Source organism: Camelus dromedarius, chromosome 8 (assembly GCF_036321535.1).
Source record: "Camelus dromedarius isolate mCamDro1 chromosome 8, mCamDro1.pat, whole genome shotgun sequence".
NCBI classification, from domain to species: domain Eukaryota; kingdom Metazoa; phylum Chordata; class Mammalia; order Artiodactyla; family Camelidae; genus Camelus; species Camelus dromedarius.
Genome location: NC_087443.1, coordinates 79,920,677 through 79,992,351, shown reverse-complemented (window position 1 = coordinate 79,992,351; position 71,675 = coordinate 79,920,677).

Below are 71,675 nucleotides of genomic sequence, written 5' to 3'. Positions count from 1 at the left end.
ACTGGTCACAGTCACCTCCCTGCAGTGTTGGGAGATCTTAGTGCCCGTCCATGGCCCAGTCATCCCTGAACGGCAGGACCAAGCCCCACCTGAGCCCCATCCGCCAGGACCCCGAGCACCAGCCCAGCCCAGGCCTGTGGTCTCAGGAGGACCCAGCGGTGCTTGGAGACGGGCTCCGAGCACCTGTTACCATGTGGGCTTCAGAAATATGGTAGTTTTTAAAAAGCTGGTGCTGTAGACGGAGTATCTTTGTCCCCTCCCCACCAAATTCATGTATTTAAATCGAAGCCCCAGTGTTGTGGTAAGTGGAGGGGACACCTTTGGGAGGTGATCAGGTCACCAAGGTGGAACCGTCACGCCGGGATGGGTGTTCTTACATGAAGAGCGGGACAGCGTGCTTCCTCTCCCTGCGCTCCGCATGTGGACACAGCCGGAGGGGGGCCGCCCCCAGCCAGGAAGGGGCCCTCACCAGACACCCATGTGGCTGGTGCCCTGACGTGGGTCTCCCAGCCTCCCGAACTGAGAGAAACACGTGCCGTCAGAGCCCCTGGGCTCTGGTGTCTGTTACGGGGGCCCCGGGTGGACTGTGACAGCGGGCCTTGCTTGTGGGACAGAGAGAGCCAGGATTTGCAACCGGGAGTCACCAAGGCCAAAGTGAAGCTCCTGCAGAGAGGACACAGGGCCGAGCCCCTCCCTCAGGGATGTCAGGACCACTCACCTCTCTCCGCTGAGCTCAGCGTCCCCACCTGGACACGGTAACAGGCACTTGGGAGCCTTCAGTGAAGGACAGTGCTCTGTCACCAAGAAGCGCCCTGGAAACGTCCCCACTATCCCCCCGACCTTGGCTTGCCTCTGGGTCACACGGGACCTGGACATTTAGCCTCTCCTCGGGCCTGCAGGTCCCGCACTTGCACCCCACCCTCGGTGACACCCTGCGACGCCCAAGGGGCTCCTGTCCTGGGTTCTTCAACAGCGAACCCCCATCCCAGCTTTCTGTCCCCAGATGGTCAGCTCCACGTTTGCTTAGTCGGAGCTGGAAGAACGGGAGTGGTTTTCACCTGGAGACTCTTCCACTCTGTCCTGAATCCAGGACAGATTCCACTCCCCGGTGTTTCTTCCACAGGAGAGGCAGCTTGGGAAGCCCTCACTTCCCTTTTGGGCCACTGATTTATCCTAGGGACCCGTGCCCAGCCCTCCCCTCCCCTCATACGTTGAAGCCCTAACCCTGGAAGAGATGGTATGGGAGGTGGGGCCTTTGGTAGGTGATCTGGGTTAGACGAGATCATGAGGGTGGAGCCCCAGAATGCTGAATCAGTGCACTTGTGAGAGACACCAGCTCTCTCTCTATAGATGGATCTCTCTCCTTCTCCATCTTTATCTCTGTCTCTCTCTCCATCTCCCTCATCTCTGTCTCCATCATCTCCATTTCCATCTCTGTCTCCATCTCCATCATCTCCATCTCCATCGTCTCCATCTCTGTCTCTGTCTCCATCTCCATCTCTGTATATCGGTCACCATCTCCATGTCCTTCTCTCTGTCTCTCTCCCCCATGCACACAGTGCCACCTACAAGCCAAGAGAAGAGGCCTCGGAGTGAAACCTGCTTTGCTGGCGCCTTGCCCTTGGATGTGCAGCCTCCAGAGCCGTGCGATGCACCAGTTTGCTGTTTAAGCCCCCGTCTGCAGTACTTGGTGATGGCGCCCGAGCTGACTGAGGCTGGGCTGCTGCCTGGATGCCTGCTGCTCTGCTACTCGGCTGACTGCGTCTCCCTCCACGTCTGTTAGCCGGTCAGCCTGGTCCCGAGAGCAGTCAGACATGGGGTCTGATCCTGAGTTCTTTGGTGATTGTGGTTTAGTCAGGTCTGGACAGCTCTGGAGGGTCGGTGCTCAGCACCGACACACAGGCACCCCTCTCCACCCCGCGTTTGCAGGAGGCGCTCTTGCAGGGCGATGGTCCCACGATGCCTGCTCTCTGCAGCGGGTGTGTGCCAGAGCCAGCCAGCCCAGCCTCCTTCCAGCTGCAGCCCCGTGGAGGGGGGCCGCGTGCCCCCCCGGGAAGGGCTGAGCGCACACAGGCACACAGCCCGCGCCCCGCCCCTGCCACTGGCTGCTGTACCAGCTGCAGCCGTGGTAACTGTCATCTGACATCCTGACGGGGACAAGCTCGGGGAGCCAGGCGGCCCAGGCAGCTCGCTGCTGTCTCCCCGCCACGCCCAGACCCCCGGGCCCAGCCTCCAGCCAACCAGGTGTACAGCAGCCGGCCGCAGGCCCTGGGAGAAGGCCAGGGGCTCGGAGACGCCTCCGAGGGGAGAACAGATGAGAAGAACAAAGGAGGTTAGGCCTTGGGTTGACAAGCTCATTGATAACTGTTGAGGGGAGCAGGCCTGCCTGGCGACAACAAATTGTTCCTAATGGCTTTTGCCGCCTGCAGGTCCCAGGCAGAGAGAACAAGCTGTCAGGCTGGTCTGGGGGACCAGTGGAGCCCTGTGCCCTCTCCCTGCTGATCCCCAGGGCCTGCCCTCATGTGGCCTTTACAAGACCAGTGTGGATAATAAGGGACCCGGCCCTGCGCGGGAAATCCCAGTTACACCAGCCATGCTCAGGTGTCGGGTTCCACACGCCGGCCAGGCCTGGGCCTGCTCGGGGCGTCCAGTCAGGCCGTGCACCTGTGGGGCAGGTCCTACTTTTTCAAACTCCATTTTGCACCCAACTTGGATTCAGAAAGCTTCAATGTTCCCGGGGGCACATCAAGGGAGAGGGCAGCAGAGCCCTGATCTGGGCTCGGATGGTCCAGCTCCAAACCCCAGGCTGTCTGTGGCTGTGCAACTCTGTCCCCGCGGTGGAGGGAGGGTCCTGGGTTATGCTTCCCCCCGGCGAGTTCAGAAACTGAAGGGCGGGCCACAGAGAAGGATGGCACTCCCCAGTCCCCGTCTCCGTAAGACGCCACCAAATGTCTCCTTTCAGGAAAATGACGCAGCAAAGCCAGACAGGACATAAGTGAACCCGAAGGCAGAGGCCGCTTTCCGCAGGTCCCGCTGACCCTCATCCCCAGCTGAAGGATGTCCTCTTCCAGTCTGGGGGATACAAGTCTGAAATCAGCTTCACTGGGCTGAAGTCAAGGTGTTGGCAGGGCTGTGGTTTTTGGGAGGCGGGAGAAGGGGTCTGTTCCTTGCCCCCTCTTGCTCCTGGTGGTGGCCGGCATTCTTTGGCTTGTGGCCACATCACTCATGTCTTCCTCCATATTCCCATGGCCTCCTCCTCTGTCCCTGTCACATCTCCCTCTGCCCCCCTCTAGTAAGGATATTTGTGGTGGCATTTAGGGCCCACTTGCATAATCCAGGTTAATCTCCCCATCTGGAGATTCTTAATCTAATCACGTCTACAAACTCTCTGCTCTGTAAGCGAACGCTCCTGTTCCAGAATTAGGATGATGTCTTCGGGGCTATTGTTTAGGCTCCTACAGCCAGTTCCGCAGGCTCCGCTACCTGTGACACACACACACAGTGGGGTAAGCTGCCCCTGCCAGTGTGATGCTTTTGAAGATTATGCAGTGTGTGTTTTTCCAGTCCTTCAGGTCCAGGGGAGCTAGCGGGAGATGGCTCTGTGTCCAGACGCACATACGGACCCCTGAACTGGAATGCCTCTGGGTGCCAGGGCAACACAGGCCTTCACTATCCTGTTTGCTCTCTTCCGTATTTTCCAAATGTCCGCTCAGAGAGGGCCCTGCCTCTGTTTCTGCCTGTCTGTCGTGGTCTGGTTCGTGGTGTATCCCAGCAGCCACGCCAGGGCCTGGCCCAGAGCAGGCGCACGCAGTTACGCTGACTGAACAGATCTTCACGATCAGGAAGGAATGGAGTTTTGTAAAACGTAACTGGGAGCTGGGTGTGGCTCACCGCCGGCCCCAGGGCCTCCCTGCTGCGGGCTCACCCACTGGCGCTGCCCCGTTCACGCCGCCCGGAGGACACGGGTGCTGCTGCTTCATTCTGCGCCCTTCTTCCTACGCCCCGGGGCTGTGGCGCTGCCCCCGGGCCAGGCCCAGAGCTCAGCCCCTGCAGCCGGGCCACGCAGCCTGCTGCTGGGGTCTGCAGTGATGAGGACAGTCGCAGCAAGGCCACACCTTCGGCAGCCGCTGCTGTTTCCTGGGCTCAGACTGTAACTCAGCTCGTATCACCGCGCTTCCAGAGCGCACATCGGTTTTTTTCTGCCCCTTTTGCAGTGGAGGAAACTTGGAGGCGTGGAGAATGAACTGACTGGCCCAAGTCACTCGGTTGACAAGTGACCGGGCTGGGATTTGAACCTGGGCAGGTACGGCTACTAAGCTTGGAGTTTTCTAGAAAAACCAGAACAAGAGGAATAACCTGAGAGGCCTGGCCACACTGGGCTGTGAATCATATTTTCTTGAAGTTTTGTGTTCATTCTTTTTATCTGAAATAAACAAGAGGAAGGAAAAGAAATGTTCTGAACTGCGCTAGCCCACCGCCCCGACTGCTCTAGCTAGCCACCCACCACTGGCTGTGCGAACGTGGAATTCTCCAGATGTTATGCTGAGGAACCACACGGCTGGGCTGCCCTCCTGCCACTGTCCTCCTTCAAAGGCTCCTAGTTTCCCTCTGATGCTAGTTCCTCAGTTCCAGCAATTCTCTGGACTCTGGAAAATCCCGGTCGGGGCAGGGACCGCACCGCCGTCTGCTGGCTGCACAGGCCGAGCGGTGGGAGCCTCCTCCCCCGGCCTCCCCGGGCCTCCGCTGCAGCGGCCCCATCGGCTCGGCCCTCTCCTGGCTGCTCGCATTCCAGACTCGGCCATTTGGCACCTGCGCTGACACTCGCGAGGGCAGTGAGTGGAGTGTCGCCCTTGCAGCCCTGCGCCAAGCAGGACAGAGCATCTGCCCACCCGGCTTGGCGCGGCCCCGACTCCTGGATGGAAGACAGAGTGTTTCCCTTTGATGGGCTTTCACTCGAACCCTTTAAGAGCACTTAACTCACCCCGAAAGCGAAGTGGGTTATTTACGACCCCAGCCATCGCGTGGTGGCGAGGGTGCCAAGACACAGATGATGGTTCTGGCACTGCCGTTTGTCGGCGATGTTTGTTCAACAGTGTTAAGCTGAAATATCGTTTGCTGGGGCTCGCTGCCCATCAGGCACTTAATTACATACAAAATTAGATTTCCTTGCGGTTTCACTGAAAGCCCAGGGTATTGGGATAATTACTAAGAGAAAAAATAAAAATGCAAGTTAAGCCCCGAAAGTGTCCCCCCACCAAATAGCAGTGAGTGGGAGCATGAACGCCTCCTCCTGAATGTCGGTCTTTTCCAAAGTCAAGGCATTGGGGGACCGGCCCCTCATCTTGGCTCTCCCAGGTGGGGAGGCTCCGGGGCCCTGAAGGGCTATGGCTCTTCTCAAAAGCCAGTGTGGTCCTTCCTTGCCGGGGGTGGGGGGCTCTCAAACAGGCCACTGCGGCTCCCTGAATATTTTTGCAAAAGGAGATGAAGCAGATGCAATGTTTCTGGAAATTTGGAAGCGGGAGGACCTGGCTCTGAGCTGCAGGTCCACTGGCTAAGTGACCTTGGGAATGTCACTCACCACTCTGAACCCCGGGTGCCTCAGCTGGAAGGTGTGCGATGTGACACACCTCCTCGCATTGCTGCAAAGTCTCCCGGAGGCCATCTCTGCAGTGCGAGGCTTGGTGCCCAGCACACAGCAGGGACACGAGCGGTGGGAGCAGTTGTGATGACTGTTTTTGCAGGATTTTCCGGTAGAGGAAGGATTCCTGGGCCTGACTTCAGCCTGGGGGCCCACCCACTCGTGTCTCGAGGAGCAGCGCTAAGCCCACATCCCCAGCCTGCTCGGCGCGGGGATGCTGGGCTTTGGCCCACACCTCCGGTGAAAAGGAAGGGAGGCTGGGGTTTGGAAGGGTTTTCTGGCCTTGAGACGCCAACTCAGGGCTCCTCTGTTCTTGCCCGCAGCAGCCTCCCTGGCTGGAAAGCACCACGCGGTGGATTCCCTGACCCACTGGCAGGCGATGCCACGCGAGGGAGAGACGGTACCGGATGTGAAATGGCGGGGAGAGCTCTCCCTCCCTCAGACCTCACTCTATCTCTCTCCATCAGCTCCTGGAAGCTTCCCCAGACTGAGCAGGCCCCCCTGCACAGCAACCTGCCAGCCCTGCCCTGTCTGGGCCCCGAGGGCCAACGGGGGTCCATGACAGGCAGCTGGTGACTTTCGGGGCACGGGGCTGGATTCCCGGGGCCCACATTTTCCGCACTCTCGGCTGAGGCCAGATGAAGCTGTATGCTGTTTAAGGGACCAATCTGAGTAAGCAAGAGAGTGCAAAAACATGATACCTCTGGAAGGCTGGAGGCAAGATTCATTTAAACAGCTTCCACTGTCATCGGTGTCGCCAGGCTGAAGCTTGTCTTGTTTACCGGATGAAGGTTTCACACTGCGTCAACGTTCTGCCAGAAGCCGGCATTCAAATGAGCAGTTAGTGCAAGTCAGTCATAAACACGGCGGAGCCGCAAGACGGGCAGAGGCCCCTCGCCGTCCCCGGTGCAGCTTTTAAGCACTTGGCGTGCTGCTAGCTCAAACTGGAGAGGGGGCTGTGCGCATCATTTGGGCCCGAGTGCAATGCACTTGAAATAATTACTTTAATCAGCAAAAGTTAATTACTTTAAATCATAAATTAATGGCGGAGCATTTGGCAGAGCCTGACGTGTGTGGCGAGGCTGTCAACTCAAAACCCAGGTGAAACGGCGACCCGGCCTCGGCGCCGAGCATGAGCCGGAGCCCACCTACTGTGCGTGTGGCGTCTGCTCCTTTAGGAAGAGCTCTTTGTAACCAGAGAAGAGCCACCTTAAACTGTCACCTATAAAAAAAAGGAGCCATAAACAAGCAGACTGCTGCTAAGCAGGTGCTGCTGGAGAAGCCGGCCCTTGACAATAATAAGATCTTAAAGTGGCATCTGCCTTTATTTTATAGAACAATTGGAAAGACGGTTTAAAGTAATAAACCCAGCTGATATGTTTTACGAGTTGGTAGTTAGCCGTGTTTACTGTGGATGAAGATTTTGGAGAAGAGACTGTCACCCCCAGAAGCCCCCGTCTCCGGCATCCAGAGACTCGAGCAGCTGGGAGGTGGCGGGCCCTGCGTGGAGGCGGGCGGCTGCCTGGTCCAGCATTTCTTGTTCTCCTGCACCGGCATCTCCAAGAAGAGCTGGAGCGATCTGGAGAGAAAAGAGGAGGCTCTTTCGAAGAAATGGGGAGGGGGCCTTTGGGTCTGCAAGGAGAGAAAGAGCCAGCTGGGGCTGGGTCCACGGGGCGGCCATCGGGCCCTCGTCCAACCTGGGAGCCACGTCTGAGGAACAGGATGGACGAGCACAGGGCCCCCGAGGGCCTGGGGCATGGATCCCGTGCAGGGTCCTCGCCCCGCAGGGCCGCGCAGGTGACGGCGAGGCCTGGCCTTCCACACGCTCGCCAGAGACAGGGAGCCCCGTGCACAGGGCCCCTTCCAGGCACTGAAAGTAGAAGGAGGAGCAAGCCAGATGCAGCCCCTGCCCTGAAGATGCTCACGGTCCTGTGGAGGAAGCAGACGAACAGTGAGGAGACCACGTGACCAGGGTGTGGTCAGAGGAGGGCCAGGTGTGGGCCACGTTGATGCATGTGGGTGAGCCTGTGCTGATTTGGGAGAGGCGGCAGTGAAGTCTCCAGCCCTGGGCGGTGGGGGGGTGCAGGAGATACTTGCCTTATAACTGCGATTTCTCTAGCTAGTCAACAGTCGTTTGATTTCTGTATTCTCCAAGTACAAGGGCTGGATTCAGAACTCAGAGGCACAAGCAGGCTCTGACCATCCTTCTCTCTACCTGCAAGTCGAACGCAGCTACAGGGAAGCACGACCCAGCTTACCCGAGCTGCCCCGGGGCTTTGTCTCTGGGTTTTCCTGAGGGTAAAGCAAAGCCCCCAAGCATGTGCAGAGCCTGCCACCGGGTGATCCAGGCTCAGAGCACTCGGAAATCTCCCCCAGTTCCGGGTGACTACAAGTCAAACCCCCATCCAGCACATTCAGGCGTAACCCTGCCCCGCCCCTGCCCCGCCCCTGCCACTCCCTATCCTGAGTGATGCGTCCAGCGGGTGGGCAGGCACTCAGACTTCTGCTCTACAGAGAAAAGTCTGCTGGCATGTCTGCGCTGGCAGGTGCTGGCTCCCAGGGGAACCCCAGCAGGACCTAGGGGCTCGCTGCAGGCGAAGAGAAGCACGGTGTCTTGGCCCTGGGGCTGGGCATCCCATGGGCTCCCAGGCAGAGCCCAGGCAGAACACCAGGGTGTCACTTCTAGCTCTTGTGTGACTTTAGGCGCACGGGCCCTGGCTGACCTCTGGTGGCTCATTTGTCAAGGGGACTGGGTAGCAGGGTCCCAGAGGCTGTCTCAGGGCACGTGGGCTTGGCTACAAAGACTGGCTCTCCAACCCAGGGAGAAGCAGCCCCTCTTTTTGTACCAAGGTGGGCCCAAGGTTGCTGGCTCCAATTTCAAAGCAAGCTCAGTGGAATCCTACTGCTGCCCTGGGGCCCCAGGCTCAGACCTTGAATGGTCTCCACCACCCATCCCAAGTCCAGGAGAGCCTAGTCCTCTTGGGATTCCCCAGGCAGCCCTACCCATCATTCAAGAGGGCGTGCCCCTGCTGCCCGGAGCCTGGCTTTGATGTTAAGGAGACTCGGCTCCGGGTTTGAGGTCAGCGGCTCTTGTCCTGGGCGACCTAGAACCAGCTACTTAACACGCAGCGCCGACTTCCTTATCTGCAAGGTGGAGACGGCAGTGCTCACGCCAAGGCTTCTTGCAGCAGCTGGAAGACACCAACATAAAGAGGGTCTTAGCATAATTCCGGAACATAGCAGGTGCTCACTGTTAGCTAACAAAACAATTGATCAGCAAGGCTCAACTCAGATCTTCTCAGGTTGTTTCCACCCTCGCCTCAGAACCCCACTCTCCTGGACGGTACCACAGACCACGAGGATGGCACATCCCAGGAGATGGCACTCACGGCTCCATCGCTTTGCCAGGCAGTTGGCTAAACTGGGCTGGACATGCACGGACAGTGAACCTCCTCCAGGCAGGTGACCAGAGAAGAGAGGTCCCCAGATGCTTGAACCACAGAGAAAGCCATTGCGTAGACTCTCATCAAGCTTGTTGGCCTTTGAAGGAAAAGCAGGGTGTCCGCGACAGGGTGTAAAAAAAGAATCTCTCAGCACGAGCCGTGTCTTGAAAGTGTTGACCACTGGAAATAAAGCATTCTCTGGCTGAGTGCAAGGATGGAGTGTTGTCAAGGGTGAGCCAGGGACCCGTCTCCCAGCCTTGACACGAGGGTGCTCAGAACCTGCAGAGGGACGGTTCCCTAGACACAAGACACCTAAGAGTTACTAAATAAAAAATAACGTTGCAGAAAATGAGAAACATTTCTCCTGTGTCATGAACATCAGCGACTTGAGCACTTGCGCTCCTGGGATATTGCGGCCATTCAGAACTCCGTCCTGTTCCTGGCTGTCACCGGGACTCTGGCAGAACCATCATTAACAAAGTTCATCCTCACACTGCTCTGGGTCGGAGTTAGTCTTGGGTGCCACATGGGAAATTTCCATTTTCATCAAAGTTTGCCAGCAGCTCCTAGGTCCCCTCTCACATGACAGACTTTCAACCGAATGTGACCTGGAAGGACAGCCTGTCTTCTTCGTGACTCCTTTAGGATCAGGATAAGCTCTAACCCTAACAGAACCTTCTGTGATGATGGGAAGGGCGTATACACGAGCTCTCCAATACAGTTGTCACCACCACCTACTGAACACTTGAAATGTGGCCACTGTGACTGAGGAACTGCATTTTTTATTTAATTCGATTTTTATTTTTAAATTTAAAGAGCCACATGTGGCTAGTAACAGCGGTATTGCACCCTTACCACCATCATTACCACCACATTAGGAATGATGACCACACAGTCTTAAATTTGAAAGAGTGCTTGGGGGACGGGCTGTAAATGTGGTCCCAGGCTCCATCTAGCTGGCTGGTCATCAGCATGATGACTTCCTACAAGGGCAGACATTTCTGCTACCGTCCATGCACATAACTTTTTGGTTCGCTCGAGAGAGGACAGCTGATGACCAAGAACACGTCTTTAATCCCAACACAGGAGCGTACCTTGTCCTTTGTGTCAAGAAATGGCGTTTACCGCAGACATACTAACAGGTAAGTGCGCCTTTCACGTCCTTAGACAACTGAGACCAAAACACAGACAACTGAGTCATCCTTGAATGAGAAGCAGCAAACACAACTAAATTTCACCCCAAATTAAATGCATGAAAACTGTTTTTTTAAGATTTTCAAGAAGATCAGAGAAAATTAAACGTGAATTTTGCATATGAAAAAGGCAACATTTGCAATCCCACAAAAACACTTCCAAATGAATTCAGAGCTCCCAGCGGTGCCCAGTCTCCCAAGGGTTCAGGTCCATTTTTCCCCACTGAAAAAATCTCATAACAACTTGGATTTAAAAAAGCAAACATTAAGGGAGGCGGTGTGAGGCACCCCTGACTATTTCCTCCCTGCCATCAAAGGCTGAGGGAACTCTGGAGCAGAAAGGGAAGGAAAGAGCTCACCTACCTTGTGTAGTCAGCTTCAGAGAAGTCAGAGTTATCAGTGGCCCCTTAGCCCAGTGGTTAGAGCGAAGGGAGAGGTTGCTTGGTTGGGGGTAGGTGTTGGAAGAACCAACCTATTAACTTTCCCCTTTTTGGTGGCCCTCTGAGTTCCTTAATCCTGGGGTACCCTCTTGAGAATGTGCCCTGATGGCCTGGGTCGCAGGGGAGAGGTGGAGAGAGAACGCTAGGCTCGCACAATCCCACCCCTGCTGTGGGATCCCAGCCCGAGGCCGGCTCAGAGCACATGGCTGACCTCCGGTGGGGGGCCCCAGGGGGGAAGGGAGCAGAGCTCAGGCCGCACTGTTCCCCCAGTCGCAAACCCAGGATCCAAGCAAAAAGCTCAGAAACCAAGGAAACCAGAGCAATCCCACCAAAAGTACAAGCTCTGCCTAGCACCAAGCTTTCATCTTTCCCCCCAGGCATCTACTCAAGGAGCATTATTTTATTTAATTTTTTTTTTTTTTTTTTTTTTTTTTACTATTAATATTCCACCCTCGGTGCTCCCACAAAGCAACTTTAAGCAAAGAAAGAATGGACTTACCAAAAGGGCTCACTTGTCTTCAGCACCTGGGCTGTTTTACATTAGACAGCACCCGGCATGGGGACCCGGTGCTCTTTTAATCATTCCAATGTGTCCAGTGCTGGAGATGAACTCAAAAGGTGAATATTAAAAGTAGTTGTGGAATCCAGTCATTTCACGAATGAGCACGTAATAGCCAAAGGCAAAACCGGAAGGCAACTTCACTTCCAATCAGTGTTCCCATTTTATTGAAACCAGATTGGAATTCCTGGAAGGAAGCCTACAGATCACATCTTTAATACTCATTTTCATACACTCCAGTAACGCTGTCAGGCTGAATCAGTTGTTGCAGGAGGCTTCCTGTATAATTTACAGATGTGCCCGTGGCCCGTTATTTAGACCTGAAACAGGAGTGTGTTTTTGATCAAGCTCAGAGACTTCCTCTCACCTGCCCAGGTTTTCATTGGCTTTAATTTGTCGATTAATACTGGCCTTTGCACACTGCACCAACCCTCCACGCTGGGGACATTAATCCCCATACGCGCAGCGGAGCCGGCTTGTCAACGACGCGCATCTCAGGGGAGGCGGTGCTGAGCATCAGCGACTGAGAAACGCGAAGCCCGGCGGCCTGCGCCCCCTGGACCGGCCAGAGGGCTCCCGGGGGCTCTGGGAGGAGCTGCCAGCTAGACAAAGGGCCCGCATGCCCCCAGCTCCCAGGCCAGGGCAGAAACGCCGGGTTAAGTGCAGTCAGATTGCTGCGGGACCTGGAGCCCCCGCCTTGCCCTCCCGACCCTCCCAACGCCTCCTCTCTCTCCCCACAACTCTTTTGGGAAAAGAAACCCTCAGAAAGTCCAGTGTGTACCAGACAGCCTGCAAAGCCCCCTCTGTGGAAACGCTTAGGGGAGTAAGGAGCAAGCCTGTTTCCAGCTTCCTGTGTCACCTTCCTTTTTGTCTTAGATTCTGGTAGAGTAAGAAACCGGGCTGGAGAAAGGGGGTGGCGGGGGTGGTGACAGGAGGCAGACTTCCAGGAAGAGAGCCTCTCAGGCTGGGGCAGGGGGTGTGACGACGGTGCCCGGCGGCCCCGTCTACTGCGCTCAGGCCACCTGCCCCATGGCCTTCCTTGCAGTGTTGGGACTATTCACTTGGTGATTTGCTCGGCTGAAGGATTTTGGCTTCCAAAGAGCAGGGGATTCTTCACTGTTTCCAAACCATGGCTTTAGAAACATGTGTTTTCAAAGGAGAGGAGATGTCGCATTAAATGAAAATGCATCTGAAACAGGGCAGCCTGGGAGGTAACTGCTGATACCCTGGGCTCCCTCCTGTGGGGACAGCCCAGCCCGATAGTGAGAGTGGGGCCTGGAACCAGTCTGCCAGGGTTCCAGTCCTGGCTGTGACACACTGCTGTGCCACCTCAGGCAAGCCCCTGCTCCTCACGTGCCTCGGTTTACTGATCTGTCAAGTGGGAGTGCAGATGAAGCCACCTTACCAGACCGTGGCGGGGATCAAAGCAGACAGTGGTACGCAGCGCTCGGAGCACAGTGAGTAAATGGCCATGATCACTGCTGCGATCGTGTGCTCATCCTCCGAGGAGGGGAGTGTGGACCTGCCCCCCGCGTGGAGTCCTGGCTGGGCGAGAGGAGGGGGCTCCACGGCCAGGCAGGTCTGGGGTCTCGTCATCAGGCTGGCTCCAGTGAGATGACGTCAAGGCCACTGCTGCTGGGGGTCAAGAAGCTCCCATGGCGTCTGTGCGGAAGGTGGGGAGACTCAGGTCTTGGGCTAGATCCTGCCTCTGCGGTTCTGTGTTGTCGTCTTCAAGGTGGGATTCATGCTGACTCCTCCCCCGCCTGTACGTCTTCAGCGACACGAGACCCTGCAGGACCAGGCGGAGGACAGCGGCCCAGGCTGGACGCACCGCAGGCCGAGGCAGGAGGGGAGCTCTGTGGGCCGAGAGGGAGCTCATTTCCCTTGGCGTCCTTACAAAGGGGCTGCATTTTCTTACGACCACTTTAGGAATCCTCACTGCCCACATGCACGCGCACACGCACACACACACACGCGCGCGCGCACACACACACACACACACATGCACACACACCCGACAACAAGATGGTGCAGCGGGAAAACACTAACTAGTAGAACAGATACTAAAAGACAAAATCCTGTGTCTGAACAAAAATTCAGTGGCTTCAATCGCCAACACACGAAAGCCAGAGTGGAGTTTGAGTCACCACACACCCACTGATGGGACCCAGTGGCCTTGTCCTATGAACACAGCCTGGGAAGGCCACTCAAATCCTCACAGCAGGCAGGTGGGTCCCACACACAGGTCCGGGGGACCGCTGACCACGGCAGAGAACCACTCAGGTTTGGCCTTGACTGGCAAAGGCCCGGAAATTTCCAGCCGCTCCTGCGCTGTGTCAGCCCATCTCCCCCGACGGCCTCTAGAAACGGGCACGGAGCTCCGCGGGAGGGAGGCTCCCCGTTTCTGCTGGAGGAGCAGGCCACGCATGATGATTTGCTCCCCAGATGCACAAGCAGAGCGCGGTCTGCGTGTCACCCTCTCTCCGGGACACTAGGAGAAGCTGGGCTCTTCCTGACCAAGTCAAGACTTCCAAGAACAAGCCACACCGCTAAATATCCAAAGGTTTTTGGTGGAATCAAAGTTCTCTTTGCCTTTTACCTTGCTTGTCTCCACACGGAGCTTGGGGCTAAAGGTGAGCACACGTCTCGGGGAAAAACCTCCTGATGTCTCACTCTTTACCTTAGGACAAGACTGTCGCCTGTAACCTTGCAGCCTCCTCCGATCGCTGCTTCCCCAAGCAAGCACCCAGCTCCTGATACGGTGACGAGGACGGAGGGAAAAAGGTGACCTACTCACAAAGCGGTACAGCCAAGGACAGTGACGGGAACATGCTCTTTCTTTAAACACTGGACAATATGCCTGAAAAGTCAGAGAAAGGCTTCAGTCATTGGTGGGAAGACATCGCTGGAGCCTTCACACTTCTTTCTCGAGCCCACACACACGTGCACACCCACCCCAGGGGCCCCCACGCTCACAGTCAGGACCACTGCCGTCATCCAAATATTTACCAGGTCATTTTCAAAAAGTTACAGAATTTTACTCACAGAGTGAATCTGATCTTTTCCATGTCAGAACAGGAAATGGGAACTAAATTATGGAGCTAATTGGGACAGACAACACTGGGGACAGAAGGGAGGGAAACCCATGGAGAACTGGGCATGGGGGTGTCAGAAGAAAGCCTGGAGCCACTGGACGGACAGGGAGGACAGTGGAAACTCTCCCTTAAAGACCCCTCACCTCTGAAACCCTTCCTGAAAGTCCCCTGTCATCACCCCCAGGCGTCTTCAAGTTTCCATTTACTCCTCGGGCAATCTCTTGCAGTTCATTCAAACCCTAGCCTGAGTGGTGGGGTGTGACCCCTACCCCCACCCCCAGGAACCCCTATGCCTAGGAAGCTTCTCCCCTCCACAGGACAAAACAATCTTGTATTCTCAGCTAGAGCAATCTCAGGCTTCAAATTCCCATTCAAGATATGCTTCCTCTTAAATTTATGTTAAAGTGTAAATGACTGATGTCAGCTTGTTTCTTGATACAGGTCTAATGAGCAGAGGCAGCAAGAGGCAGCTCACCTCTAAAGGAATAGAAGCTCCTGTTTATTGAGTGTTTACCGTGCCCTTTGCTTCTCTGACCTGTTAGATCTTCACAATGTCCTTAAGAGGAAGGCATCAGTATCTCCATTTACAAGTGGAGAAACCAAACCCAGAGAGGGCAGGTAACTCACCTGAGAAAACACAGCCAGGAAAATAACATCAAAACTGCAAGTCAGCTGAGGTCTGCTGACACCCGAACCTGGGCTCAGTCCTCTGCCAGACCCGAAGTCCCCGTGTCAGCACTGTGTTTGCCACCACCGAGCCCCTGAGTGTGCCTGTGAAAGGGGGCTGAGAAGCCCAGGCTGTAAGTTAGGGTCCTGATCTCCAAGAGGGTGCAGTGTGTTTGGGGATTAAGGGGGAGCGGACAGAGATGCCCAAGAGACAGCCCTGGGCAGGCAGGTGCCTCTGCCTGCTGGGAGACAGCCAGGCAGGAGAGGGTCATCACAGGGCGATGAAGGTGGGGGTGGGTGGCTCCCCCCTGAGGTGTCTCTGGAGGCGGAAAGGGTAAACAGTGGCTTCAGCCATGGGAGATTGGTTCCCCTGGACCTGCATGTTCTGTCTTTCTGGGTCCCAAAGTCTTACCTTCTTCAGAGGGGAGCTGGCCTCCTTCCCTCCACAAGATTTTTGCGGAAACCAAGGGACTATTTTCAGAGCTGTCAGAAAGGGCCCCAGTCCCCAGATGCCAGCCAGGGCCAAGGTAAGAATCCAGGTGAGCAATAATAAACTTGACAGGAGCTTGGGGATTTTTGGATCACAGGCACAAAGGCACAAAGACTCTTAAACTAGCAGAAAAAAAAATAGATGTGTGTGTATGTGTGTGTGTGTGTGTGTGTGTTTGTGTGTGTGTGGTTTTGAGGTTTCTGCACAGATGGGCAGAAACAGGCCAAGGAAACTCAAAGGGCTCCCTGGTGATGGAATTGATGGTGGGTGAGGTCAGCGGCTGCCAAGGATGCTCAGGATGCTGGCCTTTGTCTAGAAAACGTGAGCCTCCCCGAAGATACAGAGACATCGTGCACGCCCAGAAAGAGATTCCTGGCCCGCCCACAGCCGTCAACTGTGGGTCCTTTCCCCCAAATCCTAGGAAAACACGTTCCCAACACTGTGATGGGGGATGGATACAATCACTAGACAATCAGTATGTCAAGGCTCCGTCTTTGTTGCCAAAAAAGTTTATTTTTGAGGCAGGTATTTTTCTTTTTAAAATCTTCATTTTTAAACTCTTAACATAACGACTGAATGGCTAATATGAAACGAATACATTTTTAAAAGGCTCCTTTGAAAAGCCATTCAGAGCTGAACTCGAGCAAAGGACCACAGGGAGGGAAGAGGGCGCGGGCCGAGCTGGCAGAAGGCTGCTCCCGCCCGTGCCAGCCCCGCGCTCCGACAGAACAAGTGTTGCATGAGATGTGAAGGATGGCTACGGCGGCCTGCGAGCCCTGGAGCAGGTGTTCCTCATCCTCATTTGCAGTGGAGCGTGGCCCCTGGCTCAGCGAGCCGCAGCCGGCGCCTGGCAGCCCCTCCTGTACCTGCGTGCGCAGAGGCGCTAATGATAATAGATGCGGGCCGATTAGCCAGCCCATTTGGAAAGCTCGCTGCGGCCTGGCTGGGGGCACCGGTGGGCGGTCATCGTGAGGGGACGCAGGGATGTTGAGACTTGGGTGCTGTCCCTGGGGTACCCAGGGCTCTGGTGAGTTGGGCTCTCACAGAACGAGCAGCATGCTGGCCTCCGAGTCTCCTCCAGATTCACCGGGGCTGCAGTGACAGTGCTCCCCATTAAATAACACAGAAGGACAGGTGGCCAGCTGCCCACTCTGGCCCTCAGAAAGCCCTACCAGGCAAGGCAGTTTTGCTGGGTTTTGGGCCATGGGGGCCCCAGAGTGCATCCCCATTTGCTGCATTCCTGGCTGATAGCATCCTTCTGTCAGCTCGTTCCTGTGCTCACAGGTCCCCCACACCTACTGGGGGCTCACTGATTTCAGTCACACATGGCTGACAGCCAGCCTGCCAGGGTTCAGACTCCAGCTCCATCCCCTTCTCGCTCTGCTTCCTCCTCGGTACAGGTTCTGAGCCTCCTCGGTATAGATTCTGACTTCCTCACCATAAGAAGAAAGATGATGGGGACATCGGGACACTGAAGTTATGAAGTAGGGGGTGGGGATAAATGAAGAACTGGGCATAAAATTCTTAGCACAGTGTCTGACACTTCTATGATTGAGAGATGCCAGTTCGAATACGTTACTAATATAATAAACTACTGTAATTAACGTTGTACTGCTGGGAGTCAGGCTGTGAGGACAGACTGGGGAACAAGACAGACATGCTCTTGCTTTTCCGGAAACCCCTTTCCAGGGATGGAGGTGGCCACGCAGCTGATCAGATGTTCAGGGCTCTGAGAGAAGTAGGTGGCAGCAGGCGCAGAAGACAGAGCCTCAAGACATCCAGAAAGGCTTCACCAAGGACGGACTCCAAAAGGCATCTGCAGAGACAGCCAGCGCTCACTCCGAGAGGCAGCGAGGTGCTGGTGTCCCAGGCAAGGACTCAGCCTTCCAGGAGACGCAGCCATGCCTGGAATGTTCAGCACACTGGCGCCCCACTGGGATGATCCAGACAGGGGAGGGGACTTTTGCTGTAGCCAAAACCAAAACAAACCTCCTCCCATTCCCAGGGCCACTCGGTCTCCAGCCCAGAGGCTGAGCAAGGGGGTTCCAAGCACCCCGATTCATTATTATTTCACTTGAAGCTGCCTTTTGAGGGAGGTGTGGAAGGTGCAACCAAGCTTTTCTGCAGGACAGAATGGTTTACCCAGAGTTTGACGAATTACGTGACTGACCAGCTCCCCACCTGGACGCGGGCGAACCCGACCTGACGCAGAAGATGCTCTCCAGGGCTGATGCCCTTACCTGGCTGCTGGCTAGCCGTGAGCCCTTGGAAAGAATAGTTGATTTTCCAAAAGGACTCACTCTCTAGATTCCTTAGGAAGGCAGCTTCCTGCTACTTATGAGCGCCTGCTTCTAAATCAGGGCTAAGTTGATGGCAGGGGTGGAAGCTCAGGAAAAGTGAGATTTTATGCATGTTGAAGGTCAGCCCGAAAAGCAATCAGACAGCTTGGCTGTGGACAGTGGGCTGGAAATGGGCTCAGGGCTCCAGAACCACACTGGCCCAGGACCCCTGGGGGCTGAGCTGGTGTCCTGAGTTGGATGCCCAGAGCACCACAGTTCCAGAAACGCTGACCCCTCTTCCCACCCGGGGGCATCCACAAGGCACCCAGAAGCCAGCAACTCCATCCTCTGTGAAGACACCACTCACATCCGTTTCCTGCCCATTCGCCATCTTCTTCAGGCTCCAGGTCCAGGGCCGGGCCCTGGCTCCCTCATTCTGAGCGGCCCTCCACGTGGTCCAGAGAGGGGAGCCGCTGCACCGGCTGAGGAGTGCATTTCAGACGAATGCTTCAGCCATGCGTAGGACACCGACACCCAGTATGGGAGCAATTTCACTTCTTAATTTATAGCTGCAGCAACAACATTTTCAACATGGTCATAAAACATCCCCCCCCTCCTCGAATCCGGGCTCTCGGTGCACCGCAGCAGGCCCCGTGGCTGGCCTGGGGAGTGAGGGGTGGTTGATGAGACACCGAGAGAACAGTGTTACTGCAGTCAGAGTTAGGTGACAGGAGAAGCAAGGATGGCAGTGTTTACACCACAAAACTCCGAACAGAAAAGCACACTGTCCTCCTCTGTTTGTCGAACAAGCAGAGTTATTATTACCATTGTTGGTCTATGGCCTTTTCCATAGAAAAAATACAGCATTATGGTTACTGAAGCAAGAGTGTAATTACACACGGCTGTGCACAGACTCAGCCACCAGCCCCTCGCCAGGCTCTCTCTGGAGCCAGCTCTCAGGTCCATGGTGTCATCTCTAACTCTCAGTCGGCTGGGGTCCTCCAGTCCAAGTACAACAGGGCAGCAGAGGCCCAGCTACCTGGGGGGGCCCCGCTGAGCCGAGCCTGCATGTGCGCCTCCTTCCAGCATCAGTGCTCAGCCTCCAAATGAGATCTTCCTGAAGCAAAGGCCAGTGAGTCCTCAATTCTCAGCTCAGGCACATTCGTCCTCATATCCAGGAGTCACTGTAGAGGGGGCAGAGGAAGTGGAAGTGACATAAATAGTCATGCAGAGGGACAGGTCCCCGTGGACCCTGCCCCCACCTCCACCCTGTGAGAGATGGTGGCCGGCGGCGGGCGGGGGGAGTCTTTTTGGAAGCTCAGCGGCTTCCTGCCTCCTCCCTTCTCAGCCTGCTCCGTGCCGGGCAGTAACTCCCACCACAACCGCGGGGACACCAGGCACTGCCCGCTCACCTTCACACCACCTCGTGGGGGTGACACAGTCGCCCCACTTCGCAGACGAGGGTGCTGAGCTCAGAGACTGCATGGGTTTCCCAAGGTTGGGAGCAGAGCTGCGATTTTAACTCACGCTGGCCTAGCTGCCCAGGCGCGCCCTCGACAGCTACACTGGAGCCGGGCCAAGCTGTGACCCGGGGAACCGCAGGGATGAGAGGACCATTCCAGCTGCAGACGCTGGCCCTCGAGGCCTCCCTGATGCAGGAACCGCCTGGACAGCAGCGTGGCCGTTGGGCGGCCCTTCTGAAGATGGGCTGTTGGCACAGCCCTAGCTGTTTGCTTCGGCGTCCAGAGCACCAAGCTCACCCACAGACGTGCATTGGGGGTCCCTGGGGAGTGCGTATCAGGGACAAAGATGACGAACAGGACCCTTCCTTCGAGGAGCTGGGGTTCTAACTCATGAGCAGACAGTTTCATTAACTCAATAGACAAGAGGGCATTTCTCTAGTCAGCTTGCTCCCGCTAAAGAAGTCAAGAAGAAAAGTAAATTAGAGCCGAAAGCTCCAATCGTCCGTGAGAATGACTAAATAATAAATATTGCAAAGAACAAAAAGATTTCTTATAAAATACAGTCTGCAGTGTAGGTTGGGGAGAGATTTCCACCGCACTTAAATCCACGGCACCGCCGGAACTAGACCTGGATGTGGACCTGGGCCCCCACCGGCCCCCGGGAGGCCTCCGTGAGAACAGGAGGAACCGGTACATGACCATCCCCACCGCACAGGCCCCTCTGGGAGGTCGGATGCAGCAGCTGGACCAGACCTGCCAGTACCCAGAGGGGTGCCCCAGGGATCAGAGGGGCCAGTGAAGAGACGCATCCTTACCTAGAGATGCTCCCACTAAGTGAAGGAGGTCGGACAGAGCAAGACACGTAGCATATAGTGCTTATTTGTGGAATCTAAAAAATAGCACAAATGAGCTTATTTACAAAACAGAAACAGATTCACAGACATAGAAAATAATCTTAGGTTACCAAAGGGAGGGGGGTAGGAATAAATTAGAAATTTGGGATTCCCAGATACACACTACCATATATAAACTAGCTGAACAATAAGGACCTTCTGTAGAGCACAGGGAACTATATTCAATATCTTATAATAAACTATAATGGAAAAGAATCTGAAAAAGAGTATGTATGTGTAACTGAATCACTTTGCTATACACCTGAAACTAACACAATGTTGTAAATTGACTATACTTCAACAAATTTTTTTTTATTTAAAAAAGGAAATCTGTTCTTTGTGGATGACCTGTCTGGTCAGGGGCCTTGAGTCCATTCCTGGGGACTGTAGAGGAACCTGTGAGGAGGAGGGAGAGGGCAGAAAGAAGTTGAGCTCCATCATCATTTCCATATCCCCTGGGTGCTCTGCACAGTGCCTTGCAGAGAACTGGAGTTTGAACAAATGCAGATTGTGTGAAGGACCAGCCCCACTGTGTGTTGGCTCTGTGGCCTTGGACAAGCCACTTAATTTCTTGAATGTAACTGTCTTCACTTGCAAAACAGGTCTGACACCATGAGCGACCTTGCAGGACTGTCGTGACGGCCACCGACACGAGTGCATCATGGAAACGCTCATTACTGTTGACGCCGCCATCTCTATCCTTCACACTGACTGTGTGGGTACGTGCTTTACCAACCTTCTATACGGGTATTTTCCAATCTGATGAAAATAAACACATGTCTTGACTGGACCTACTGTCAGAACATAGCTGTGGTGTGCGTGAATGACCTTGAGAAGTCGATGCACTGGTTCCGCATCCGCCCGTCTGCTGGCCGGCCTTTGGTCGTCATTGTTGGCCGTGTACATGGCACTGTTCTTGGCGCTGGGTGTATGTGGAGAAGACAGTGCCTGTCCTCAGTTACGCAGACTCTTGACCGGCCCTGCAGAGGAGCAGCCCTGTGAGCACGCGTCGTGACCAAGTTAAGTTACTCAGAGAGAGGACTTCCATCAGCCGTGACTGCACTTAAGCCGCCTCGTCCCTCCACCGCCCGGTCTAGGGGGAAGCAGCCCAGGGGTGAGTGAGCCCCCTGAACGCTCCTCACCATCTCTTGGTTATACAGGTCCTTTTCCAACCCTACCCTCTGCGTTGACAAAGCAGGTTATATGTGTTAGGGACTGGCTCTAACACAGGCCATGCAGGGCAAACGCACCTCTGGACCCGGTGCAGCCTCCACAGCTGTCCCTGCTGGGAATCAAGGACCCACTTGGGCGGGTCCTCCATCTACGAACCAGGGGCTGTGTCGGGACATCGGATAACACTTCCGCAGCCATCTGGGATCTCAGTCTCCAAAGGGCCCGCTGTGCAACGACAGTAGCGAGGAGGACAGACTACCATGGAGTGTAGCCCACTTAGCGGGAAGTGCCTCCGGAGGAGGAAGGAGACACGCCCCCAGTTACCAAGGGTCACAGCACAGAACCGGCACAGCCCTCCCCGGCGGGCTTCCCCGGCCCCAGAAACCACTACGGTCGTCCCTGATTGCTGTGCCATCAACCCCTCATCTTCTCCACCCCTCCCCCCCATGGCCACAGAACTATGTGTTCTTTGTTAATTAATAGAAAATAACCCTTTTTTAAAAATCACAAATGTGTCACTGCAGGAGAAGGTTTAATTTCATCCAGCTCTGATGGAGTCTTCCAGACGGTACCAATTAGGGGATGCTAAGTCAGGACACGGGTTCTAGTGAGGAGGGAAGAAGAAGAGATGGAGAAGGGGACAGGAGAGGAGGACAGAGCAGGCGGGAGGCCCACAAAGAGACAGGGGGGCCTGTCTAGTCTGCTGTAAAAATAGCCCCCCTCTGCTCCCCACAAAACACTCCACGGCCGACCTATTGGGAAAGGGTCCCCTAATTCCCTGGGAGTTCAGTCATGGCCTCAGGGAATGACCTAGAAATTGTGTTGTAGCCACAGCCTCCCTCTGACAGGGCGAGGGCTGGACAGGTGACAAATGAGATGCTGGCCACTGTGCGTTCGCCTGTTTGCATTCTGAGACCTTGACGCCCTGAGTCCAGAGTCGCTAGGTCCTGACCTCATGAGCACCAAGGAGAGAGTAGGAGTTGGCCCCACAGTCCTGGTGGCCGAGCCAACCTGGAGCCCAGGTGCCCTCCGCGGCCCAGCCGTGGGCACGTGGGCAGGCTGAGCAGATGTGAGATGCGGCCCTTCCCCCTGGGTGGCCCCGTGACTGAGGAGCAAGGTCAGGAAGAAGGGAGACTGGTCCTGTCACCAAGGCCAGTGGAGCCCAGGCCCCGCTTGCGAGGGGTCCCGCAGGCGGAGTCTGATGAGGCCGTCTCCCCGCCCCACCCCGCCGCCTGCACCCCTGCTAGGAGGCTCCAAGGGCCCCCGCGCTCCCGACGACCCACGCCCGTACATTCCGCCTAATTACTGTCTTGTGCAGCTTTTCAGAGCAGAAGGAGAGAAGATTAGGGAAGAGAAGAGAAAGCTGAAACCTCTATAATGAAATTTTAAAATCACAGAGCTCCTGCTGTCAATATTTTCCCAGCCTCCAAAAGCATCAAATATTGTTTTATCCCAGCACAAACCTCAAATGTACGTACAAAGCTATATATTACAATATTTGGATACGTGGACTTGGGGCTGAGCCCTGAGATCGCAGTCACGGCAGCTGAACGGGGTGGCCCCGTCGCCAGGCTCTACATAGTTAATTGGTCGCTTTGTCCAGCTGAGCGATGGGGGGTCTGGTCCGTTCCAGTCATTAAAAGCTGCCGCTTTTAAGCACCTGCCTGCCCAGTATCCTGCTTCTGACTGAAAGCTTCTGCTTCTTTGATGAAGGTTTTGGATAATTTCATCAAGTTTCTGTGGTCCTCTCCGTAAGGAAGGAAGGAGTGCTTGGCTCACTTTGGGGAGACTCTGAAGCAGCTTTCACTTTCCAGTCCTTAATAAGCCTCCCAAACGTGTCAGCCCGACAGGGTGCTTATCGCAATTAATGCATTCATAGCTCCCCCAAACTGCCGGGAAAGTCTGACACAGATGCACGAGGGCAGGGGCCCAGCTGAGAGTGAAGCTTACAGAGCAGCCACCAAATGGGAAATCAGAACCACATTTTGAAGAGTAGATTCAGCCTCAGTTTTGGGCTTTGTTTTGTTTTGCTGGAGCTCTCTCTCCCTGACACATACACAGGTCTGTAGCCGAATGAACCTGAAAGGCTGGTGGTTCCGAGGAAGGGGACATGTCCCCAGCAGGAGTGAGGTCAGGACCCACACGCAGGCCCGGCGGCCCACTCCCCAGCTGCTCCCTGGGACTGAAAGGGGGCCGCTGCTGGTGGAGCGGGTCCCCTGGGGGTCGAGCTGAGTGCCCGGGGAGCAGGGACCACCCACGTGTCTTCCCTGGGGGTGCTCTGGCCAGAGGGGCTGGGCGCGTCTCCCCACAGCCAGCAGGGCTGTCAGAACCATGCCAGCAGCACCTCGGTTTCTGCTATGTAATCAAGACTCCAAGAACGTGCTTTCTGTGCTTTGCCAGACCTCCTGTCTTGGGGCCTCATGCTCCAACACCCCCCTCGGGGATCACTTGGGCTGGTGGCTGCCGGAAGAGAAGGGGAAATTTCCATTTCTAAGCCCAGGATCCCAGGCCTTTGCAGCCGGCAGGAATGTCTTTCTGCATAACAGAGCAAATAGACCCTGAAATCGCAGACTTTGTAGAAAAGGAAAACAAGTCTTTAGGCCTGAGGTAGGCTCCTGAGCCCCCCAGGGACTGATTTTGAGGGTGGCAGCCTCAAAAAGAAGTGGTTTCCAGCCTGTAGCTAAGAAAAACCACCTTCAGGGCCGCACACCTCTGCAAGAGTTAATACCTTTCTCTTGTTTGCTCCCAGCAGCAGCCTCCGCAGAATCCCCATCTTCGTGACATTTTCTGTCCCCCTGGAAATGACTTGATGTCATACCTGGTTCCAAGTATCAGCCTGAACCCAGTGGTGCGGAGGTTAATTATTCTTCTTCTCGGCCCCATCTGCCTCGCCTGCTGGGGTGTGTGCAGGCAGTGCTTGCCAGGGGCAGCCTCGGCGTCCGGGAGGGGTTGCCCGGACACTCAGCTTCACCTGCTTGTGTGTGACAACTCCCACCCTGCCCCGGGTGCCTCCAGATACAGTGCAGTGTGACGATGACGTGCAGGCTGGATGAGGCTGGTGAGTGGCCAGAGGGGCCTCCCCACACAAGGGATGTAGGAGAGTGGAAGCAGGAGACGACCGCGTTCCCAGAGGAAGGAGCAAAGAGCAGGAGACCTCAGGGAGGAAGCCAGTTCGCTGGGATGACGGCCTGTGTCCAGCAGACCCTGGTACCAGGATCCCAGCTCAGCTGTTCCAGAAGCAACTGGAACAAAAGCAAGATCTAAGTCTAAACTCGTTCAGGACAAGACTTTACCTCTGTCTTCTGAATCCAAGAACCCCCTTATCCTCAGAGCTGCCCCACCAAAGACTATGATGCTGCTGCTGAGGATGATGGTGAGGTGATGATGCTGAGGATGGTGATGCTGAGGATGGTGAGGCTGAGGATGATGCTGCTGAGGATGGTGATGATGAGGATGGTGATGCTGAGGATGGTGATGATGAGGATGGTGATGCTGAGGATGGTGATGCTGAGGATGGTGAGGCTGAGGATGATGCTGCTGAGGATGGTGATGATGAGGATGGTAATGCTGAGGATGGTGATGATGAGGATGGTGATGCTGAGGATGGTGATGCTGAGGATGGTGATGATGAGGATGGTGATGCTGAGGATGGTGATGATGAGGATGGTGATGCTGAGGATGGTGATGCTGAGGATGGTGATGCTGAGGATGGTGACAACAACCAGCTCATGTTGATACGCTATGCTGGGACCCTGTCCTAAACACTTTACACTGATGACACTTTCAATCCTTACGACCAGCAAGGCTGTTGGCATTGCTCTCATTGTCATCATCATCCCCCCAGGTTAGAGGCAGGCCCAGAGAAGAGAAGCAGCTGGGATTCAGGCCCTGCCAGCCTCTGCTCTCAGCCTTCACTCACACAATCCTTCTGTTCCGTCAAGCCTGTCTTTTAAAAAGTTCTGGTTTTCATTCCTTAACCTATTAAACAGTATCAGCGTCAGAACCCGAGCTGACTAGTGCTTAGGCCCCGCCATGCAGGGCTGTATGACAGGGTCCGGCACTGGCCAGCGACACACAGCGCTGCTGTCTTCCTTCACCTTCCCATAGCCCAGGAGGAAGGGCTCTACTTAAAGCAGCCCTGCGTTTCCCTCCCATACCCCCTGGGCCTGACAAGGACAAGGTCAGGGTCAGGGCACCTCTACAAGGGCCCCTCCTCCCCAAGACCTCTTCTCACTGCCTCTCTGGGGATGGACCAGGGAGAGCAGAGGGTGGAAGATGCCTCCTTCTTGGGGTGGTGAGGTGGCAATGGGGTCCCCGGGGGAGTTGAGCTGAGGCCCAGCGTCCCTGTGGCCAATACAGAGTCCCAGGGACAGAGTGTCCAAAGCACTCACCGTTATTTGTGCCAGAGGTTTTGCAGAGAATCAAGGCTGGAAGAATGGGGGACTGAGGTCCACAGAAGGTGACACACCCAAAGCTGCCTGGGGAGCAGGTGACGGGCCAGAATTCTCTCTCCTGTGCCCCCCAGGCCTCGATGAGGATGGGTGCTCAGTAAGTGGGATGATGAATAAATAAATAAACTCACATACCAATTTGTTAGCAAGTGCTTCTCTGCCCACGTCTTCTCTTGGGAGGGCTCCTAAGTGCATGTTCAATTCCAAACCTGTGCCCGGAAACACCACCCCGTGGCAGCTGGGCTGTCTTCCTAAACCCTGGTTCACCAGCACAGACACCTTCTGTTCCAACGTGGTCTCTTCCCAGGGGATTCCCCTGGCCACAGACAGCCTCCCCCCACCTGTCACCAGGTTCCCCCACCGGGGTGAGGTTGGTGCCGACGTCCCAGGCCCTCTCCTTCTCCTCACCCTGGCCCGTGCAGGTCACCCAGGATGTCAGCCCGTGTCTGAGGACAGCCCGGGGACACAAGGAGAGTAGACGGAGTGACCTGCCCTGTGCCGGCGGCCCCAGCACAGCGGTGCCCCTCTCTGCCTCCGGGTGGGGTTTCTGCAGACTAGAAAGCCTGTGCTTTTTTCGGGTCTAAAGTTGGGTGAATCGTGCCCTCTCCCTCTTCCTGTATCAAAAAATGATTTGTTGGGAGCGCTTGCTGGCTCCCTCTCCAACAGGAAGTCCCTGCAGAGTTGAGCCTCGTAAATGAATGAGGCAGCGGGGATGGAGAGGAAGGGACGCGGGGCCTAAGCAGAAGTCGCGTGTGACCTTGAACCAAACACTTGACCCCTCTGAGTCCCACCTTACTCTAACAGCGTGGACATGAGCGTAAATGAACTCATGCATGTGTGACTGCTCTGAATAAATGAGAAGGGGAAGAAAAATACCTCTACTCAACATGAACGCAAGTATCGGGCAGGCTCCCTGCTTCAGATCTGCTCCCTTGTGGGTGGATGCCCCAGAGCCCTGGACTAATGTCCCCAGGGAGCCCCTGTCCCACTCAGAGGGAGTTGCCACATGCTCTCCCTCACCTCCTCTTCAATCTTTTTTCTGGTCCTACTTTCCAGAGTCTTCTGCCCAGATTTCCGCCCTCTGGCCTCCTCATCTGTGCTCCTGAGCTCTCTCGTGCTCTCTCGTCCCTAACCCTGCTGGGAGCACCAGCATCCAGCAGCCTCCTCTGTGCCTCCCCTCTCTACCTGCTCCTAGAAGCAGAGAAGACGTAAGAGAGGCCACGAATCCAGTGACTTATTATTATGTTAGTTAGGATTGGATTCTGCTTCAGTGAAAAGAGAATCCATAGTACTGGGAGCTGTAATTCACGAGTTTTTTGTTTTTTATTTAAGTTGAAAAGAAAGCAGTTCAAGACTGGTTCGACAGATTCCTAAAGCCATCAAGGACCTAAGATCCTCTTATCTTTCTGCTGTCATCCTCAGCACCTAGCTTCCATCTTCAAGTTCACCTAGTGGTCCCACATGGCTGCCAGAGTGCCAATCTTTATGTCTACATTCCAATGATCAGGAAGAGGAAGAGGAGAAAGAGAAAACACAGACTCATCTCCCAGCTAGGTCAACAATCTTTAACAGCCTTCCCTCCCAACACTACCACTTGTATCTCATTAGCCGGAACAGAAAAGTTGAGAAAATAGCCTTTTACCTGGGCACATTGTTACCCTAAATAAAATCTGGGTTCTGTTGCTAAGAAAGGGCTAATTGATGCGGGTGGTATTTGGCGACCCCTGAAACATTTGTCTCTACCCACCGGCAGTCTTCTCATCCCTCTGATGCTTGTCCAGAGCCAATGAATTCATACTGAGCTCCAAAGAGGTCTCTTTTGTGTGTCTTCTTTGGGAAAGGAGGTGGGGCAGAGAAATTGGTTTTCTGGATAGCTGAGGTTTCTGAATAACATCAGGAACTTAAAAAATTATAGCCATTTGTATGGAAAACTTTATAAAAGGTAGCATATGTGCCCCTACAAAGAACAACATAATTAAGCAGAGTATGAACATCATTTAACTTCCCCTAATGACAAGGCCATAATTAGGACCATCAATCAGCGTGCTGAGCTCCGGTTTACAGGGCGCCCTCAGGAGTTGCTGACGTGGGTAGGGCCATTTGTCCCCGCACAAAATGGCCCCATTTGTTTTATTTTCCTAATTCCTCTGGCTATTTTTTTTTATTATTAATTTGTCTGGTGCCTCCCTCCTCCACAAATGGCTGAGTCTTCTCGCCGTCACTGGGTCCTGATCGCTCTTGGTTTCTCACTTCGTTTTCTCTCTGTTGCTCAGCCCTGGGACCTCCAGGTCTCTCCTCCAATGGAAAATGCCTGGAATCCATGCCGAAGTCCTATGCAGAAGCCCGCTCTGCACGTCCCCGTGGTCAAAGTTCTGTGCTTGAATGTCTAAGATGGATCCAGGATTCAAGTCTGTGCACGTGGCGGGCCACCAGGTCTTGGAGGCCATACTTGGAGGTATCGTTGCTGCTAACATGGGACTGACGGGCCCTCCATGGATCTGACCCAACAGTAACCAGCCAGAAGTGAAGAGATGAGCTGAGCATACCAGCCTCGCGATTATTTGTTATTATCAGCTCCTCCCCAGCGAAGAGGCCTGGAGTGTCCCAGTTGCGCTGCGGAAGGTAATAGTTAGCTTTCCCGTTTACACCAAAGCCCAGTTACAAATTGTAACCACTCTCCACCTTTACTCCCTCACAGGGGATCTTGCTACCCACGAGGAAATGAAACTGAAGATAAACACGGAATCTTGGCTCCTGCGAACCCTGAGCTATCCACAGATTCAGAGAACAATGGCAGTTTGCAAGTGCAACATTTTCCCTTGAAGCAAATGAATATGGAACTATCCATTAATGTGCTGAGTTAAACACAGCAAATGCAAATCACTCTAACGATCATATTTACAAAATAAGTTATCTTTATTTGGAAATAATTACAGTGTGCTTTTAGCTCTCTCAGTGAAGTCGGCAAAGTCTGAGACCCCAGTCTGATGCGTCACTGGACATGGCGGGCGGGAGGCTGGCACTGACCGCGGGTGTGCCTGCCCCCTTGGTTTTGGTAGCCTGCCGGTATTTACGTGAACGTGAGGCCTCTGCTTCCTTAGGCTCCTTGGCCTGTGCTGTTCCTTCACCGAGTTGATTACGTTGTGAAGCACCACTTCACGTGGAGCAGGGGCTGTGCTGAGGGGTCCACGTGACGCTGAGGCGAAGGTACCGAGGTTCTGTCTTTAATCTGAAGTTGGTCTCAAGCATGACCGTGGTCTCAGGGGTACAGCCCCAGGACCGCCCCAGGGAACTCCGCAGCACACCCGTGGGGGTTGCAGTACAGTCAGATGACCCTGTGACGTCCCCAACTTCTGTGGTTCTTTTAGATCACAGAGGCACACGTATACACGTATGCATGCACGCACATGTGTACACACGTGCACACACTTGCATGCCTATGCACACATCCTCCTCTGTTTACCAGATGAAGGAATAAGGAAGGAGAAGTAAATGTAATCTTAATCCAACTCCTTCCCCCACAGCATCCTACCAGCCACCACTGAATCTTCTCATCATTTTCACCTCAACCAAGCCAGGATTCTAAATGTATTTCTAAGTAACGAGCCAGGGTCTAACCTCTTTGTTGAGGAGAGACGTTCCTGGTGTTGAAGGATGACCCCATTAGTCCCCTGTGCGGCTGGAAGGGTCAGTTCACAGGCCGCCCTCTCTGCTGCACAGACAGGAGACCCCGAAGCCAGGCTGCAACAAAACAACACGTCTAACAGGCTGTCATGTAAAGTCTTCAATGAACCGCCCTCTGACCATCAAAAACGAAACAGTCGTTTCGATATAAAAGAGGACAGAAAAGGTGAGACGTTGCTCATGGAAGAATTTAGGGAACTTACCCATGATATGAGAATGAGGGATTCTGGTTATTTCAAACAAACGCAAACAGCAGGACTCGGAACAACAGAAGCTGAAAAGTCCTGAGGCCCACTTGCCTGTAACCTGGAACAGAAGGGGAGAGACACGTCTAAACTTACCCAAGCTTCAGCCATAAAAAATAAGGACTAAAGCATATTTACTGCCTTCAGAACAGCAAAGCCATCACTTCTAAGGGGTCTCCTTGGTTGCACTAAGTTGTCTTTTACTCAGATAAGTCATCTTAAATTAAATATTAAAGATTAATAATATAATGCCCATAATAAATGACATACACTAATTTAATTAAAAATAGATGTTAAATTTTACAAATGGGGCATTACCGTAATGATATAGAATGGACTTGTTATGCTAAAAATGCGCAGTCTTGAAAATGTGCAATCTCCCTGCACATTTCACCCTTATTGTGTCTCATTAAAATTTTAAAAATAGCTATTTTAATTGTCAAGCATTTGACAGACTGCTATAAAAACTTGACACTTAAGTTTCAATTTTACAATATGCATCTTAATGACTCCTTTCGCTGCATGTTCTGTTATCCATAATCCAGTTTTTCAAAAAAAATTAAAATGTCATTTTCCAATAGTTTTTAGAGAACAGAGTTAAGCTTGCTGCAGGGCTACAGGAAAACAAGTTTAAATCTTTACAAATAAATATGAAAATTAGAACTATATTTTATTTCCCCTGCCATCTGTGGTTTAGCAGTTGATTTCAAAGCCTTCAGGGGGACCAGGAAAGGAAAGGGGGGGTGCTCCTGGGAGCTGGAGCTAGAACAGAGCGGGTGGGGGCCGTCAGAGGAGTTTAGCCTCAGCTTTTTGAAAGGATTTCCCATTTCCTGCACTTGGGATGTCAGACAAGGTGACAGATGTGACTCACAGCAGCCACTGCAAACAGATCTTTGATTGGGAAAAAAGGACACGTAGGAGAGGGACCACAGATGCCACTGCGGAGAGCGCCTGGCGTTACCCGCAAGAGCTGCGTGGGTCCTGGAGGGCGTTAAACTCCTGGGCATGTTCCGGCGGGAAGACCTGGGGGTCAGGGCTCATTCGAGAAATGTTTTGTCTCCTAAGCTCTCACCTGATAATATCCTTGCAAACCGTCTGTTGTCCAACCAGAAGTTGCTTTGGATTAAAAAAAAAAAAGGACAAGCAAAGGAGGAAAATATTCCACGGACGTGGGCATGTGGCTGATACTGATGACAATTTGATTAGCGTCCCGGGGTCCCAGTGGGTCTTCATGTTCCGTCTCTGTGGATGGCAACTCTGTGCTCACAGAGGTGGAGTGACTCACCCAACGACACCGCCCACGTGATGCGCAAGAGGATCCGCGTGGGACCAGACCCTCCTCCACCTGGGAGACCTTCTGAAGGTCCGACGGTTTGTGAGCAAAGGTCGAGTCTGTGAGCTTATTCAGTGAGGTTTTCAGACGCTTGTGTCTCGTTAAGGTCTGGGGGGGGACTTCCCTTTTTCTTTAACTGCTGCCTCACCATATCCCTTTCCCAGCAAAATGACAAGCTCCAACTTACAGCCCCAGCATCCTCCAGGTCTCGGGGTGGATCTGATGTTGGAAGCAGAGCCCGGGCCCAGAAAGGGGTCTGTTGTTTTCATTCACTGGCCATGTGCTGGCTGCCAGGTACCTCCTGCTCTCGTATAAAGGCCAACCAAAGGGGCTTCTCAGAAAGAAAGTGTTGTCTTAGACCAGCACAGGTCTCACCTGTTTGCAGCCGGACACGGAGGGGATCTTGTGCAGAACTACAATAAAAGGAAGCAGGGGTCGTGATGATGAACTCAAGTCAGCTCTGAAGAATTCCTTGCAGGCCTCTGTTTGCAGAGTCTGCTATGAACCGTGAGAGAATCAGGGCTGCCCAGTGCTGTTTTGCAGACACTGGGGAGCGTAATGCAATGGCTGCTTTTAGGGGTTCCTGTGTTGAGGTGTCTTCATTCCATGTCAAAGCAGGCACTACAGAAGGCACCAAACAGCAACGTGCTGTGCTCCTGGTGGGGCATGGGAGGCAGACACCGCCCAGCACAAGAGCCAGCACCACCCTCATCCTTTGTTTCAGGCCATGAGAGGACCGGCCTTGCAAACAGAATGTGCAGTAAGCCAGCCACACAGCTGAGACTGCTCCCCAGGCAAGGAGGTGGCACCACTCAGCGCCGCAGACAAAGGGGGTCCTTCCGACACCGCCATGGTGCCCGGGAGCCCAGGGGCTGCTCCGCACACTGAGATCCAGCCAGCCGCCCAGGGCTGCTCCACTCTGCAACCCAGGGATCCCAGGAGAAAAACAGCCGTCAGACGCTCACCTTGAATGCTCAGGAATGAAGGCAAGGGCCACCTGAGGTGCCAGGACTCCCATCCTTCTGCCTGCAGTCCTTTCCTGGGAAGCGCTCGCTCCCTCCCCTCTCAGCCCCCTGGGAAGACGCCCTTCCCAGGGAAGCTCGCTGACAGCCTCACCGGCCGAATCCTCTGCCGCACTGGCAGGACAAGGCGCCATCTGTCTGTATGCTGCTCATCACAGGGATGGCTTGGTAGGTAGGCAGGTAGATAGAAGGAGACAGACAGATAGAAGAAAGACAGACAGACAGAATGATTGTTAACGCTGCATGTCAACTTGCCTGGTGCCCAGCTCTTTGGGTAAACATTATTCCGGGTGCATCTGTGAAGGTGTTTCTGGACGTGACTAACCTTTGAATTGGTAGGTCGGGTAAAGCCCTCATTGTAGGTGGGACGCATCCAACCCACTGAAGGTCTGAATAGAAGGAAAAGGCGCAGTAAGAGAGAATGCCCTCTCTGCCTGCCTGTCTCGCGGCCGAGACAGTGGTCCTCCCCCGCCTTTGGACTTGGGTTGGACTTGGACTGGAGCCATCTGTGCTCAGGCCTTCACACTCAGAGCGTGTGCTCCACGGGTCTACAGCTTCCCGACTGCAGGTCCTGGGACCTCTCAACCCCTGTGACTGCCAGCTCCCTACCCGCCGTGCGGATGTACGTGACACGTACATTTTATAAACTCTGTGTTAACAGCGGTTTTTGTTTACATTTGTTGCGATTCTCCAAGTCTGTGCTGTGCCCATCCCGGGCCACGGGACGAGCTTCTCTGGGTTCTGTACAGAAGTGGGCCTTCCTGGCCACCCCCTCCCCTCTGCACGTATCGTCAACAGGGCTACCTGCTGCCACATTTTTCTTCCCTGTGGTTGTAACAGTTTACACTCCCCCGGGGCCTCCTTCACTCCCTGCCCCCCCAGCGCTCCGCGCTATGACTCGGTGCCCACGGTGTCTCAGCGCTTCCCTTGGCATCACCCACTTTCCAGCCTAACACCTTCCACAGGTGTGTTCGTGATTTGTATTTCTTTGCTACAAATGATCTCTTCAGGCCACTTGCCCGTTTTACGGTTGGGTTGTTCGTATTTTTGTAATTGTTTTTTAGACATCCTTTAAGCATTCTGGTATACACGTTACAAGTGTTTGCTCCTAGTCTCTGTCTTAGCTTTTATTTTCTTTATAGTGCGGTTTCCCATCCTTTCAAAAAAATCGGTCAAATGAATGTGTCGACCGTTGCTTTCTTTCTGGCCTGTGGTTTCCATATTTTGTTTAAGAAACCCTTTCCTGCTCCGAAGCCATGAAAACATGTCCCAAGATTTTCTTCTAAAAGTTACCAAGTTTCAGTTTTTGTATGGGAGTCTTTAATTCTGCTGGAATTGATTTTTGTATGTGTCTAAAGGATGGATCTAATTTCATTTTTGTTTTCCCTGGGAAGAGCCAGTGGACACAGCTCCAGGTATGTAACCGTCTCTTTAGCTAGTTCACAGCGCCCCGCTCCAGCGCAGAAGGTCCCCAGGACAGGCTGCGGGTCAAGCTCTGGGCTCTCCGCACGGACCCCCAGGACCTGCCTCCCAGCCTTAATTACCAAAGCTTCATCGGCAGTCTCAGAGCAGGCAGAGGGGGTCCTTCTGCGTTGCTCTTGTTCAAAACTACCTTGCCGTTTCTCTTTTTAAACATTATAATCAGGTTAACCGGCTCCCACAAACTATCATACCAGAATTTTTCTCAGAAATAATTTGGGTACACTTGCTGCCTTTAAGATACTGGGTTTTTCCATCTATGAATATGGAATACTTAGTTCTATTTTTATACCTTCCAATAAGTTCGATTATTTTCTCCATTAAGGTTGAGTTTTCTTTTCCTACCAGTTTTATCTCCTTTTCTCTAAGTCTTTCATTTCCAATTTTTCTAAAAATACAGAAAAATTGAAAAAAAATAGTATAACGGATACTCACGTAGTCTCCACCCAAATTCATCAATTATCAGAATTTGACCATATATTCACTTTTAACGAACAATCAGAAAGCAAGTTGCAGAAATCATGACCCGTCTTTCCCCAGATGACCTGCACCTATTTCCTTTGAAAGCGAACCTTCTTCTACATATTCACAGCGCTGTTATCAAAACCGAGACATTGAACCTAATTAAATATTACCTGATATGTAGTTCGTGGTTACATTTCTCTATTGTCCACAACACGCCCTCAAGAGCTGTTTTCCTTCGTCCTGAATCCAATCAAGTATTGTTCATTGCGTTTGGGTTAACATGGTATTTGCTTATTTCGAACTACAACATCCCTGTACTAGTTTTTCCCTTTTGCCATTCGTGGCACTAATGCTTTCCGTGTGTCCGCGTCCAGGCCAGTTGGACTGCTGAGTGTCCCACAATCTATGATTATTTCCTCATGATTAGCTTAAACTTTGTTGGCTGGAAAATGACACAGAAAGAGCCACAAAGAGTCAGCCTGCTTTGGTATTAGTGATGCTACGTTTGGCCACTTGTTCAAGTTAGTTTGCTAGTTCTAGTTCTTGGAAAGAAGCATCGTCCTCTTTTTAATTAGGAAGCAACGTGTGGGGTGATATTCTAAGCCACATGACCGCACACCTGTACCCAAACCCTCTGGCATACGTTCACGGTCTTTGTCCGCATCAGTTGCATTGGTGGTTGCAAAACACTGTGCTTAGTTTTAAGATTCTTCCTGCCATTATTAGCTGGCCATCGTCGGTGCTGAGGAACTTTGATCCTTTCCTAACTTGCCTCTTTTTCTTTCTTATCATCATGAACACATGAGTTTCTTTTCTGACCCAAGTGTTATAATCCATTCCATCTTTACAAAAAGTAAGTAAAGATGGTACTTTGTGAAAGTGAAAATGGTACATCTGGTGACCTTCAAACTGACCCACATTTGTACAACTTTAAATCTAAGCTCCCTCCCATGTTCTGCTGATCCGTCCTAGTAATTTTGACCATTTATATGATTTCTGACAACAACACACTCTTCTAGGCTTTTCTTGTATTTGTACTAACCATCTGCTCCTCAGACAAAGAAATGGCAATTTTTCAAAGAAGGCTAGTTCATTTTAGGGGGATAACATTTAATCAATAAGGTTTTTTACTTTTTTGTTCTGCCGACTTCACTATAGTTTTGTGCTATTAATAAATGTTACCTTGAAAATTACATTCTTGGTTTCTTATTGCTGGTGTGTAGGAAAGAACTGATTTATGCCCATTGATCTTATTTCTAGTAAACTTGCCATGGTTTTTATTCTAATTATTTGTCTGTAGAGTTTTTGGGGTTTCTATGTATACAATCATATCTTCTGCGAATAATGACGGTTTTGTTTCTTCCTTTCCGATTCTTATGTCTCCTGGCCTCATACTTTTTTGTTTGATTGTGTTAGTTGCAATGTTGAATGGAAATTAGGACGGTGGCATGTTTATCTTACTCGTGTTACTGAAAGAACGGTTACCTGTTAAACACGAAGTTTACTGTATGATTTTGATAGGTGCCATTTTCTAGTTAAATCCTTTGTTGTTACCAGTTTGATAAAATATCTTTATCATTAGTTTTTATCAAAACGTTACTCTGCATTTATTGAAATTGTTACGCATTCTTTCTTTTTAATCTGTCAATATAGGGAAATACACAAATTAGTGTCTTAATGTCAAAGCATTTTTATAAGGATGTAGTGGAGCAACCTGGATGGTATGTACTCTTTCAATATATCCAAACTAGAAGACTCAGATTTTATTCTTGGAAATGATCATATCAGTTTAATCAGATTGTCACCTCAAGGCCAATTCTTTTATATTTAAGAAGCTTAGAACAAAAAAGGTCCCAGAAACAGAAAATCATCGCAACTAGGCACCTGGAAGATGAAACTCAATTCAGGTAACAGAGGCGCAAACTCTAAAATACACAATTTTATAAAACATGTGTATAATATTTCTTTTATTTAATCTCAGAAACTTTGCTTAAAAATCACACATGAAAGCAACAACAGAAATCCTCCCCTCGGAAAAAAAATAATAAAAGCCCTAGAAGACTGGGCAAAATGGATGAAACAACTGGTTCAGACCCTGGGTAACAGATGTCTCAGAACCGTGAACCCTGAGAGAAAGGAAGAAGGTAGTCCCCACAATCCCCCTGAATTCCTACCCTGAGGCTCTTTTCAGTTTGATATAGAAAAGGGGATGCTAATCAGGGAAGAGCGATCCGAGATCAGCATCTTTCGCGGCTGAGGCAGCTAAGTGTGGGCAAGGAACCAGAGACCAAGGGGCTGAGAAAGCCTCCAGAACTCTGCACAGCAGGGCCCTTGCATGTGTCGCTCCATTAGGTAGGTAGACAGACAGAGACAGATAGACAGATAGACAGACAGAGACAGATAGACAGATAGACAGACAGACAGACATACATACAAATAGACAGACAGACATATAGATAGCTAGACAGATAGACAGATTCCACAATGACAGTCAAAGACTGACTGAGAAGCCATGAGCTGAACTGTGCCCAGAACTCACACATGCCTGGGAGATGTTAGAGCTGCAAGGACGGAGATTGGAAAGTCTCAGAGTATTCAGGGAAGACTCCTGAAGCGTCACACCTATGGAGCAGAGATAAACTAGAACAGACGCTGAAACAACTCTAATAAAGTTTAGAAACAAGCCTTGTAATAATCAAACTGATTCTTAAGTAACTTAACTTCTTGTGAGAAAAAAAGAAAAAGTTCAAACATTCTTTAAAAGAAGACAACAAAACCCACTATGCAGTGACACCAAATTTACAGTGAGCAAATGTAAACAAAAGATGGCCAGACTTGGGAAGAAGCAGAGAAATGCAATCCATGCTCAGAAGAGAAATCAGAAAATGGAAGCAGAGTTAATTAGAGACAAAAATGTTTGTAAAATGATGTAAAATCACCCAAGCAGATGTTTTTCAGATCTACTTTAAACTAATAATTCAAATTATTTAATAGCCATAGGTCTATTAAATTATTTTAAGTCAGGGCTGTTATAATGTTTTCTAGGAAATCACTTCTGTTGTCTGGGTTTTCAAATGTATTGCCATGAACTTGTTTAATAATATTTCTCTTTCTTCCTCTTGATACTGTTTTTTGTGCCTTTTCTTTCTTTCGGTCATCAGAATTTTCTCTATTTTGTCTTCTCAAAGAAACAGCTTTGGTTTTTACTTAGCTTCTCTACTTTTTTATTTCTATTTCAGAAGTTTCTATTCCTTACATTGCTTCTTTCCTTGTATTTTATTTGGATTTATTTGGCTGTTCTTTCCCTACCCTTTTTAAACAGCTTTATTGATACGTCATTGACATAGAATAAGTTGGACATATTAGAATGTACTGTTTAATAAGTTTTAACACAATGTAAATACTGTGAAGCCATCACCGCAATCAAGATAACATATTTTTCCATCATCCCTAAAAAATTTCCCTATGTCCTTTAATCTCCTTTCTCCTAGCTTTTCTCTACTCCATCCTTAGGCAAACTTGAACTACATTCTGTCACTGGAAATTAGTTCCATTTTCTAGAATTTTACACAACTGAAATTGTAGTTTAGGTATACCCTTTTTGTCTGGCCTTTTTTACTTTGCTTAAGTACTTTAAGACTATTCATCCATGTAATTATCAATCTATGTTTTTGCACGTACCAATAACTCTTTCCCTTTTATTTGCCAAGTAGTATTCCATGGTGTGGCGTGTTGCTTTTCCTTTATCCATTCACCTGATGATGAGCATTTTAGCTGTTTCCAGTTTTTGGCTGTCACCACAAAGGTTCTGTGACCATTCACATACGAGTCTTTGTACTGGCATGCGCTTTTATTTCTGTTAGGTGAATACCAAAGAATTATGTAGAAGGGAGGTATATGTTTAATTTCTAAGCAACTACCAAAATATTTTCCAAGAATTTAACTATTCTATTATACCAACAGTGTGAGAGGTCCGGTTGCTCCAAACCTTCATCAGTACTGAGTTGGACAGTCTTTTTAATCATAGACATTCTAATAAATACATAGTACCTCACTGTGGTTTTAATTTACATTTCCCCATTGACTAGTATTGCTGAACACTTTTTTCAAGTGCATATTAGACATCTGTATATATAATTTGGTGAAGTGTTTGTCTAAATCTTTTGCTTATTTGAAAATTTAGGTTGTTTTCTTAAGTTTTGACAGTTCTTAATATAAAGTACATGACTTTATATTATGTGTATATAAATAAAGTATATGACTTGCAAATATTTTTCCCACTTGTGACCTATCTTTTTATCCTATTTTGAAGAGCCAGTGTTCTCAATATTGAGTCCTATTTATCAGATACTTTTCTTTAATGGAACATATATCAAAGGAATCTTGCCCTAACCCAAAATTGCAAAGATGTTTCTCCATGTCGTCCTCTAGAATTTTTACAGCTTTAGGTTTTATGTTTAGGCCTATGAGTGCTTTGAGTTAACTTTTGTCTACGTGCGAGGTAGAGGTCAAAGTTCCCTCCAAATACTGGTATTTTTGTCTTCTAGTTTTCTGCCAGGGAGTAATAAATTTTATAAAAATTTTCAAAGAACCAATTTGTGGCTTTGTTGTTTCTCTGCCATACTTTGTGTCCTAATCCTTAATTTCTGCCTTTAAATTTATTATTTTCCTATATCCTAATTTCTTTATTTTCCTATTTTCTGTTTCTTTTGTTGGATACTTGGTGGCTCCTGGCCAGTTTCTCTTCTTTTATCATACAAGACATTAAGGCTGCAGATTTCCTCCCAATCATGGCTTTGTATGTATCCCACAAGCTTTTATATGTAGATTTTTCATTATTATTTAGTTTGAAATATTTCCTAATTTCTACTGTTATTTTTTTCCTTTGACATATCAGCAGTTTAAAAGCATATCCCTTAATTTGCCAACCCGTGGGGTTTCCTCCAGCCAGAGAACATTCTCTGTCTGAATTTAATCAGCAGACATTTATTGACTTACTTTACTACCCACTATATAAATTTTAAATGTGCCTTGATTACTTGAAAAGATACATATTTCGCAGTTCTTTGGTGCAGTGTTACCTATTTATTTGTCTCTCTGTCTGTCTGACCATCTGTATCTTCATAGATAAATATTTTGAGATTTGTAACTTGAAACACATCAATTAGATCTAATTTACAAATCATGTTATTCAAATCACCAAACTTATTTTTTGTCTATTTATCCAATTATTTACTGAAAAATGTGTGTTCAATCTTCCACTTATTTTACATTTGACTATTTCTCCTTTATGCCAAATTTTGAACTTATTTGATACACGCAATTTTTAAATTTTATATCTTCCTGGCGGAGTGACTCGTCTGTTATTTCAATTCCCCACTTTATCTCTGACAATGCCTTAATATCTACTTTGTCTCCTATTATCATAACCGCCAGTCTTCTTTGATTTATATTTGCATTGACTGTTTTACCATTAGAATACTTTCCAAATTTCTGTGTCCTTGTATATAAGGGTATCTCTTGCGAACAGCACGTAATTAACAATTTTTTATACAACCTGATAATATTTGTCTTCAATGAAGAGTATTTAACCCAGTTACATTTAAGCAATTACTGATCTATTGCTTCTGACCATGACATCTTATTGCGTGGGTCTTGTTGCCTACATTAGCTCCGACCTTCAATTTTCTTTCCTTTCCTGTCCTGCTTGCTTTGGGATTAAGTATTTTTATTTTTTCATTTGTTCGTTTTTTTCATTTTAGTATTTTGTCAGTTCTCATTCATTCACTGCTCCTTTTTGACACTACGTAGTGGTTACTCTACTACGTGCATCATTGTGTTACTAAAACTTCCTTTTCTGGATGAGGAAAAGATCTTAATCATTTTGGCTTCATCTACCCTGCTGCCTATGTAACTGGATTTTTAAACAGCACCTGAATGATAACGTACTATGTAACAACACACTCTACACAAAGTTGTTCCCTCCACCCAGGTCTTCTCTGTCTATGATGGATTCCTTCGAGGAACTTACCATAACTTGTATTCATTTCTTTGCTTACCTGTGAGCCTCTCCCCTCCCTGCTAGAGCATAAGTCCCATGTGGATAAGGACTGCCCTGTCTCACTCCCTGCTGGTGCCTGGTACCTAAATCGGCACCTGTGCGCAGCACTCCCCCGTCAGGTTCCTGCTGAATGTGGAAGAGACTCCGCATCTTCCCCAGGACCCACACCCCGTCTTCCTTCTGTAACGGCTCACTTCCTCCTGCATTCTACCGGGGGCCACGGCCTCCCGGCCGCAGACTGCTCTCCCCCGCTTGACCCACACTGAGGTGTGGTGACCTGGCTGTGCTTGAGCCACTAAAAAGTGAGGTGAGCAGCTTCCTGATGACACTTTCATAAGGAAATTGCTGCTTGTAATTACTTGCCCTTCTCCTCTTTCCTGGGGCCTGGTGGTAGACACGGTGGGGGATCTGGGTCCCACCTTCAGCCTGGGGCCACACTGTAGGCTAGAGTAGCAGGGTGGAAACACCTGGGACTCTGAACAGCTCATGGAGTGGCACAGCCTGCCCACTCTGGGGCGCCCAGTGACTTTGCACCATCTTGTGAGAAAGTAATATTCTCTTGCTTGTCTGAGCCATTAAAACTTCAGCCCTCCTCTGTACAGCCCCCATCTCCTAGCTGAACAAGGAAGATAAGAGCTTTGTCACTGTCCCTTCTTCTGACTGTAGAGTAGTGGTTCTCAGTCAGGGACATTTGGCAATGTCACTTGGCAATTTCTGGATGTATTTTTGTCATAACTTGGGGGTTGGGGGTGCCACCAGCGTGTCCTACATAGAGGCCTCAGATATGGCAAAACTGCAACAAAGGACAGCCCTCCCCCGTGCAGATCTCCCTGCCCCAGATGCCAGCAGCGCCCAGGCAGAGGACCCCTGCTACGGAGGGGTGGTCCTCTTACACTTAACGCTGGAAAGGTAGGTGTTTTCAGTGCTGCCTTTGTGACGGACGGCTCACGTATCAGTCAGCACGTATCTCCAGTGACCTCCTTGAGAAAAGAGGTTAATCTTTTCTCTCCAAATCCCCAAACTTATTACCAGGATGTAGCAGAGAGTAGGTGCATAATGAAAGTCAGTCTCTCATTCCTTTAAACCTGTGAGTCTCTGCCGTGATCACCCTTCAGGGCCGTCCGCACCCGGCCAGCTCCCGGCCTCTGGCGCTCGCCTGCCCTCATGTCTCTCCAGCGGGTTACTAGGTACCACTCCTCTATGCTCCCAGAGCCTTCTGTACCTTCTGCCACCATGACCCTCATCATGGAGTTTTAGAATTGTGTTTGCACGGCTAGTAAGACAGGAAGCAAGACTTATTTCATGTCAAATAAATGCAGACATGAATATGTATGATTTTAAAAGAATACATCAAGAAAGAAGCTACAATCTGTTTGCGCAGCCCGTGGATACTGGTGCATTTACTTCTCGCTCCAGGCAGGGCAGCTGCCCCATCACACCTCCTCCTCATCAGGTAAGGCTGACCCTGGAGAGGCAAGTTTGAAGACAGGCTGGCACATGAAAGGGGAGGTGGGGAGTTTGGAACTGGGAGGAAATAAGGATCCTGTGTGGCTAGTGGCGGATGAAAGGACCTAGGACATGGCAGGAGACAGCCAGCTGTCTTTGCAGAAGGACTTGACCCTCTGATTCAGGGAAGCTGGAGGATACACGGGACCCACATTTACCGTTCAAGAATCACGTATCTCTGTGGCCTCACTTGAAAATTCAGGAGACATCCAGCAAGTCTGTAAGAACTAAAACTGACTCGCATCATGAACAGATGTGTCCCCGTTCCTTTAAGCAGACAGCTCTTAGTAATGCTCTTTCCTTCAACACTGAGAATAATTACATTAAGTCAGGGACATCTAGTTTCCAAGTAAACGCACAAGACAAAAACACCAAGCCCCACAAGGTGCAGAACGGAGGACCCGGCGGCTTTCTGTTGCTGGGGAGCGCGGCACCAGTGTACAACAAACACAATTGATTCTCTTTAAGTTCCAGTCACCTTCTCCGTGAGCTGGAGCAGCAGCCGCAAGCAGAGCCATCAGAACCCCGGCTCCGCCCACCAGTGGCACGGGGGACCTTCACCAGGCTGGGCTGGCACTGTTAATTGCTTTAGAACTTCTCTAAAACCCCCAGCATCCTGGGAGGTGGCTCATTACCAAGATTCCTCTGGAACAGACGATGAGTTCAGAATTTCCAAGTTTCCACAAATCATTTGTCGGTGAGCGTGTTATCAAAATATGAGGCAGCCCCTTCAAATATATTCTAAACACTGTTAATGTATTTCCACATGTCACCGTCTGACAGCTCCACCGTCCTCAACTTTGCCACCGGGGAAATTTACATGCATTTGAATTCACTGGGCCAAGCACGTGCTCCCCGCACTGACAGCCCGTTTAGCTCTGTGATAAGTTAATCTGCGCGGTGTTTGATAGATTCCTGTCTTTTACCCAAAACAGAGTTTGTGAAGATGATGCAGAAGCAAGATTTGCAAAAGAGTTGGGCTCCAGCCTCCTTTCACAGCGGAAGTTGGGACCGTTTGGAAACGCCGGATTCCGCGTGGCCCGCCCGGCTCCAGCTGGGGGTGACCGCCCTCGGCTGCCCCACAAGCTGTGTTGCAAGCGCCTCGCCGTTGTTTATTAAAAACAGCCTTCATGTATCTGTTCAGTTAGCCAACAGTAAGACGGACCGGGCAATGGGTCCAAATGCAATAAAATTTTAAAGAATTAAATACTCTCCTTATTTACTTTATGCTAATGAATCCCATGCTGCCAAACCCCTTGATTTCCCGGCCGTTGTCTTAGTTTCCACCTCAGCACAATGTGGGTGGCTGGAAACAAGAGACACGTGTTCTCTCACAGTCTGGAGACCAGAAGTCCAAAATCCAGGTGTGGGCAGTGCTGGTTCCTCCTGGGGCTCGGAGAAACCTCCCCAGCCTTTCTCCCTACTCGCAGCGGCAGCTGGCCAGCCCTGACACTCCTGGCGCCATTCCAGCCTCTGCCTGTCCCCCCGCCACTCCTCCCTCTCTCCATCCCTTTGGTCAGTTTTCCTTCTTCACTTCCTCTAATGGCAAATGAACTGGCAATTCATGAAGCTGATGGGGAATCAGAGGTACCTGGAGAACTTCTACCTGACCAGCTGCAGCCCATCCATCCCTGTGCCCTAGAGACATTCTGTGACTTCTGAAGTTAGGCGATAAAGGGCCGTGCAGCTGCTGCCTGGTTCTTCTGGGACGCTTGCCCTGGGCTACATGGAGGCACTGGTCACAGTCCCCACTAAGCCCAGCCTTCTGCCCATCCCTGCCAAAAAGCCAGGTGTGTGAATGAAACCCTTCTGGACCCTCCAACTGAATACCACTGGGTAACATTGTTCAACACCGTAGAAGAGGAGACTCAACCAGCCAATCCCTGCCCAAATTCCTACCCACAAAACCATGGCGGACAATAGAATGGTTGTCATTTATGCCACAAGCGTTCCTGAGCTGCTCAAAGCCGTCCCTCTGCAGGCTTCTAGGCACCCCTGTAGACCTGTCACTATGTTACTATTATAGGAACTAGGCTTGTGGCTTTGCCTTGCTCATAGAGAGATAGAGAGGCAGCGAGGGCAGAGGCCATGTGCACAGGTCAAATGAAGAACTGTCACCAAATGACCCACTGGGGACAGTGCCCTCCAGAGAGAGGAGAGGAGGGAGAGGCATGAGCGAGGTGGTCGCCCTTCTTCCTTCAGGCGGGGAGCTCATGCCACCCTGCCCCCCGCCCAGGCCAACCTCCTGAGAAGCCTCTGGCCTCCAGACAGCCACGCGGCCATCGTTCCCCGCCTGGAATGGTCATGTCCTGCCAGGCCTCACATGGCACCATGGCCAGGAAGCATTTTCTGACGGCCTCGCTCGAGCACCCCTCCTGCCGAGAGCCCCTGGGCCCCGCTTCCGTAGCTGTCAGTGAGCTTGAAGCTCAAGGGCAGAATCTATAGCTGATCAGCTCACCACTGTGCTGCTGTGTCCAGTGTGGCTCTCAGCACACAGTAGGGGCTCAATAAACGAACATTTATTCTATCCTCTGTGGTACCTGATGCACCGGAAGGACATCACTGGACTTGTTGAGTGTGTGAACCATCAGGACAAGCTCATGGCGCGCTGAGGCCATCACACCTTCCAGCAGCCCATGGAACCTCCTCCCTCACCAAAGCGGCCGAAGCTCCGTGCACTAGGGATGGTGTTTCTCTCGTCAGGAAGCCAGACCACGGCCAGCAGCTGCGTGGAGCTCAGCGGTGCCCAGAGGAAACACTGACGGCCAATTAGAGGAGGGGATGCCGCCCCAGGACCCACGACAGCCCCGTCCGGCGCCTGGGGCCTGATCCAGGTGTGCCGAGCTGGACTACTGCCCAGGAAACTAGGGCACACAGAGAAACCTTGAGAACTCAGGCATCATCCTTAGAAATACAAGCAGGGCCGCCAGATTTAACAGCAAGCACAGCAAAGATGTAGGACACACAGTAAACGTGTGGACGCGCGTGTGGAAGGGACGGCGCTCTAGCCGGTTAGCACCCAGTCCTCCGCCGCCTGCGGGGGCCCTCGAGGGACCGAGGTGCACGAAACAGGCCAGCGTGGGTGCACCTTCCACGGGGGCCGAGGCTCGGGCTTTAACGGGAGATTTAGACCCTTGGAGCGTCTTGTTGATTATTCCACAAAAGCCAGAAATCTAGATTTAATAGGTGAACCTTCTTAACATCTAACATCAGTAATGATCGCCAATATTTTTTAAATTATGTCCATGGGCCAGATGTGGCCACAGACCTGTCTCTCCTCAGCTGTCTGCTATCTGGACCAGATGCTGCTGGTGGAACGAGCCCTGGCTCCCCATTTTCCACCAGATAAGCCTCCACCAGCAGCAGGCCCACCTGAGTGCCCAAGGGGCGCCATCCCCTCAATGCTTCCAGATTCTGCTCTCCCCCCCCCTTCCCGGGACTCCAAGAGCCAAGAGGCGGCCCAACGTGACAGATCTCCTCCAAGCCCTTTGTAAACACTGAGTGTAAACGGGGTGTCGGCGCCGGTGAGGACAAATGCATGCTGGAAGCAGATCTGTCAGCACAGACCTCCGAACCCCAGCCTCGCCGGCTCATGCCGTGCACACCTGTGGCTTGTTGACGGCACAGAAATGAGAAATTCCGAGGCAACTGAACACCCCGTGAATTCGCACACCCAACCCACACAAAGGTATTTAGCACAGGTGTTTCTGTAATTGTGATGCATTAGGACACTTCCTAGTGTTCAGTGGGCCTCGACTCTCACCCCTCCACCTGCAGGGGAGGCTGGCGGGCAGATTCGGGCCCATGCCGGCGGCCAGACGAGATGCAAGTTTTTGCCAGCAGAGCCCCAACACCCCCACCGGGGCACGTTCTTGCTCGTGTTTCACCTTTGGGGATTCTTGTCAGCCAAACAGCACTTAAATGTCAGCTCAGCAAGCTGCCGGCCTTGCCCCCCCTCAGATGACAGAGGGTCTGCAGAGTGACTTGCTGGAAATGCCCTGGAAGCAACGGCGGCAGACAAGGGAGGCAGGAGAAAAATAATCAAGCTGGCGCGTGGAGCCGTGATAAACTTGGGAGACTTAAAAGGAGGTCAGTCAAGTGAGCTGTCAACTGGTAACAAGGGCCCCGGGGTGGGGAGTTCAGTCACGCATCAGCCTGGCCCTGGACTGGGGCGCCAGGGACCGGGAGCCCCGACATAAATGGATGGGGCTGGAGGTGTGAGCAGCAGACAGGAATGGAGCAGAGGAGGCACGGGGAGAAGGATGAAGCCGGGTGCCGGTGGGAAGACTCCTCCTCGCGGCACGGAGAGAAGGCCTGGGGTGCTCTCCTGCACCGCAGCCTCCCGCCCAGCGGGTTGTAGCAGAACAGGCGACGCGGTGCAGAAAGCAGGCGGCAGGCCGGAAAGCCATGCAGGGCACCTCCTGCTCCAGGCTCTTAAAGGTGGTGCAGTGTGTGTCGGTTATTTCTCAGGAAACCTGGGGGGGAAACATGGCTCAGAGACTGAAGTCCACCTGCCCTTCTGCCCTGACACCTGTGTCAGCAAAGAAGGAGCGAGGAGAGACACAGAGCTGACACGAGCCACCCCTGCACACGCAAACCTGGATCCTGGGAGGCGGGGTGGGCTCTGCAGAGTGGTGATGGGGCAGGAGAACATCCAAGAATGCAGTTCGAGTCCCACGTCCGGTGTGCTCAGGGCCTGCGCACGTGGGGGGTGCCAGCAGCCAGGGGGCACGTGCCACCCAGAACCCCACTTGGCACTTCCTCCAGCTTTTAATTGGTTTGTTCTCCTTCACCACGTGGTGGACTCTGTCCTCCTGAGAGCCGAAGGCACACATGGCGTGCTCACCATAACGGGTCAAAGCGTTGCAGAAAAAATGTTACAGCTCGGTGTTACAGCGCTGTTGTGACAGCAACCTGGATTCCGGCGAGAGACCAGGCAGCACTCAGAGAGTTGGAGAACTCAGGTTCTTTACGCCACCAGGCCCAGAAGAGTTAACACTCCAAGCGCTGAACCTCATCTGTAGGTTTACACAGGCTTTTATAAGCTGCCAGTTTACACTTTGCAACATCATATGCAAATAAGGTGTAACAAAAGTTGACTAATTAGGAACAAGCTTTGTAGAAATGGACCAATCAGGAGGGAGAGAGATAACCAATCAGGAGGGAGAGAGACAACCAATCAGGAGTGAGGGAAATGGACCAATCAGGAGTGAAGGAAATAACCAATCAGAAGTGAGCTCAGGGAACCAATAGAATTTTAGGGGTAAGTAAGCCATTTCAGATGCAAAAAGTGAGATAGAGCCTCTGGGCCAGGGAACCGGATGGCGCTGGCAGGAGAGTAGTGGCCCTGCCTGGGGGTCCTGCCTGTCTTTTTATGGGGCTTCCCACCTCAAAAGCAGGTGATTTCCTAGCATTGGGAGCCCAGTGGCCAGGAGCCACCTTCCCTGGGAGGGACTGGAGCCTGGCTTATGGCTCCAAGGGGGCACCCAGGTGGGCACTGAGGCCCACGGCCACTCACCTGAGAAGCGAGTTGGGATCCCCCAGGCCTCTCCGTGCTAGTGGCCCCTGCTGCTGGCAGTGGTGAAGACAAAAAGGTCTGGCACGGCACAGGTGTACACAGGCACGTGTATGCACTCACATACACGCACACACTCGCACCATCACCCCGAGAGACGTACAACATTCTTCTGATTTTCTTCCTTGGTGGGATGGCTTTTGGGGAGGGGGAAATCCACCCAGTTGCTGCAGCAGGAAAGGAGCTCATTTGATTTGTTGGTGGTCGTACTTAACCATTTCCCTATTTCTATCAGTTTTAAATTATGATGACTTCTGATTTTCTAGTTAAATACTTCTATCATCTACAAACAATCCCCTTCTGTTTGTTTTTTCCATTTTCACTATTTGTTTCTTACTTTTCATGTCATAAATCTAGGCTGAACTGTCACAGCCATTTAAAGCATGCAGCTCAGGACGTGTCTGGAAGCCAGAACGGCAGAACCCACCTGCCGTCGACCGAACTGTGTCCCCCGGATTCCCACACTGAAGCCTCAGCTCCCAAAGTGACTAGGAGATGGCGTCTCTGGGAGGTGCTGGATGTGGATGAGGCGGTGAGGACGGGGTCCTCCTGGTGGGACAGGTGCCCTTACAAGAAGAGACACCAGGCAGCTCAGTCTGTCTCCACGTGAGAACACAGTGAATGTCGGCCATCTGTGGGCCTGGAGGAGAGAGCTCTCCCCAGAACCTGCCCATGCTGGCACCTCGATCTCAGGATTCCAGCCTCCAGGACTGTGAGGAGAGAAAGTCTGTTTAAGGCTCCCAGCCTGCGGCCCTTTGCTGTGGCAGCCCAACCTGACTATCGCCACACACTCAAGGGTGAAATCTAGAGTTGGCCCGTTGTGACATTTAAGAAAGATTACAGGCTGACATCAGGAGGGTTCCCTTCTGCTCCAGGGTGGAAGATGAGAGACACTCTTAACAACATCAAATATTCCCTTCTCCAAACTCAGCTATCTGAGCTGACCCCACGTACAGCTGGAACACACCTGCCCAGACACATACCTTCTGCTCCTTCTGGAACCAGGGATGGTGCTGGCCCCAAAGAGAACCTGCACCCAAGTATCAGGACCTGCGACCCACCCACATCCAACTGAGAAAGACCCCCAAACCGTGAGCCCTGCAGAAGCTGGGACCCCCAGTCCAGGTCTCAGAAGAAACAACAGAGCAGAGAAGCCTCCAAAAACTAGTTTGTTATTATTTATCCCTTCCTTTCATTTCTAACGTGGTGTGTGTTTGCTTTCCCTTTTCACTTGGGCCAGGCTTGCCAGTGATGTGTAAATGCTGTTGTTTTTGCTCTTACTTTCAAAGAACTAGCTCTTGGATGTATTTCTCATTTCTATCATTTCTGAGTTCTTTTTTTCCCTCTGTCTACTAAAGAATAAGGTCTCTGAAAGCGTCTGTTCTTTGAAGTTCATTTAGATTTTCTTTGGGGCTTTGTTTAGTGTCCATCTGCTTTTATACTTGGATCAAAGGGTAATCTTTTAATTGGATGATTTTATCATTTTTATTTATATCCTCCCTTGTTACAGAAAATTGTTCATAGATACGAGTAATTCCTGCTTTGGTAAAAGAGGCCTGCATGTCTGTTTGCTCCTATTATTTATTTTAACAACTTTCCCTCTGCCCTCGTTTTATCTGTTTTTCCCACTAATAGTAAATTAATGTCTCTCCTTGTAATTGTGGTTTTTTATTACCCAACCATCTCCACTGCCTTTTTTAAAATAGATTTTATTTAAAATACCCTGATGCTATATTATCTGACCCTGTTCAAGAAGTTTAATTAATGTCATGTATTCATTCTTTTTAATATTTTATCAAGATAAATTGATCTTTTATCTAATTTTTTAAAAATTAAGCATGCTTCATCTGTCTTCCTTGTCTATTTTTAATTCCTTCTTTTTGTATAAGAGGATGTCTAGTAGGCAATGTCTTGTTAGTTTTTAATCCACACAGGACTTGACTGTTTTGATGGGTGAATTTAAACTGCTGTCACTGATGTAATCACGACCACAGTCTGCTGCTGGCATTTTGAGAAGCTTTACCACGTATGGTTTTTGATGCATTAACCATAATCTACCTGGATCTAACACTTTAAATTATCTGGAAAGCAAATGTTCCATTCTTACTACTACTGTGATCTTAACACACCATACATAGGTTTTTAGCCAGTTAACATTTTACTTACTACCATCCCATTGACGCTGTCCTTTTGACTTCTTCATGGAAGACCAGGGTGCTGCTCTCTTCTAGACATCCTTCTTTTCCCTCACTTTAGCCTCAAATCCTGGGAATTTATTTCCGGTGTCTGGTACTTGGCATGGTGACTTTGTTCATTCATTGGGTAAATATGTATTCAGCCGACACTCGGCAAACACTGTTCTAGGCACGGTAGATACAGCCCAGAGCAGAACCCCCGAGTGTCCAGTCTGAGCTCCACTATCCCAGCAGAGGAAGGCAGGCAATAGTGGAGAACAAGAGATGGCAGTGAGTCCCACGGAGAAAAGTAAAGTGGGAGCTGAGGGCGGGAGAGATGCCAGCAGAGAGCTGTTTTCTGTGGTGGTCAGGGAAGCTGACGAGTTAAGCTGGCATTTGAAGCAAGACCTGAATGCAGAGAGGGAACAAGTCACATGACTAGCTGGCAGGAAGAGAGTTGGGCAGGGCCAGCAGACAGTGCAAAGGCCCTGGGGCACATGTGGCTTGTCAGGGTCCACAAGGAAGTGAATAGGGCTGGAGAAGGGAGAGAGGGGGTTGATGAGATCAGTGAGGTCATGTGTGTGTGTTGGGGAGCAAAAGGGCTGGAAGAGAAAAGGAAGCTTGGAGAAGTTTCTAGAAGTTTTTGAGCAGAGAAGTAATTTGAATTTTAAGTGGTCTGATTAAATTTTTAAAGGATCCCTCTGGCCACTGAGTGGAGGTCAGGCTGCAAGGAGAGCAGGCAGGAGGCTGTGGCTCCATCCAGGTCCTTTGGCAGCTGGTGGCGCAGGAGGTGGCGAGGCATCGGCAGGCCCTGGAGATGTTTCCAAGCATTGCTAACAATTTGCTGATGCCCTGGATGTGAGGAGAGAGAAAGATGAAGTTGAGGTACTTGAGTCCTCTTTGGTGGCTCCAGAGACTACCAGTCAGACATACCGGTAAGCCAGCCCCCAATTGAGTGGGTTGTTCACTTCTGCTCTATCAGTAACAGTCAAAGGTCTTATTTTTCTCTTAAATTGCTCATTTCACAGGTCATCAAACGTGTTTTCTCACAACTGTTTATTTACTTAAGATTTCTTTATTTCAGGCATATCTAAGCCTTCTGTCATCTCAGAAGAAAAGATAAGCTGGAGGTAAGTCCTGGGAAGGGCCAGTCTTACAAGGTCCTTCTGGTGCCTTCACGGGAGAGAGATGGTGTGGCTTATGTCATGGGCTGAATCCTACCCCCTCAAATTCACAGGCTGAAGCTCTAACCCACAGCACCTCGAAATGTGACTGTATTTGGAGACAAAGCCCAGAAAGAGATGATAAAGTTAAAACAAAGCCACTAGGGTGGACCTTAATCCAACCTGACTGGTGTCCTTGTAAGAAGAGAAAATTTAAACCCGAAGAGACACACCAGGGGTGCATTCAAACAGTGGAAAGGCCACGTGAGGTCACAGGGAGGAGAAGGCTGTGGGCAAGCTAAGGAAGAGGCCTCAGGAGAACCAGTCCTGCGACACTCTGACCTTGGACTTCCAGCCTCCATAACTGTGCCAGAGTAAGCGTCTGTTATCCCACCAGCCAGCCTGCACTATTTGGTCTGGTGGCCCCACCAAGCTGCCGCAGTTTACACCCGTCGTCGTTAAGAATTATGGAAGCATTATTTGACTCCCTTCCTTCTTTGTTACAGCTGAGAAGTTGAAATTAGCTTGGTTTTAGTTCCTGTGACTGTGTTCCGTTTTTCCTTTGGAGAACCTGGAGAATTCTTTTTCGTTTTTTTCCTGGCACTTGAAGAATGTTACCGTCATTCAGGATAATCCAGCATATGGCTAGCAAGCCCTTTTCCCCTATCCGCAGCTTTCTGCAAAGTGTAACTGTTGTAAAGGGAAACAAACATGGCCCTGTGGAGAATCTCATGGTCTGGCGGGGGTCAGATGTGGGAACACGGCAGTGAGGGAAGCTCCCTTGCAGGGGAAGGTCCCGGTACCCAGGGATGCAGAGACAGAGCTGGGCATCCAACTTAAGGAGTGAGAACCTGGGGAGATCTTTGTCTGGACATACGGGAAGGATTCCCTGGTACCTCCAACAGGGTGGGGAGAGGATAAAGAGGGTGTCTAAGAACAGGAACCTTTCACAAACGCTCAAGTTATGAAAAAAAACAAACCGAAGCGAGGCTTGGCCTAGCCGGGGTCGTGGGACATGGTGGGCCCCGGGCCTGGCCAGGCGGCTAGAGCAGGTTGGCAGCTGGGGTGGACGGTGGTCAGACTTGCACCTCAGACACAGAAACACCGGTCCTGCCAAACACCGGCTGCCGCGGGGAGGAATGGATCCGGGAGGGTTTCCTTCTTGGCAGATCTGTAGCCAAGCTCCCCTGGCTTCAGCGAGAAGGAGCTGTGCTGGTGCTGGTGGGGCAGGGCCAGGAGTACGCCTTCTCCCCGTTTACCTCCTCCACCCTTGGCCCCACCCTTCCCTGGGCGGAGCCTCATGGTTAGGTGAGGATCTCCAGGCCTGAGGGTCACCTGGCAGGCTCCTTGGCCCCATGCCCACTGCTGACCGTGACCGTGGTCGGAGGTGGAGTGTGCCTTCTGCCTGCAGTGATCCAGGTGGCCCTGGGGGCTGGGCCAGGCGGCTTCCAGCGAAAGCTGAGGACCGCGGGAGCGCGCAGACACCGGCCTGCACAGAAGGAGGGAGAACACGAACATGGAGGTCAAAGGGCAGGGGGAGCACCAGGGTCTTCTGGAGGAGGACCAGTCGGACTCAAGAACACAAAAGACACCGACTCAGCAAGATTTAGAGCAGGTCTCAGGACCTGGGCTGCATTTTCTGTCATATCTACCTGGATTATTACTCTTTCATTTTCAAATTTTTCTTTGATTAAGTTACTCGGTTTTTATTTTATCTTAGTAAGTTTAGAACTGAATAGTTTCCCCTGATAATAAATTCTTCTCTTTCCTCTCTCCCAGGACCTCGGAGTTCTCTTCTCCACGTCTGTATTTTCTCACGTTTTAATCTCTCTGTTCATTCCTTCTGTGTCCCGGAGGCAGAGCCTCCCGCTTGAAGTTTAGAATGACCCGCGTTCAGCCCCAGCCCCACCACGCCTTAGCCTGTGACACTGGCGGTTTATTCAATCTCTCTAAACCTCAGTTTTCTCATCTGTGGAGCTGGGATAATAATGGCATTGACCTCGTAGGGTTGCTGTGAGAACGAAATGAAATAATGTACATAACACGCCAACAACAGCAGCTGCTTAACGAAGCCTCGCCGTCCTCGCTTTCAGTTTCACTCACGTCCGACCCTCACTGCCGGCAGGGTTAGGGGTGCTTTGGACTGTCTCCTGCTGGCCAGCACCAGCCCTGACTTCCATGTTCCTGAGCCCAGTAGGACGGCTCCGGCCCGGCGAGTTCTCACCCCTCTCCTCCCTTCCTGGGAGTGGAGCAGAGCCCTTTGCCAACATCTTCTTAGGCTTCGCAAGGGATATCAGTTCTGGGGTGAGATCAGCCTTTGCACTTTTTCTGTTTTTTTTTTTTCTTTTTTTCTTTGAACAAGGAGAGTTTTGCGATTGGATCATCTATTTTTTCCAACTCATAAGGGAGCAGGTTGTCCTGGGGTGTGGCTGTGAAGTTTCCTGTTGCTCAGTCAACACGGTGAGCTGCCAAGGAAGGCTCCCCGGTGCAGTGAGGCGGAGAAGGGACAGTTCCAGGGCTTCTGCAGCCCAAGGAAAGGGCCAGGCATGACGTCCACATCACCTGGAAGAGGTGCTTTCTCTCCCTAATGCCGCTGGACCAACCATCCAGCCCCTGGCCAGCAGCCCCCAGAACTGGGCTGGCCCCCGGGCCAGGTGCACATATGCTCCCAGGGACCTGCAACAGCGTCCTCTCGGAGCGATGCACTCAGTACATTTTCACTGAGCGCCTACTCTCCTGCCCCCATTCTAGGAGCCGGGCTGTCACCAGTGAACAGCGCCCACAAAACCCCCTGCTGTCGCACACCTCCACGTAACTGGCTGGGGTCTCATGCTGAAGCCACACTGGGATCCAGTGGCTTGCACCCTACGCTGGCCCAAGGCCCGCACCCGGCCAGTACCTGGCCATTTGCCCGGATCCAGGGCACACCTGTAGTGACACACTTCCCTGGTCACACACTTCCCACGTCACAGCCTGGACCACTGGTTTGCACTAGTGCCAATTCTTCAGTTCAGTCACAGTATCAAGTCTTTCTGGAATATTCTGGGATCCTAGTTTCTGTAGGAGGCGGCTCTTACTGAGAATTTCTTTTTTTTTCCCCCTGCCCCTGACATGACTTCATGAGTAGTTTAATGGGAAACAGAAACTGGGCCCAGAGGGACAGCTCTAATATTTTTGCCCCCCTCCTCTGTCATCTTCTTGGATGCCTCTCTCCCATGCTCTTTTAAACTCTCCATTTTCAGTAAATTTAAGGTTGTCCCACTCAGCACCATGTGTCCTTTTAATGACATTTTTTGCTGGATTGTGTGCACAACTTTTTTTATATAAGAGGTGTTTCTTTGAGATGCTGCCAATCTGATCTCATCGGAAGTTTATGAGAAAAGCCAATATGCTCTGGTCCTACTGCCGCGCGGGCGCGAGCCAGCTAGCCAGATTTTCCCGCAGCTCCAGCGCAAACACGGCTGAGCAGCCTCCAGCTCCGGCCTGCGCTGGCTGGCTCCAGAGTGGTCTCTGGGGCTCCTCGCTCCTGCCAGAATGCTCATGACATCACTCATATTATTAATAATTACAGGTTATTCACAGATGGACGGGCAGATGGACACACGGCGACAGAGATTTGTTTAATCTCAGCAAGGCCATTTCCCTACACATTTCCCTTTGCCCACTCTTGCTGCCTCCCTGGAGAAAACGATTAATGAAAGAACGAAATGTCTATGAAAGAAAAATGAAAATCCTGTTGGAGGTTTTGTTGTATTTTTCCCCATCAGGCGGAAAAAATGACCCATTTCCCTTCCCTTTCTCGGCATGGACTGCGTAACCTGCTCCTTTGTGAGTCTTTGAATGGTAAACGTTCCAGAAGAAAGACACATCTCTGTTACTCCTCCGGTGCTCAGATTGCTGCAGGCTTGACCTCGGATCCAAATTCACAGGCGGTGAGGAAGGAAGAGCTGGTTTCATACCTATCACTGCCTGGCCCCAGTCACTTCCCAGGTTTTCTGGGAGAAAAATGAGGCTTTGTGCTGCCTCTGGGGCCGGACCCCTGGACACCTCTCCTTGGTCAGTCTTAGAGGTGAACAGCCCCACTTGTTTCAAGAGTTGAGGTTATTCAGCCAGACCAAAGGGGTCCTTGGCACAGGAAGCTTGAGTGGGGAGAGCTGCCAACCAACTGACCCTACAAATTCCTGAGGGAGCACTCGGGCCCACGTGACGGGATGGTCCGCAGCACGGCACAGCCCTCACGTGGCTACTAGTTGTGCTCAGTTTTTAAACTGCACTTGGGGTCCGTTCTCCTCACTCATTCAGACTCAGTCTAAGGCAGTGCTACCCATCACCCTTCAGTCTCCCCGCTCCTCCCTGCTCCTTCATCTCACCCAACAGCTCCAAACAAGGGGCCTCACCCCCCAGACACTGCCCAACAGTGAGCCAAGTTCCAGCAAAAATGTGACAAACTCTTCTCCCTTTGCCTCATAACACGATGTCTCTTATGCCCAGTTCTGGCTAATCGCTTCACCTAAATATGAAATACTTACATGGTCTTTTCTAGGATCTTAAAGGACAGTCTTAAGGCCTTGGCGTGTCACTGAGCCAGGCCTGCACACCCAGACTACTCGTATATGTGGCTGGATTAAGAAACACACCTGGTTTACTTGTAGTTGGAATAAGCAAGACATAATTGTAGCCCCATCCAATTGGAACAAAGACATTTTCAGGAAACAGCTCACCTTCTGCGTATCTCTCTGCACAAAAGGTGTTGAGCCGAGAGTCACTGGCCGTCTTTTAAACACTCAGGTATTTGACTGCGCCGCCTGCTTTGTGCTGTTTTCCTGCCAAGGCTCTCCATGTGTGCAGTCACCACCTGGGCTTTGACACAACTTGGGGAAACCGCGCCTAAAAGTGCCAAACGTTTCTCTATCGCCCAAACTCAGAAACATTGTGTCTTCCTTGGGTTCATCACAATCCCCTGAGTATCAACCCTGAATCTGTTTTTTCTTGGTAAGACCCAACCCATATAAAATGCTGGAAAGGTTGCCAAAGTAACTTTTTTTTTTTAGATTTTACCAATTTTCAACTTTGAGGCCTTTATTCACACAGGATGCCTGCTACATAGTTAACTCCTTAATAAACACATTCTTCTTCAGTAAAAAGCTGCATAAATATAAAAATGTCCACCCCATCCCCTAAATGAAATCTCCTCCATCCCAGTGCAAAGGGCAGGGTCATTTTGATATAAGTTAATGGTAGTGAGAGAAAGCAATCAGGCTGTCCTGTTGATACACCCTGCACACAGCTTATTAAATATTGAAACTCTTTAGAAAGGTCTACTGACCACAGAGTCCATATCATCCACGGCGAGTGAAAACACATGCTTTCTACAAATCACACCCAGCCACACCTGCCTGCCCCACGAAGGCACCAGCCACCAGCATCGGGTCATTTCTCCGACGGCGCAAACAGATTTATGCCGATGCCTGTCCGCTATCCTCAACCAGCAGAAACGCATGCGCAGGCCAGTCAGCCAGGCCGGGGCTCTAGGCTGAGGCCGGCCACAGCGGCCCAGCTAACTGGCCCACCTGGGGCTCCCACCTTTGACCCCAGCTTCATTAGCACAGTGCTTTCATCCCCTGAGCCAAGTAGGCTGCTGAAATATAAATCAGCTGCCTCTTCCCAACTCCCCATCATGCTAGCAGAGGTGCTAATGAACAGGACAGTGGCCGAAGAGAGCAGTGGGGGAAGAAATAGATTTGGGGAAGCCACAAATTGGATAATCTACCTCTGGACAATGGTGAAGTGGATCGTGATGCTTTCTGTGCAAAACCCTTTGACTCAACAGGCCCCCCAATCCTCCACCGCCAGCACATCCAGGCTTCTCCGTCTCCAGGGACTTCCTTCACCCCTCTGTCCTCACCTCCATGCCCAACCCCCTGACGCTACCCTTGTGGGTGCCAGGACCTGAAAACAAGGTAGTGTTCCACCCTTTCCAGATCCCCTTTGCGTTTAAAAAAGAAAAAGTAGAACACACATGTGCGGACATTAAAATCCACGATGCTTCCACATTTCCTAAAACGCATCTAAAAGGATGCGTAAGCTCATCAGAGCTAAAGTCTGTCCGCTGCTGTGTCCCCAGCTCTGCGGTGCCTGGAGCCTGGGCCGGTCTGCCCGTGGGTCCCTGCACTGCACCCCCAGCTCCGGCCCCACTGGAGAGTGTGCAGAGCCTGCACTGACCACCTGCTCCTCCCCACTCTGGTCACATTGCCCCCTCTGCCTGGTCTCTTCCAGTCCCAGAGAAGTCTGATTCCTCTCCATAAACCAGAAATTCTACTCCCTTCTGAAACCTGCATGCGTTTTGGACTCATAACCTTGACCGCCCTTCTTGGAGGGGTATTTTCAACATCACCATGCTGCACACTAGGAGCTTCATTTACCTAGCGATGCCGGGGCTGGCGTGGCAATTCCATTTTTCTTAGCAGCACTGAGCAATCATCATTTATCTTAAAAATTGGCACATTCCTCCAAATACATTCATGAGAAGGTTGGGTGTCTACTCCAATGAGAGTCAGAATCTTAAAGAAAGCATCTCCACCTACTTTTCCACATCCTAAAGCTAATACGGAAAAAAAAAAAGATAGGGATGATACGGTCTATAGAAGCAGAGATTTGGGGGAAATAGATATTGAAATGCATGAGGTGAGAGATATCTGAAAATATAAGCTCAAAATTTCATTCCGTAATGAAACAAATACCAGGTAGAGGGAGGAATTCTAATCGCATACACAGAGATCAAGAACATATTGCATTTCTATGTAAAGCAAACTGATTTCCCCCAACTCAGGAAGAAATTAAAATTATTCATTCGTAACTTCATACATGAGGCTTCGCCTCCAACATCCCGCTAATCCCTGTTTTCATCACGACTGGGAAGGAAGAAGTCGTCAAGCTTTTTACTTTGGGGACATCTGAGCTCCTCAGAGGGAGGAAAGAGATGGCTTCTGCCTCTTTGTTTTAAGTGTGTCATCAGTAACTCTGGGCTGAGGCTCTGTGCCCCAGGTCCCCCCAGGGAAGCAGTGGGATGGAGACCCCTGCACCGCTGCCCAGGGCGTCGGGCACACCCGACCCTGCTCCAGAGTGGGAAGGCCCCCGAGGGTGTGAACATCCAGACGTGAAGTTGACTTCTTGGCTTCAGCCAGTAGACACCTTCTCCAGGATGAGTGGAACTGAACCACATTAGCTGATGGCTCCTGGCTTAGAGAAAATGGTCTGCTCTTCAGACAGTGAGGGTCTGTCCACACTCACTGCCAAAATAAATCCCACCACCTGCAGGAGCACTGGTGGTGCGAAGCCACTGCCTGTTTGTGGGGCTGTCAGAGGTCTCTGTGTCCGGTGGGAAGTGTCAGGAACCCCCTGCCTGGAAGAGCCACATCCCTGAATCTGACAAGGAGACATCACTTACCCGAGCTGAGAAAACACTGTCAGCAGAAGCCCGTGGTCCTGGTGTGATGGTAAATGTGGCTTGTCTAGACCCTCCTATTGCTTCACTTAAGCTTCTGATGCAAGTTTAAATCAGCAAAGACGTTGTGTGTGTGTGTGCGTGTGCGCGCACGTGTGTAAACACGCCTGCACGTATGGTCATGTATTTGCATTTGTACGTACATATGCCAGCAGGGAGGAGGTGGTTGAAGACAGTTTTGACTGTCCCGGGATCTTTGCCTGGACTCTGACACCTGGAAGTACCCACGACTTCCTCCCCGGGGTGGGGGGTGGGGAGGCGGTGGGGAACTCTGGTAGGAGGTGGCTTCTCTCTGAGGTCTCTTCTTCTCTTTACAATCACTCTAAAATCACCTGGCAAGGCAGGGTTCCGCCATTCCTGGGAGGCAATTCATGGGGTGGTTCTCATTCTAGGGTGTGTGTCACTCAGTCACAAGGACCAGTTTCCTGGAGTGGGAGGACACAAGGAAAGCCGCTGCCCGGGCCTGCTGCTCTTTGTAAGGACCAGGGAGACCCCACGGGTAGGAAATCAGCCACCTCCTAGTTCAGTGTCCTCAGGAGTCACGACTGTGACTGTTTCTCATGGTCACCCACAAATCACTCTAAAGGAAGGGAAGAGGGAGCCTAGCTCTTACTGGTGCAGTTTCAGACAGTCCTGATGAAGTCAGCAGGCTTAGAACTGAGTGTCATCTATAGAGACAAAATTTTCTTTAAAAAAAAAAAAACCCAGGCTCCAGCTAGACAGAACTTCCTTTGGGTGTGTCATGGGCTGAATGATGTCCCCCCAAAGTGCTAACCCCTAGAATCTGCAAATGTGGCCTTACTGGGGGAGAGGGTCAAGAGAGGATGAGGTCATCGGGTGGGCCCTGACCCCTGTGACTCACGTCCTTATGAAGAGGGGAAACGTGGACACAGAGAGAGACGTGAACTGAGGGAAGACAATGTGAAGGCACAGGGAGAAGGCAGCCAGCCACACGCCAGGGACCCCGGAGGCCCCCAGAAGCCAGGAGAGAGGCCTGGGGCAGAGTCTCCCTCAGCCGCAGGAGGAACCCACCCCCTCACATCTTGATTGTGAACTTCTGGCCTCCAGCCGGTGAGACGACACATTTCGGCTGTGCGAGCCCCTAGTCTGCGGTATTTGTTACGGCAGCTGAGCTGACTAATACAAGGTACTTGAAGGGTCTACCCCCTTGTCACAGCCTCGCCTTTGGCAGGTCCTGGTTGCTTCTGTATCCTGTGTGGGGGCCTCTCTCCTGTGTCCTCAAGGCCCCTGAACTTCTGTGGGATAATCATTAGGTGATTAGTCTCAGGAGACTGAATATACAAACAGACAATGGCCAGGCCGAGGATGACAGTGGACTCTGACCCACAAGCTCAGCACTGCCAGCCCAGGAAGTCAAACCACAGCCCCTGCCATAATCAGCCCAGAGAGGTCAGGACGGGCCAGGAACAGCCAGCTTCCCTCATTTTGCAGGGCCAACTACAGAAAGCCAAATCCACTCTCTAAACACATGAAGCATTCCCACCCCTCTGCCTGCCTTTGAGTCTCTGCCAAATGCAGGTGATGGAGGCCAAGCCCCTCTGCTGGAGCAGCCTCTGAACCAGGAGCCTCCATGTGCTCTCCTTTGGGTGGTCTCCATTTACTTCCACAGTCTGACCCCCACGTTAAGTCACATGTTCCATGAGGTGGGGAAGCACATTATAGGTTTCATAAAATACTTTTCTGAATGGTTTAAAAAAAAAAAAAGAATGAACGTTGTCATGACAACAAATAAATATTTTTAAATGAATGAATGGGTTTTGCACAACTTGTATATCTGGAGAAGAAAGAATTATTGAAGAATATGAAACACTACCATGAAATGTGTTACTGAGGTTACAGTCGGGAGCTCTGAGCTTTGGTCAAACTGGGGGAAATGGCCAGATTGTGAGTTTCCAGTTTCCAATATAACATGCATTATTTTTTCAGCCTTATTTATTGTGGTATTTTTCAAATTATAATAAATTTGCTTTCTTCTGAATATTCAGATGCTTCAAAAGGTACCCAAAGGATGCAATTAGCCCCTCGGGAAACACGCTATTATGTGCACATATCATGTTTTCCATAGGCTTTGCATCATCTGCATAATTTATGTGCTTCTGCATAATTTTGCCTCTTTTTATGTTTTCTATGTGTTTGTGAGATAATCTAGAAGTCAGTTTCCTACCATCACACACACAGAAAGAACTCGAGTCAGTTCCTTCACCCAGTCTGCTTTACTTCCCGTGAACCCCCTTGCAGAGCCCTCAGGAGACAGATGCCTTTCACAGGCACCAAACATCAAGGCAGGAAAAAAGTGGACGGTTCAGGGAGCTTTCAGGAATGAAATGGAACCTTGTCCACTTTCACGTTCTTTTGGGTATTCACTGGGGTCTCGGATGGATGGTGCTAGCCTTTTCAAGCTCTTTAAAATGTTTATAACCCTCACTTTGGTTTTGAAACAGAAAAATAATGCCAAAATTAATGGCTTTTTAAAGCTTCTGATGTGAGTTGGTTGCATACAAATGTCCCTAAAACCGAGAAAGCCCCTCATCTAGGGACCAGGTAAGTTGTGTATAGCTCTTGTTGGACTTCAATGGACTTCTCTCTCAGCAGCCTTTTCTATTTTCCGTATGTTTAATTCTCTTTCTCTCGCGCCTTCTTACTGCTCAGATCTCCTTACAGTGCTCGTGTCACACATGGGAGGGAGCTGCCTCGCTAAGCGGTGACCCCAAGCAGAGAGCTGGCTTTGTCAACAGGCAGCCCTCAGCCAGCCTTGCCAGACACACCGCACTCTACCACTTGCCTCTTTTTTATAGATGAAGAAAAGGAAACCAAGAGAGGTATGGGAGGCCTCCTGCCAAGGCCAAGCCGTGGAGGGTGTCAGGATGAGTCCCTGTACCTTCTGACTCTCTATCTAGACCTATCTGGGAGCGGGAGGGTCACTGACCCACGCACACCTGGGGCTGGGCTGCGGCACGCTCTTTGAGAAAGCAGCCCAGACACGGAAGAGGGCATGCCCCCTGGGCTGGAGCAGAGCCAGCTGAGCACAGGGGTCAGGCCAGGCACCCGTGAACGTGATGCGTCTATGCGCCGCTCGCCAGTCTGGGTCGTGAGGGCCTCTGAGCACTCTGACCCGACCTGAGAGACCACCAGGGCCGCCCCTTGGACCACCCTGCCCTCTCTCTCTGCACGATCCTTGCAAAGGCGCACCCAGCAGCCACCCAGGGAAGGCCAGACAGACAGCACCAGAAAAACAGCAGATACACAGACTCCAGGACAAGTTTTTATTTCTTTTCCCCCAAACATTCTTAGCAAACAAGATTTCCTATTAGAGTGCAATGAATACTTAGCACATTGAATTGGAGCTCACTGGGTTAAAAGAAATGTTGGTTCAAAATTCATAGTTTCTACAGAATAAATATCAACATCTACGAGAGTCAAGAAAACGCTCACGGAACTGACAAGAGTAAGGAGTCCAAGCGGAAAGCACGGCCTCCCCGTCCCGGCGCACAGCGCTGCCCGCCAAGCGCCGAGCAAGGCGGGGGGGCGCACGCGCACGCTGGCATGGCTCGCACTGTGCCCCCGGCAGTCACGCCAGAATCAGGAACCGGGGGTGCAGAGGCGCCCGCCTTCAGAACGGGGAGCTATGGGGTCTTTGTTCCACGCTCCATGCAAAGCCGGCCAGACACGTGAGCTGGAGGGCCGCTGTTTGCTTTGCGAGCCCTTCCGTGTGGCACTGCCCCTGGACCGCTGTTCACCTGTCACGTGCTGCCGACGGCTTCTGCTCATCGCGTCTCCTGTCCCCTCTCACGTTTCTCTGTCCTCTGATGGCGCTCTTCCTCTCCAGCTCTCCCAGAACGGCACCTTCATTCTGATAGAAGCTCTTCTCACATAACTTACAGAGCATCCAAGACCCCTTCTAGCCCTAATGCCCAGATCCATGGTCCTTCTTGTGTGAGTGAGCAAACCGAGACCCAAGGAGAAGAGATACGGAGCCAGTGCAAGAAGGATGGGGAGTCAGAGTCCACAGTTAGCTCCGCTACACAACGCTGAGGCATCTCCAGCGGAAGAGCCTTGTCTTTTAGTAACACTGAAGACAGTGCCTGCAGGTCCCCAAGCTTTAAAAAACTCAGCAAACCTTCTCAGTAAAGCAGTGAACTTGGCACAGGTGTCTAACTACTTATCTCACCAAAACACTAACAAAAGTACAGATGGAAACCAAACACAGTGAAGAAAACACTGGGGGGGGGGTGGTTACCCTCCCACGGCCCTCCCCCGGCCAGGGGGCTCGGGCGCGGAACGCGGGCCTGCACGGAGTGCTCCATCTGGGAGGCGCCTCTCCTCCCGGGAACAAAACTGGGGCAACCCCCCCACCACTGGAAGGCCCCCTGGTTCATTCAACCACTCACCAAGCAAGATTCCATGGGGGGGGAGCTCCCACCTGAAGTACCAGGCAGAATGTAAGTGGCACCCCGTCGGCACTGAGGGCATCCTGTTTCTGTCGAGAACTCACACCTTGTCAGGCGGCAAAAGCCAGCGGGGAGGGAAGACCCAGGCCCCGGGGCTGCCCTGCAGCTCTCACGAGGCTGAGCTGGGGAACTGAACTCTGGGGTTAGTTGTGGATATTTGTTTCTCCTCCTGTGATACAGGTCCACACAGGCAGGAGCCACACTGCCTTATTTCCGAGCTCTGCACCATGTGTAGTCACTGCACAGAGAGGGAGCAGGTCCACACTGGTGAGGGCACAGGTACACGGATGAGCAGCGTGGGGGGATCTGCAAGGGAGGGGCCTGTCCGCCGGGACGGCCCGCACCCCTCTCCACCCCTCGGGGTGGGGTGCGGACCTCCTAGAACACGGCTGGATCCTCTGACGCTCTGGCCAGAGGATGAGGGGAGCATCAGTGTCACAGGGAAGGCGGGGGCCCCCAGTCTTTTCACGGCCATGCACCAGCCCTGGAGAGACCATTCCTCATTCAATCATAAGAAGGGAAAACAAACCCCAGCGATTTCGTGACATTAAAAAACAAGGAATACTTACAATACAGAAAAAGAGCACTTTTGAAAATATGTTTTTAAAAAAGTACAAAATAAACTTCAGGAAAGTTGAATAGCATTGATTGGAACCCTCAAAAGCATGTTTAAAAAACAGAAGAACTTTCAGAAACAAGAGATGAAGGGTGAACAAATAACCAATAGGGTGAAAGGCGGTAAAGAATTCAAAGGGAGCCAATGAAGAACAAATTAAAGAAAAACTGAGGTTGACACTGAGTAAAGCAGGGCCGGAGGCTCTAAACGAGGCAAGTGATCCCCCAAGAAAACATCAGACCAAGACATGACTCATGACCTTCCAAGGCCCGAGAGGAGGAGAGCAGAACAGTTAACGTCCATTGTGAGACAGAACACGACCAACAAGAGCAGAGAACAAGACTGGGACATGTAGACGCTCGCTTTCCATGAAGAAGGGCCCAGGATAAATGGAACAGAAGCCAAACACATCTTCCTAAAGATGGAGGAGGCAGGAAACCTTGAGTCTAAAGTCTGAAACGGGCTCCTCACTAGCAAAAAACTGGATTTGCACTAACTAAACCTCATAGACATACATTGACCGACGTCTCAAGCTTTGAGAATTAATAACAAAAAAATGGCCAACATCCATGCAGGAAACAAAAACAAAAGTGAAAATGAAAAGAAGTTGCTTACAAAAGTCAGGCTGGCTTCAGATTTCTCCTTTGCAACGTTAAATGTCTGTATTTTTTGAGGGGTTTGAAATCCCAGGAGTACAGAAAAGATTCTACAATTAATTGACGTCTTATTACTACACAACTGGAAATCAAGAGGCAGCGTTTTATGCTTTAAATATGCATTTTAAAATTAATTAAATTAAATTTAAATTTGAATATAAAAATTTAATCAAACATTTTCATTTGAAATTTGAAAAACATAGCCCCTTCCAGAACCTAAAGTCTATCAGTCAACAGGGAAGATCCTGTACCAAGGATGGCAGCTATAAACTGGGACTAGCTCTGACTAAAAACAATAAAAAATGCTTCACAAAGTAGCCATCCCCTTGAAAGAAGAGGACTGAAAAGGTAGTAGAGGTCCTGGATCATGTTCTGGAATTACCCAGAGAAGCAGGAATTATGAACCCTGAGGACCTCAGCGGAGCCTGCCCTTCTGGGCGTGGGCTGCTTTTGATGGTGTGAGGCAAACACCAACACAGCCCTTCCCTTCCTCATCTCAGGGGACCACAGAAGAGGCACCCTGGGGACAGGAATAGCGTCCTGTCCCTCAGAGGTTGTGACCCCAGAGCAGCCAAGTGCGTAGCTGTCCCCCAGACCCAGGTGAGACAGGGAAGCTCAGACAAGAACGTGGGCCCCAGCCAGCACCTGTCCCAGGAGGGCACGGTCCCACAGACTGCAGAGTAAATGTTCACGGGCCACACGGGGAATTAGGCAACAAAGAACAGGGACAATCAACAGCAGAACCCGCCCTGGCAGACCTGGCTGTTGAACTTCAGACAGGCACGAGAAATAAGCCACAAGCTTGAAATCTGCAGAGAATGAAAAACAAGAAAAGGTGACGTGGCAGATTCAAGAAAGGACCACAGAGTTTCTAGAAGTGGAAGCCACAGTGACTGAAAGTTTAACAAAACCGACGGACACACTTGGCAGAAGAACGGACAATGACCAAGAAAGCCCGTGAGCCAGCAGAAAGCCAGGCCCAAACGCCCAGAGCTCAGCACAGACCCAGGAAAGACACACAGAGCTCGGGAGGGAGGGTCCGGCGCGTGGGGAACGAAGTTCGACAGCCGCACGTATGTGTGGTCAGAGCCCCCGGAGAGAGGAAAAGGCAGAGTAGGAAATATTTATTTGACCAGATCATGAGTGAGAATTTTCCAAAACCAGTGGAAACCCTAATCCACAGAGTCAGGAGGCCAAGATAATCCCAAAGAGGGAAAATAAAAAGAAATCTCTAGAAAAGCCAGCAAAACTGCAGGTCTTCAAAGGCACCACATGGAGCCTTTCGCTCCAATAGGCCCTCCGGACAGCTCTCCGCGAGGGTCTAAATGCAAACAAGTAATTAAAACGCTCTTTGGTTAGCCATCTCCCTCAGGTTTGTTTCAACTGGTTCTCTCCAGTCAAAATGCAAAGTTTTTAGAAGGAAAGGGATCAGATGCTCTGAAGTCACAGAATGCGGGCTTGCCAGCGCAAGGAGGAAGGAGCTTCAGGGGCTCCTGGCGGAAGGGAGCTGGTGCCCTGGGCCCTGGCAACCCGGCCCGCCCTCCTGCGGCCCTCGTCCCTGGGCTGGGCAGGTGAATGCCTCCTCTCTTCCAGACAAGCAAGCTCTCTTCCCAAGTATGTCCCTTTCCCTTGACCTCAGTCAGAGTTGCCCGGGAATCTGTCTGGGTTCCAGCTGGCCAGGGAGTGGCGGTGACACCCCCATCTCCCCAAACGTCCCGGGACAAAGCACCACATACTTGGCGGACCTTTCAGAGACAACACCCCGGAAGGGTCCCCGTGCAGAGCCTGTAATCTGGCCTAGCGGCAGCCAAAACACTACAGCCATTTAAAGGATCAGGTTAACTCATGCGCCTTGCAGATGCGTGAAACAAATAGCTGAGAAAATAATGAGTATGTTTTATTAAAAAGTTCAGATGAAGCTGAAAAAATTAGAAGGTCAACTAATTGCCCTGGTGTCTAGTTACATAAAAGCATATAGACAGATGCTTTAAATTCAGTTTTAAAACAACTAGCAAAATACTTAGTTACTATCTACATTTTTTCCCGTGGTCTACTTGCGGTTCAACCTGGACAACGTTGTAAGCCAAAAAGCAACTTGTTCACAATTCTCTTTACATCTCCTAAAACGTAAATGTTATGATCTCTATAAATCTGACATTATTAGTAGAATTGTGCACAATGAGATTAATGGTTGAAATAATATTTCTCATAATAGTGTCCAAGGCCGGAGGTTCACAGATGTATTTCAGGGAGTTTTGTAAGTTACTTGAGAATTTTTAATTTTTTTCTGTTGTCATTTGGCTGCAAACCTAAAAAAAAAATTATTTTTGCAATATAAAAACCTCTCTTTTACCATAAGTTCCCATCAAAAGCCATGTCTATGGAATAAAATTTCAGTTTCTGAAGTGACTGTTTCTCTTACTGAGGCCAGTGGAAACCCCAGGGGGGTCTCAAATATACTTTGGGGATTTTTGCATGGCTCTTTTTCTTAGAGTAACATAATTGGATTCTGATGCCACAACTTAGGGAAATAATGTACTTCAAACCAACAGACCCTGCATGTAACTGAAATCCTTACTTGCCTCTTCTTTTTTTAAGAAAAAAGAGAAGATTTAGACACACACACACATAAAAGCTTATACTGGGTGTTCAGTTTTCGTTTTGTGTATGTTTGTTTTTAATGACAACCCTTGACGTGTGTCTTGGGGCCTGTGGTGGGCAGACTCCACGGTTCTCCCTGATGGTGTTCACACCCTTGTGTAGGACCCCTCCCCACCCCTGGGATGTGGGGGAACCTGTGACTTACTTGCAGCCAGAAGAACATGGCAAAGCGACAGGAAACCTGGGCTTACGTACACACGATTATGTTGCATATCGTTGTAGCCTTGGCCTTGCTGGGACACGCTCTCCCTTGCTGGCTTTGTGAGATGACCTACGGAGAGAGCCACACTGCAAGTCTCCGAGGGTGGTCTCCAGCCAGCCAGAAACTTAGGGTCTCAGTCCTTCCACTGCAAGAGAATGAATGCTACCAACAAACATGATTTTGGAAGCAGAAATGTCCTTAGCTGAGCCTTCGGATGAGAACACAGTCCTGGCACCAACACCTGCAATGAAGCCCAGCTAAGCTCTGTCTTACTTTGGATGAACAGAAACTGTGAGATTTAATAAACCATTTTGAGCTGTTAAGATTGTAGTAACACTGTCACACAGCACTAGGTAACTAACACAAGACCCACCCACTCCCACCTTCTCAGCATTGGCAGTGGAAACAGATCATCACAACCACCTTTCACTGAGTTTCTTTCCACTTCAAGGCCCTTCCCTGTTCTCGCCACTGGCAGGGCTGAGCCCCGCCTCCTGCTGCTCAGCTCTGCAGTGTCTCCCTGGGCTGCAAGGCAGAGTGTGAACTCCCCGCGAGGCTCGGCGCCCGCTGCCCTCTGATCAGGAGAGCCGGCCTCTTGTTCCCTCCCCATCACGCCGGCCTCATTTCTCCTCCCCCACCCCACCCCCTGCCCGGTGCCCGGGAGGCAGACCAGCCTGGATGCATCCCGGGCTCCTTCAGCTCCTAGTGGGGCTCACCCAGGAGGGGCCCTGCAGGAGACTCAGAGGTGCAGGGGGAGTGGGGCCCCCAGCCTCCCCACTGTCATGTCGCCATGGAGGGAGGCCTCCCTCCACCGTCAGCCACAGCTTCTGTCGGGCCGCCCTCTCCGTGACACTCTCTCTCCAGTTCTGTTGGCCACTTTCCCTGCACCCCAGCCTAAGGGTGGCCATGACCCTGGTGACCAGCCCAGAGGTACATCACTCTCCCTAGGTTCCCTGAAATCCCACCCACAACAGGCAAACAGCCCCATTGTTAAACTCTGCTCAGTCTCCCCAGACTGAATGTGTCCCCACCAAGCCCCATACGGGACTCTTGATGGGCCAGCTCAGGATCCCTCTCTTGCCTGGAAGGGTGGCCTGGGTTCCTCACGTTCTTCCCAGAAAGAGCAGCAGCCCCTTCCACTGGAGCCCTTCCCCCCGGGGTGCTCCCCGCGGTGTCCAGCCCCCATGCTGCACGACTTGGCACCACCTGCTGCTGGGGCGCCTGCATCTTCTCCCGAGCATCGCTGAATGCCTCCCAGTGGCGCGGGACTGCTGTCAGCATGGCTGTGTGCCCGTGTGTGCGTGCAGGGCCACCTGCCTCTTCCTCTTCACCACAGAAGCACCATGTTCTTCTCCTAAATTATGAAAGAGCTGTTTCATGCATTACTGTCTGCCGAAGTACACTTAACATAATTCCAGCGGATCCCCGGAAACGTGCCCTTGAAGAAGAGCTTGCACAGTAATTAAATGTAGTATTGAGAACATTGTTAAAGTCAATGACCCAGTCCATTAGCAGTTTAAACACATTCTACCTTACGTGATTATGTTCAATGGAATTCGGATGATGTTAGACAAGTGGGAACACAGACAGAGTCAGGTAGCGCTGTGGTACTTGCCGTCTCAGCCGTAATCAGATGGCTGGGCGATGTCACACGGGGGGCCGTTTGGCGGACCTCCAGAGGCAAGCCACAGGCAGCAAAACCCCAAGCCCAGCTGCGTTCCCATGCATACAACAAATATTTTTAAATAAACCCAAGTAGATTCAACAAATACAGTGATTCCTGTTGCTCTGTAAAGACACCTGTTCATGGAATCACTGGATAGAAAGTCAAGCGCTGATGACTGCCCGCCACTATGGGAAGAAGTTTGTACTCCACCAAGTGGATTTATGGTCAGGTGGCCCCTCTGACAGGCCAGATGGGCTCTGGTGTGGACCATGGGGAGTGGCTGGAGTCGGTGACGTGGTGCCGAGTCCCCGCGGATTCCAGGAGCCCTGCACCAGCCCTGCGCACTGGAATTGGCAGCGGTGACCACAGGATCGAGGAGGCACCACCCTCTGCTTGCCCGGATGGGGACGAGGCGCCCCAGAGGGCAGGGGTGGCGCTTAGTCTCAGGGAGTGGATTTGCCCTCGGGAAGTAACGACCGCTCCCTGTGGAATGTGACTTTCATGAGCAGACACACGGCCTGGTTCCAAGGGGAACGTGCTCACCCTAATCTCGGCAGCATTCTTGATGATTCCATGTTCTGTTTGTCTGCCGTGAATGGTCCAGCTCACTGTTTTCCTAGACAAGCAGGGAAGAAAGAAATGATTCCAGAATAGCCTGTGACTTGGATGAAGCCCTTTCGGTCCAGGTGCCCCTCATAAGGCTCCATTATTGCCCCTTCTTTGGCACATTCGAGGCTACATTTCCCGGCCCCTCTTACACGTCGGTGCAGCTGTGTGACTCTGTGTCTGCTGTGGAACATGAGCCCAGCGGGCGACATCTGGGCTTGGCAATAAACCTGTGTTCTGTGTTCCTCTGTGCTTGGCTCCTTCCGGTCGGATGTGACCTCCGTGTCCAGCCATGGAGCCGCCCAGGTACAGCCCTCCCCTAGAGGCCACCCCGGCTATCCAGGGCACCCTCTCAGGACTGTCACATGGGCAAGAAGCCAACTTCCACTGTCAGAACTGATCAGTTTCAGCTATTTGTCACTCCGAACTAGCTCACTGGCCCAATGCAGTGAGCACTCAAGACTGAGATTAAGGAGCTCAGGTGGTTTAACTGAATGCATCTCTGGAGGGGCGGGGGGGTCTCAAGTTCAGCCCATCTCCCCTGGCAGCACATCCTCTCACCCACTGAGCTCTCAGAGCTCATGCTGGCCAGAAAATCTGCCGAAAGTCTGACAGGGCAGGGACAAGGGGACACATGAGACCAGCTGTGACCCTCAGGGCCCCCCCACTTGAAAGTGCAGTGTGATCTGGAGCCGTTTTTCCTGCCACCCTTCGCCCTGCAGGAGGCTGGCTTTATTGTCTTAAGCATCTGCTTTGGGACCCCGTGCCCCACAGGCACTCGAGCAAAGGTGTTCTGGCAAGAGATACCATTTCACCAGGAAACAAGTCCGTCATTCCTAAATACCTGTCCTCTTGGACCCAGCACACCTCAGCAGGGCGAGCCTCCTTCCCTCGTTTGTCAGATGAACAAACAGCCTTTACAGTTCAAGCCACGGAGATGTGGGCCGGCCCGTCACTGCAGCGCAAGCCGGCCCAGCCCAGCACAACCCTACGCTCCAGAGGCCGTTTTCCCCGCCTCTGCACCTCCCGCCTGAGTCAGTTTGCTCCCCCGTCTATTTCCGGGGCATTTTTACGTACACTTACGAACTGCACACTAAACACTCGTGCGTCCGCCTCACTTGCTGTTAGTCCCCCTCTTTATCCGCAGGACCTAGTCCTGAGGACGGGCCGCAACAGCCCCCGGGGGAGTCCGTCTCTGCTCCCACACAGCGCGGGCCCTCAGGCACCGCAGACGCCACCTGCAAAGACATCCGAATGGGCTGTCTTGTTCCCTGGCATGAGCCTCGGGGACACGCTGGGACAAAGTGTCAAGGTGTTTGTGATTCAAGTTACAGGTCTTCCCTTCTTCTGTCTGTGCCACGAGCACGATGGTAATGGAGACCCCGCGATAACAAAGGCCTACCCAGGGAGAAGGGGTGGGACCGGCAGGAGCCAGGCTCGGAAACGCCAGGCGGGCTCCCGGCTCTGCCCGGGGCGGTGTGCTGTGCCGTGACATTATTCTCTGTGACGGGGACACTGAGGGATGAGGAACGTCTCCCACGTGGAAGCCTGTATGACTGGAAAAGGTTATGAGCAGCTCTGAGCATCAGGCAAAGGTGCCAGTGAGACCGCCGGCCCTGCCCTCGGAAAACCGAAGCCTAAATGCAGAGGCCGCGTCCGTCCAGGACCCGGGTCTCCCTCCAGACCTGCGGGAACCACACACAGCCCGTGTGGACAGCGGGTCCGCTCATCCACACCTGGGACGGTCCAGTGCGGTCGGGGACTCAGACCCTGCCGCGCCCAGCCAGCCCAGCTCCAGGCAGAGTCAGGCACGAGCCACTGCTCACTTCGCTGGGCTCCGAGAGGCCACGGCCAGGCCTGCGGGATTCACAGCTTCCAGGCCCCAGGCCCAGGTGACAGCCACTAATTCACACTTTTTTTTCCTTTTCAGTCAGGGGCCAAGAGTCGCAGTTAATTCCTTGCTAATAGTAGCGTCCCAGGGTGAGAGCCGTATGATCACAGGCACTAGAAGGCGTCTGTGAGTCCCTGTGGGCGGGAGTCGGAGGCTCCGGGGAGGCTGGGTGGGGAGAGTGAGCAGAGATGAGGGGAAAGGAGGTGCAGACGGAGACAGCTGTGTGCAGGATAGTGACCCCCTCCAAACCAGAGTGACTCAGGGAGAGCAGAAGCGAGAACTGGGAGGGGTGGCCAACAGAGCTGGCCTCAAGCCCCCAGCCCTGGGATGTGCGGTCCTCCTGGAGGGGTTCAGACTTCCAGCAAGCATGGGGTGGAGGTGTGTTTGGGCCAGAACTACTGATACCGCTTTGGGTTCCAGCGACACCCCACCCCTGCTGCTGATTCTAGATTCCAAGAGTTAATGGAAGACAGTGTGTGGCTTCTGTTGTTTAAGTCAGCTAGAAACGGGTCAAGTTTCAGCTTGCCCTGGAGGCGTTTCTGGCTGATGACATCTGGGGTGAGGGTGGTGGTGGGTATACTTGGTGGGGGCTGAGTTAAAACACTACTGACAGAAGTTACCCTTCTAGGAAGGAACGTGGACACGTCGCTCCCCAAGCAAGCGGTTCTGTGCCCGGAGCCTGGACCGGGTCTCCAACAGGATGAAATGTCAACTTCTTTAAAAACACAGGCCCCTCAGACAGACCTGAGCAAAAAGTCAAAGAGGGTAGGTACCTAATTCACACTCTTTTTGGGCCAGGAACATTCCAAGAAAACTAAGTTATCATCGGAAAGAAAAAAAATAATGTCAAAAGCAAAAAGGAAGCTCTTAGTATCCGCTGATGTTCTGCCCTTAGATCGAGTCTGTTCATTCTT